At 38.1% G+C, this 72,089-nt stretch overlaps 1 protein-coding gene and 1 non-coding gene across 2 annotated transcripts; one reads left to right on the top strand and one right to left on the bottom strand.

The window, feature by feature from the left end:
* Positions 1-23,937: 23,937 nt before the first annotated feature.
* Positions 23,938-26,153, top strand: LOC133817463 (squamosa promoter-binding protein 1-like). Its single transcript, XM_062249989.1, has 2 exons — positions 23,938-24,774; positions 25,579-26,153. Exons 1-2 carry the CDS (start codon positions 24,452-24,454, stop codon positions 25,808-25,810), a joined length of 555 nt encoding a protein of 184 aa, XP_062105973.1. The 5' UTR covers positions 23,938-24,451; the 3' UTR covers positions 25,811-26,153.
* A 7,888-nt stretch (positions 26,154-34,041) lies between these two features.
* LOC133820540 (small nucleolar RNA R71) lies at positions 34,042-34,148 on the bottom strand. Its single transcript, XR_009886947.1, has one exon. It is a non-coding gene; the product is annotated as a small nucleolar RNA R71 (small nucleolar RNA).
* Between the last annotated feature and the right edge of the window lie 37,941 nt (positions 34,149-72,089).

Here is a 72,089-nt window from a genome sequence, read left to right as displayed (position 1 = left end):
TGTGTCAAGTGAGTATCATTCCAACTATGCCTCCTCCGTGACTCGATCGCTTGGTCTTCTTTCGTGCGAGGCACGGAACTGTATCCACGAAGGTAACTTGAAGAGCTTCTCCTGGAAGGACCTTCCCCGAAGGATATCCCTTCGGGAGTCCGAGAGAATTGACGAGCTTCCGGGTCGTGGTTGCTTGAAAGAGTGTGCTAGACACTAAACGGGAGAGGCGAAGCCTTTCTGTCCATCCGCGAGCCCTGGTCACCCTTCGTGAAAGACTTTGATAATTCTGCTTCCCCGAGGCTACCCATCTAAACGCTATCCTGAAATCTGGATAACATTTACCCCCCAAGGTCACGGAGCTTGAGAGGTCTGGGAGCTTGTACAGTCCTCCGGGTACTTTGGTCTCTAGATTAGGCGAGGGGTCACCTCCTGTGTTCCTGGAAGGGTTCCTTTTTCCCGTCTGAGTGTTAGTACGAAAAAAAGGAAATTTCTTCTGTTTGAACTCAAGTACTCAAGTGTGGCAAGGGCCACGCGTCATGCAGGGAATGGCTCTGTGACCAAGACGTGTGCGTGAGGCGACTGGCTGAGTATTCGTGCGTCAGGCGTCTGAGTAGTGATTTGACGGTATTTAATGGTACACCGGGCCCGAGATGGTACAATGATGGGAAATAAATACTTTATTCCCATCCGAGGAGTCATAAATGGGACCGGCACTTCATCCCCAGCCGTCGGATCTGATGCATGCGGTATGGGAAGATCGGGACCGTCCATTTGTGGAATTCGAAATGACTTCGTTCCTGCTATAAAAACGAGGGAACGGACCCTTCTTCCTCTTTACGCTTTCAAATTCTCGAGCTTTCAGATTCTCAGATTCCCAAATCTTCGAACTCTCAAGCTTCCAAGCTTCCTTTCCTTCGAATTCGCCACTTCTTTTGGTAAGGAATCCAGAAACTTTTCTTTCGATTTGGCAGTAGGTTTGTTCGCCGAAGTTCTAGGTTTGAATCGTTGCTTGTCTATGCAGCCTTTACTTCACGTGTTCGTGCGGTGCAGTGATCCGGTTACTCCCTCAATCTTCAACTACCCGAATACCAGTAAGTATTTTTACTTTGCTTTTTCCTTCTAAACCTCAGATTGTTGGTAGTTGTTAGGGTTGAGTTTTCTGCTGGTGTCATCTTTATGCATGCGTGAATAGGGCTTTGATAGGCATGTGACTGATGTGAGTCAATAAGTCATTTCTTTGCATGCTTTGACGATTTGCTTTTGGAAAATTGTTTCTCGTCTGCTTGTGCTGTTCTGGTTTGTTATTTTAGGGCATAAGCGTGAACGCCTTTAGGGTGTCTTCCCCTGGGAAAACACTTCTCTCAGCGGGCTTAGGCTCGACGTTTGAATCTGGTTCCTTACTGTCCTTCGGGTGGCATGGTGCCAACCCCTCGGCAAGCTCGGTGGGAGCCTCTCCAAGCAGTTTTCGGGGAGGGTCTCCCCGACGCCTTTAATACCGTTAGGGTATGACAAGGGTGCTGACTGCATGGAGTGTTTTCTTCTTTGTTTATTTTGCTCAGTGACGAACACCTCAAAGGAACAAATCATCGCTGCGGTAGAGGCTGAATCTGCCCAGGAGCAAGGTTCCCCTGTTGCCGGCGCAAAGGGGAAAGCTAAAACTAAGGTGGCCGCGGCTAGCCCACCGACTATCAACAGTTCCATCTGGGAGATGGACCAGAAGCTGAACCTGTTCAGGAACTACGGCATGCTGGAGCTGTATTCCTCAGAGGCAGGCCTGAAGAACATCCCAGGCCTGATGTGGCACCGTCTGTCGGTGCTGGGTGAGTCTGCCAGCCAGAGTCACGAGGGTTTTGGTGCCTGGAGCTGGGCACACATAGTGTGTGGGGCACACTTGCCCCTAAGAAGTTATTTTGCCAACTTCTGCGTGAAGGCGGGGATTGCCCCCTTCCAGTTGATTCCCCCCAGCTACAAGCTTCTAGCGGGGTGGTATATCTTTTGCAAGTCCCGGGACCTGGAGGCCCCTACCCCGGAGGAGGTGCTATACTTCTATGGGCTAAAGTCTCAGCCCATGAGAGGTCATGCAGACAAGGTGGGGTTTTATAGGCTGGAGAGGTATCCGGACGTGATGTGTCCCACATGTCATACCGCGAGGGTTCCAGATCTCCGGGAGTACTGGTTCCTGACGACTGGCTTCCCATTGAAGAGGGTGCCAGCTCTATCTTTGGACTTCAAAGTCCCTGGTAAGTACTCCTTCCTCTCTTTTTTAACTCTGTTTCTTTCCGTTTGGTTTGCCTTCCGGGAGGATCTCTAACACTCGTGTTTGGATTTTGCAGAAGCCGTCCCGCGGACACCTCGCTGTGCGGAGATGATAAGGAGGTCAAACTTCTACGAGGGGCTCTCGGAGGAAGAGCTGAAGGTGGAAGGACTTGTGACCACCGAATCTTTGAGGGAGTATGGGCTACTCGCCTCTTTCCAAAATATTGAGCCAGTGAGTGGTAGGGGCAAAGTTAGGTGTCAGCTGACGTCCGGGAGCAGATTGCCCTGAAGCTGTCCAAGGTGATCTGCCAGGCGGCCCAGGACGAGAATAATTTATCCCTCAGTTGGGCGGAGAGGTTCCCCGACCCCCAGTCGGAGGAAGAAGAAATCGAGGCTCGCCACGCCGCAGCTTACCCTAATGAAGGGAATCCGGGAGCTGGTACCTCCGGGAAAGGTAAGACTAGCTTTCGATTGATCCACACCCCCAGCTTGTCTGAGGTTTCCCGGACTTCTCAGGTGGGGTTCGATCCCCGCTTCCTTAGGCTAGATCCGCGTAGGATACCTTTTGACAGATATTGCGATAGGGTAGATGAGCTCCTCGGGTGTTTGAGTGACGGTAGTCTGCCAGAAGGTGTCACCATGGTTGACCCTTCTTCCCTCAGCATGTCATTCCCGGACTTCGAGGAGTACGGGAACTTCCTGCAGCAGGAAGCGGTGTCTTGTTTTGCTCGGGGAAGGCCATCCACGGTTCTCGTGCATGGTCGTCCCTTTCAAACTTCTCTCTTTTTTGTTTCTTGTTCCCTGCTGGTGGACTTGTTTGTGCTTTTATGTTGTTGCGTGTTTTGTTTTCTGGTTATCTTTTTTCACATCGCTTGCTGGTTGGTTAACCTTGCTTCGTACATTCCTTGCAGAACATCCCGAAGCAAAGATGTTGGGGAGAGCTACCTCACTTATCAAGAAGGCCGCCACTAGCCAAGACCCGTCCAAGGGGAAAGGACGAAAGGCCGGAGCTGGTAGGGGAGGTAGAGCTGCCACACCCAAGAAGACAAGTGGCGAGGCGCAAGTGTCTCCGGTGGTGGAGAGGCCTCCTGTCAAGGGGCCCTCCGAGACCATGGTGGTCTCGAGTAGTAGCAGCGAGGGGGAAGGTCTTGTGTTCCCCGCGAAGATGACCGGGGTGAGCAAGCGCCCCGGAGGAGAGGCTGAGGGCGACAAGAAGAAACGCCTTAGACATTCTTCTCCCGGAGGTGATGGAGACCTCCGGGCTGCGCGCAGTCCCCGCCAGACTACCCCCACCCGGCAGAAACCACAACCCCAACAGCAAAAGCAACAACAACAACAGAGACAACCAACACCGCCACAGCAGCAGCAAAAACTACAGCAACATCAGCAGCAACAACAAATCGGGGCAGTAGTGTCTTCGCTACCGTCCATAATACCCCGTCTACTTCCTCCTCCAGTCCAAAGGGAGTCCACCCTTTCGGGGTCTCCTTCTTCTCCTTCTCTTCCACTTTCTCAACAAACAAGCCTTCCTCAGCCTGGCCTGAAGTTCCACTTCCCTCAGAAACCAACCTGTTTCCCCGCTGCCCTCCTGGAGGGTGTAAGACGGGCTGATAATTTTTTGAAGAGGCGGTTGGAGGCCGAGAAGGCTGTTACTCAGGGAAGGGCAGACAACCTGTCTACCGTGAAGAGAGCTGAGCTGGCAGAAGGGGTGAGATCCCTTCACCCGGCTGGAGCGGTTTTGGATGGCCCAGCCTTGGAGAAGAGGCTGGTGCCTAGGCTCGGACGTGCAATGGCGCCGTTCGGAGCGGAGATGATGGAGGACATGGCCCTGAGCTTGTGCGAGCTCAATTCTGAGAAATGGGCCATCAACAGCAGTAAGGACCCGCTGTTGCTGACACATGCCGTAAAGCAGCAACTTTCTGGGGTAAGCTGTCAGTTGTTGTGTTCTGGGATCATTTGTCTTAGTACATTTGGTTCTGCGTAACTCATTCTGTTGTCTTTCCTCGCAGGCCTCTCTCATCGCGGAACGCTCGTTCCGGGAGGTGGGTGCAGTTCTGGTTCAGCTGGAGGAGAGCCAGGTGGCTCGCCAAGCCTTGGAGGCGGAGAAGCAGAAACTGACCCAACAGGTCGAGAGCATAAATGGGGAGGCTGTGGAGAAGATTAACCAGGCCCGGCGCAAGGCTGAAGAAGAGGCGGACAAGAAATATCTTGCCAAATATCAAGAGTACCGGGCCAGCGCGGAAAATGAGTTCAAGCAGCGGTCGGATGACTTGAAGGCCAAGAACTCCAAGCTCCAGGAAGAGCTATCCCAGGCCAGGGAGGAGAAGGATACCCTGGATGCCCGCTTGCAATCGAAAAATAATCTCCTCCTTAAGCAGAACGAGGAATATGCCACTCTTCAGAATAGGCTGTACGAGGAGGAGCAAGATCACAAGAGGAGCAAGGATCTCGCGTCTATGCAGGAGTTGGGGCTCGCTGAGAAGGATAAACAGATTGGAGCCTTGCAATTCACTGTCAGGGGGCATGTGACCAAGAAGCAATCCTTGCTGGATCAAAATAAGGTGCAGCGCAAGGAGATTGATTCCCTTAAGGGAGAGCGGGATGCATCCAAGGCCGAGCTGGAAAAACTGAGGGCTCAATTGGCTGTCGCGGAGGCAAAGCTGGCGACCTCTGAGGCGGAGCGCTTGAAGGAGAAGGAAGATGCCGAGGTGGTGCTGAATAGAACGATTAATCTATCCCACGTGGTCCTCATGCACCAACTTTGGAAAATAAACCCGGAGGTAGTAGGCTACCTGGGAGAGGATGCCGCCGCCATGAGGGAAAAGATACAGGCGTGGGATCAAAGCCCAGAGGTGTACGTCCAGACTTATAACATCGACGAGCCTGCTGGAGCCCCTGAGGCAGAAGATCCCGAAGAGGCGGGGACCTCTGAACCTGCCAGTGATGAAGTTCCACCTTCCAATGAGCCGACTCCGCCAGCCCCAGTTGAAACCGCTGTCTCCGAGGCCCTGGTCATGGAAGCCGCTGCCACCCCCAGTGCTTGAAGGGGTCTTTATTCTTTATTTTCCTTTGGGGCGAAGCTCCCTGTACTCTTTTTTAATTGCGGGAACATTACAGATGCCCGGTCCGCAGGGCCTTCATTGTAATAATTGTAGACTTTTTCTTTCCTTTTCTGCTGAGTTCCTTGTTTAATTTTGTGCTTAGGGTAGAGATTTTTATACGATAGAAACTGCTGTAGGGGCGCATGAGGTTTAGGGTCCAACGGCCAGAACCTATGCATTTCTAACTTGAAGCTCCAACGGCTTATGTCTTTTCCCACGTAGTTTCTAGGTTACAGAGGGTTCTTGGTTCCAACGGCCAGACTCCCTCTTTCATCGTACTCAGCTTTCCTAAGGTAAATAGCCAATCCCGGGACTTGTAGTTATACCGTTCGCTGGGATGGCTAAGGTGACCCGTTCCATCTCCCCATCGCGATCTTTACAAAGCTTGCGAGGCAAACACTTAATACGATTCCGCGGGATGGTGCCGGAACGGGAGTTCTTTTGGTGAGCGTCGCTAGACTTAGGGCTAGATCTTTGCGAAGCAAAACTAACTGTCGTTGCGGACCTCACGGTGGCCGACTTCAGGGACTTGGCATGAAGCCTTGCGAGGCAAGGTTCGTTGCGGTCGGGGAAATCGTCACGCCTACCATGTGCGATCCTGGAGCAGGGGCTTTGCGAAGCAAGGCCTGCTGTAATTGGGGGATCGATTATATCTACTCCCAGAGCTGAAGCTTGCGAAGCGAAGCTTGCAGTGGTTTCTAGGAGCTCGCCATGCATTATTTTGTGAGACCCGGAGCTGAAGCCTGCGAAGCAAAGCCTACAGCGGTCGTGGATCTTGCCATCTTTCACCTTGCGGGACTCGGAGCTGGAGCTTGTGAAGCAAAGCTTTCAGCGGTCGCGGATCTTGCCATGCATTACTTTATGAGACCCGGAGCTGAAGCTTGCGAAGCAAAGCTTTACAGCGGTCGCGGAGTATTCTGCGAAGGACTTGTCAAGAAGTTGGGGGTGTTTCGGCGTAGCTCTCTGAATGTGCCTCAACCCCCAGTCCTGTTCATCGCTGGGCTACACAGGAGATAATTTTCATGATGCATAATGGCAGATATTTTCATGGCAATTTTCACATAACCACATAATGCACACATGACACGTAATGCAAATATGTTCATGGAAACAAATCAACCTAAGCTTAACAATTTAAAAATTTCAAACACAATGCTAACACATAAGTGGTGTTCTCTGTATGTTTTGTTCAAGGGGCATATGGCTATGCCTTAGCCATGTATACCCCCCCAAGTGAGCGTGGGGTCCGGATGTCTCCGGACTGCGTGGTCACTTGTTAAAACGCAGCTTGGAACAAAGGGAAAAAAAAAAATGCAGTAAAAGCGGAGTGAATCTCTCCGTGTTTTATTAAATTAGCCTGTTAGGCATGTGTTTTACAGCTGGGAGGATTATCTCCATATTTCACATTTTTGCTACGTCCACCAAGGACTTTCGACTAGATAGTCCGGGGCCTACTGATAGTAACGGTGGAGGTGCTCCGCGTTCCAGGCGCGCGGGACTTTAGATCCGTCTAGTCTCTTTAAGTGATACGTCCCATGGCCCACTTTTTCTTGGACTTCATAGGGGCCTTCCCAGTTGGGTCCGAGGACTCCCACTCTCGGATCCTGCGTAGCAGGAAATACTCTCCGTAGGACAAGGTCCCCAACTTCGAATGTACGGCTCTTGACTCTTGTGTTGAAGTGTCGGGCTATCTTGCCTTGGTACATTTTGAGTTGGACCTGTGACTGCTCCCGGAGCTCTTCGATCATGTCCAGGGACTCCTGGAGAAGGGCGTGGTTCCGGGTAGGGTCGTAGGTGTCCTGCCTGTGAGAGGGGATCATAGTTTCTACTGGGATGACGGCCTCGCAACCGAAGGTCATGGAATAGGGTGGGTGCCCCGTCGAAGTTCTCTCTGTTGTGCGATAGGCCCAAAGTACTCGCGGAAGCTCTTCCGGCCAGTGAGCCTTGCATGCTTGGAGTTTTTTCTTCAACGTGGTCTTTAAGATTTTGTTCACTGCTTCCACTTGCCCATTAGCTTGAGGTCTGGCGACTGCGGAAAAGCTTTTGATGATTCCATGCGAAGCACAGAAGTCCGTGAAATGCTCACTATCAAATTGCTTCCCGTTGTCGGACACAATTTTACGTGGAAGCCCGAAACGACACACTATATTCTTGATGACAAAGTCCAGTGCTTTCTTAGACGTGACCGTGTTCATAGGTTCAGCTTCAGCCCATTTGGTGAAGTAGTCTACCGCGACTATGGCATACTTCACTCCACCCCTTCCAGTTGGAAGGGAACCTACTAGGTCAATGCCCCAAACGGCGAACGGCCAGGGGCTGGTCATTAAGGTAATTTCTGTAGGCGGCGCTCACGGAACCTTGGCGTACCTCTGGCACTGCTCACATTTTCTGACATAATCCACACAATCCTTCTTCATGGTGGGCCAGAAGTATCCTTGACGAAGGATCTTTTTGGAGAGGCTCAGCCCGGAGGTATGGTCGCCACAGAAGCCTCCGTGAATCTCATGGATGATGGTGCTGATTTCGGTTCCGGCAACACACCTAAGGAAGGGTATGGACAACCCCCTGCGGTAAAGCTTTCCATCCATAACCACGTATCGGGGAGCTTGATATTGGAGCTTTCTTGCGTCAGCTTTATTAGTGGGGAGCTCTCCGGTGGTGAGAAATCTGAGGATGGGTCCTATCCAGGAATGGGAATGGTCGATGATGGCATTTACCCTCTGTGTCTCAGTACTAGGTGCTTCTAAGTGCCCGATGGGCACTAGGCCATATTGTTCAATCTCCGGGTCTGTTGCAAGCTTGGCCAGTGTGTCCGCGAGTGAATTCTGGTCCCGGGGGACCTGGCGGATTTGGTAGCCTTTGAAATGCTGCAGGAGGCCGCGGGAGAGAGACACGTAGGCAGCCATTTTTTCGCCCTTCGTCTGGTATTCTCCGGATATTTGGTTTACCACAAGTAGGGAGTCGATGTATACTTCGATTTTTTGGGCTCCGACTTCTCTGGCCAGTTGTAATCCAGCTAGCATGGCTTCGTGTTCTGCCTCGTTGTTGGATGCTGGGAACGTGAAACGGATGGCGCTCTAGAGCTGATGTCCTTGGGGAGAAATTAGGATAACCCCTGCTCCAGCTCCTTTTTCATTTGAGGCTCCGTCTACATAGACCTTCCACGTGGGAAGTTCCGGGACAGGATCTTCCGGGAGGTCATTCATTCCTGAGCATTCCACAATAAAATCCGCGAGAGCTTGGCCTTTTATGGAAACACGTGGCTGGTAGTGGATGTCAAACTGGCTCAGTTCCATGGCCCATTTAAGTAATCTGCCAGAAGACTCGGGCTTCTGCAAGACTTGCCGGAGAGGGTGGTTGGTGAGTACTCTGATGGTGTGCGCCTGGAAATAGGGCCTTAGCTTCCGCGAAGCGATTAGCAAGCAGAGGGAGAGTTTCTCGATCATTGTATATCTGGACTCGGCGTCCAGTAACCTCTTGCTCACGTAATACACAGGGAGCTGGAGACGGCCGTCTTCCCGGACGAGAGCGGCACTTACGGCATGCTTTGTCACAGCTAAGTACAAGAACAACGCCTCTCCTTCGACAGGTTTGGACAGAATGGGAGCTCGAGTTAGATGTTCCTTGAGGTGTTGGAAGGCTGCTTCGCATTCGGGGGTCCACTCGAACCTCTTGTTTCCTCGCAACACATTGAAGAAGGGGACACATTTGTCAGTGGCCTTAGATACGAAGCGGCTGAGAGCAGCTATCCTTCCGGTAACGCTTTGGACATCCTTATGCTTTCGGGGAGAAGGCATATCTATGAACGCCTTAATTTTCTCAGGGTTGGCCTCCACTCCGCGGGAGCTGATAATGAAACCGAGGAACTTCCCAGACGAGACCCTGAAAGTACATTTCTTCGGATTCAGTTTCATTCCGTACTTTTGGATCACGGCGAAAGCTTCCTCAAGGTCGTCACTGTGGTCCCCGGAGGTCTTGGATTTCACCAACATGTCTTCTACATACACCTCCATGTTCCTCCCCAGCTGGTCCTTGAACATCTTGTTTACTAGACGCTGGTATGTCGCCCCAGCATTCTTCAAACCGAAAGGCATGACCACGTAACAGTAGACACCCTTGTCCGTGAGGAAGCTGGTGTGTTCCTGGTCCGCGACATGCATCTTGATCTGGTTGTATCCGGAGTATGCATCCATGAAGGATAAGAGTTCATACCCGGAAGTAGCGTCTACCATCTGATCGATTCGCGGAAGAGGGAAACAGTCTTTTGGGCAGGCTTTGTTCAGGTCCGTGAAGTCAATACACATTCTCCAGGACCCATTGGGTTTCGGGACCAGAACCGGGTTGGCCAACCACACGGGATAGAGTGACTCCTGGAGAAAGCCTATGGACATCAACTTGTCCACTTCAGCTTTGACTGCTTCGGCCCTCACTAGGTCTAACGGCCTCCTCTTTTGGCGAACTGGAGTTGCAGATGGGTCTATGTTGAGTGCGTGGCACGCAACATTAGGATTAATCCATGTCATATCAGCGTGGCACCATGCCAGGATATCCTGATTATTCTTCACAGTGGCCACGATCTTTTCTCGAATGACCGATGGAAGGTTTTTCCCCACCTGAATGACTTTGGTGGGATCTCCCGAGTTGAGGATCACCTCTTCGACTTCCTCCATCGGCTCTATCGCCCTCTCGACCCCCACTCTAGGGTCGAGTTTGTCAACGTATGCCCCTTGGGCACCCCCAGTTTCTGGTAAATCCTCCGCCAAAGGTGCGACAACAATCGCCTCCTGGACCGTGTAGACGGATCGGACGGAGACGTTATAACAGCTTCGTGCACTTCGTTGGTCTCCCCGGAGGGTGCCGATACGCCCGTTGTCGCATGGAAACTTCAAGCATAAGTGGCGTATCGAGGTTATGGCCCCAACATCGATTAGGACCGGTCGGCCCAGGATGGCATTATACGCCGTGGGGCAGTCGACCACCACGAATGTGCAGTGCTTGAAGGCACAAGCGTCGCGGTCTCCTCTGAGGGTGACTGGAAGTTGAATTTTGCCTAAGGGCATGAGTGCATCCCCATTGAACCCCTAAAGCTGGATGGGGCATGGGGTCAGATCTGTCTCGATTAATCCGATCGCGTGGAAGGCAGCTTTGAAGAGGATGTTTACGGAGCTTCCATTATCGACTAGGATCCGTGACACCTTCTTATTGGCGATCTGGGCTTCCACGACGAGGGGATCGTTGTGGGGGAAGTGCACATGTCGGGCGTCATCTTCCGTGAAGGTGATGGGAAGATCCATCATTCGGGGACGCTGAGCAGGTGACTGAACCAAGGCGCACATCTCCCCGGTGTGTTCTAACTCCCTCAAGTACCTTTTCTGGGAGTTGCAGGTGCTTCCGGCAAGGTGCGGTCCTCCGGAAATGGTGGCTACGTGTCCGTCAACGGGTGGCGGAGCAAGGCCAGGCGGATATGGTTTTCCGGGTCCTGGAGTCAACATGGCAATGGGTGCCGAAGAGGTCGGAGCAGGAAGCGCTGGGAACTGAGATCCAGGAGCTTGGGGGTGACCGGCTCCAGGAGCGCTAGCGGTCCCCCTCTGTCCCGGAGAGTACGCAGCTCTGTGAACTACTCCCTATCCGGGATAGATTATGGGTATCCTCACCCATTGACCGAGGTGTCCCGCTCTTGCCAGGGACTCGATCTCATCCTTCAGCTGAAGGCATTCGTTTGTGGTGTGCCCCACGTCTCCGTGGAACTCACACCTCTTATTGGAGTCTCGCGGACGCCTTCCTCCGTGAGACACTTTCGGGGGCTTCCTGTAGTTGACCATATTGCAGGTCGCCCGATAGACATTCTCTCGTGAGTCTATCAAACTGGTGTACTCCGTGAACTTGGGCTCATAGTTCTTCCGGGGTTTCTTTGAATGGTCCCCCCGGTTGGAGTTTCTTCCGCCTCGTTTATTCCGCGATTGGCTCAGATTTTGTTCTGGGCCTTCCGCTTGCGGTTGCGATGGGCCGGGAGCGATACTACATCCGGTTTGTACAGCTCCGTACCCAGAGAAATGGGTTTGACTCGGCGTCTGAGCAGACGCGGAAGGCCCATACACGCTTGGAGTGAACTGGGCTCCTGGAAGCGTGAGGGCTGGTGCGGGAGCTTGCGAAGCAAAGCTTGGCGCAGTCACGGAGGGCGTCGGAGCTGGGGGAACTCCAAAGGCCTGTTGGTAGGCATCCTCAAGGTTGATGATTCCCTGAGCTTTTGACATGAATTCGGATAGAGTTTCTGCCCGTCTCCTTTGCATTTCCCCCCATAGCAGGGAGCCGACGGTAAGCCCCGATTGAAGGGCGATCAGCTTCATGTCATCGCTGACCTTGGTCTTAGCAGCAGCTTCCATCATTCTTTGAATGAAAGCTTTGAGGCTCTCATTGGGTAGCTGCTTGATGTTGGTTAAGGAACCAACCTCCATGTCGTGGTCTCAGGCAGCAATGAACTGCCTCCTGAACGCGGACTGTAGCTCCTTCCAACTGTGGATGGATCCGGGAGCTAATCTTTTCCACCAGTCCTCCGCGGACTTGGTAAGGGTGAGTGAGAAGCACATGCATTTGGCATCCTCACTGACGCGCGCCACTTGCATCATCTTGTTGTATTTAGCTAGATGGGTGCGCGGGTCTGTCCTCCCCTCATATAATTCTATATGAGGCATTTTGAAGTTCTCCGGGAGGGGCGTTTCCGTGATCCTCTGAATACATGGTTCCGGGTCTTCCTACTCAGAGTCTGACAGGGCCCCACTTTGCTTCCGGACCAGCTTGGTCAAGGCAGCGATCTGTTCCTCGAGTCTCTTTGTATCGCTCTCCGGGAGGTCACGTCCCCGGAGCTTGTCATTGAGATAATTTCGCAGGTCATCTCCGCGAGGCCGGGCCTTTTCTCCATTGGCCTTTTCATACTTGGCCTCCAACCGTCTTCTTAGGTCCACCGTGGACCAGCTATCTTCGGAGTGCGTGTCCGCAACTCGACCGTCCTGGTTGACGGAATCACTGGGGCGGTTGTTCCTTCCCCTAGGCCTGGGTGCCTTAGCACCGGGCCCTTTAGGCACAGAGTGCCCCCTTGGGGCTGAAGGACGTCTGGGCTTAGGAGCGCCAGAGACCTTCTGCGCGCGGGGGGGGGGGGGGGGCAGTCGGCCTGGTGATTCACGCCTTTAGGAGGTGCAGGGGCGTTAGTGCGCACAGGCTCCCCAACTTTTTCTTTGCCCTTGTTAGGGGCGGCTTTGGATGGTCCAGCAGCGGCTGGATCCGGCATGGTGGCATCATCACCACCTAAAACAGAGGCGTCCTCGTCCGAGTCGCCTAGATCTCCGAACTTGCTTTGGAGGCGCTCCATCATGCGCTGCATTTTTTCGGAGACGAGCTCCTGCTCAACAAGCTTGGCCTTAGTGGCCACCAGTTCTTCGGCTACTTGGACCAGTTCTGGATCCTTCTCGTAGTAGTAGTCGTCTTTGTAGTAACCGTCTCGGACATACTCTTCTTCGTTTTCTAAGTATGTCGTATCTTCAGTACTGACCCGATCCTGGCGGGATGTCGGGTCTTCACCTTGGTAGTCCGAGTCGTGGGTACTTTCTCCTTCGGTCTGGGCTGCCGAGGGTTCGTTTTGTACCGCATCTTCCATCATAGTATCGGGGTTGACCCTAGCATTCTTGTCAATCACGGATTTTCTCGTAGTCACCATCTTTTCAGTACGGAGTGAATACAAAAAACGTACACAGAAAAAGAGCTGACTAACAACTCCCTACAGCTCTCAATGAAAGCACCAAAATGTTTACCGAGTTTTTCGGAAACGAATACAAACAAAATAATAAAAAGATAAGAACTGTAGAAGTGCAGAAATACAAATAGACAAACAGGTTTTTTACGTGGTTCAGGCGTTAACGAGCCCTAGTCCACGAGTCGATGTTATTATACTTGTAGAGAATTACAGTAAGATGGCTGGTGTACAAGAACCTCACAAACTCACAATGTTTCTCTCGGGTTCTCTTGAGGAAGATGAAGCTAGAGAGATTTTGGCAGAGTTCTTGCTATGTAATTTGTTGGCCTTCCTCCCTATCGTAAAATGAGGAGGTCTTTATAGCTAGGGTTTTGGATTAGGGTTTTACCCTGCCCCCATGAGTCTTAATTACACCAGCCGTAAATAGGGGATACAATTACCCTAGTAGCATGGCTACAAGGCTCTACGTAGGTATAATTACATGAAAATATGGGGAATGTCAAAAGGCAGCTGTCTTTTCCAGGCTGTCAGCGGAACAGTAGGCGAAAAGGCACTTTTAGGCGTGCTGGGATGTGTGCGGCCTCGACCTGTCAGGCGGGATCCTGTGTCAAGTGAGTATCATTCCAACTATGCCTCCTCCGTGACTCGACTGCTTGGTCTTCTTCCGTGCGAGGCACGGAACTGTATCCGCGAAGGTAACCTGAAGAGCTTCTCCTGGAAGGACCTTCCCCGAAGGATATCCCTTCGGGAGTCCGGGAGAATTGACGAGCTTTCGGGTCGCGGTTGCTTGAAAGAGTGTGCTAGACACTAAACGGGAGAGGCGAAGCCTTTCTGTCCATCCGCGAGCCCTGGTCACCCTTCGTGAAAGACTTTGATAATTCTGCTTCCCCGAGGCTACCCATCTAAACGCTATCCTGAAATCTGGATAACAATGTCGAACCCAAAGGAGTTGTCTAAAATCGAAAAGAGAAAACTATTTTAAATCCAAAGTAATAAATTCTAACCTAGCTCCAAAGATTGATGAGTTTTAATATTATGAACATAAAATAAAATATTGAAAAATAAAGCTATTTAAGAGATTAAAAATAAAGCAATAATGAGTTGAAAATAAGTGTTAAAAGAAAAGATTATTAAGATACTAGAATCCACAAAATGTAAGTTTAATAATATTTATTAGTATATTGATTCCTAAGTTTTAGTGATAGTTAAAATAATTTAAACTATCATTTTCCAAAAAGATTTATAATTTTAAGCACAAATTTCTTATAAAAAGATAGGATTTTTCTTCACTTTTCAAAATTATAATTTCAAAGCATTTTGTGTAAATCAATCTAATGAAATAACAAATAAATCAATGAATATTATTTATGAGGCAAAACATAATATTTTTGTTCTAAGCATGGATGTGTACAATTTAATGACACATCTTACACAAAGAATATTATGTTTATGCACTAATGAAGAACAAAGTGTAAATATGTTCTAACAATCTAAAATACAAAATATTTAAGATGAAAGAAATATATGAAGAAGAAAAATCCATAAACTTGTTGCATTACAAGGGAAATCAACATACAACATAAATATTACCTAGTTACAAGTTGCTTCATCATGATCTTAATAATATTATGAAAAAGATTAGAAGCACATAACTAGAGTAGAAATTACAAAATAAATGACATATATACTTGCACAATGCTCTTTGAAAAACCCAAATGGAAGAGAGAATGGTAGAGAGAAAATGGGAGAAAAAAGATGGTAACCAAAAATTAAGCACCCCAAAATGGTCTTCAAAACCCTTATTTATAGCCAAAATGAGATTATTAAAATAATCAATTTAAATTAAGTAAATTGATTAAATTAATACTAATATGGTAAATAGGGGTAAATTGTAGGAGTGATGATGATTTTGAGGTAAAAAGTGTATAGAAAATGGGTAAAAAGTGACATTTTGAGCATAGGGGACAAATGGTACACTTAGGCAATTTTAGGCTCAAAAATGACAAAATGCAGCATTAGGCTGCTGGTGGCAGGCGGCTGGCATGCGTGGGCTTGTGGGCTGGGCCGAGAGGCTGGCAGCTGAGGAAATGGCCAGGCGGGCCGTGTGGTTTGGAGGCCCAATTGGGCTGCTGGAGGTTGGCAGCTGAAGAATGGCGTGAAGCTGCCTGGGCCCGTACGGCTGGGAAGTGCTTTGTGCACTGGCGCATGTGAAGGCTGAGTGTTGGCAGATGAGAAGAAGATTGATGCAGCTGGGACAGGTGGCGGCTTGTGGAGTGCTGGCCGAATGAAGGCTGGAGGCGTGGAGCTGCTGAAGGCAGCTGAGTTGGGCCAGGCGTGGGCCTGGTTTGCTGAAGGTGTGGCCCTTTTGATAAATACCACTTTTTCCATTCTTTTCTTTGATAATGCATTTATTTTTCTCCCTTTTTCTTGCTTTTCAAGATAAAGTTGCAACAAATTATCTACAAAAATAAGCATAAATTAAATTACAACTAAACATTTTCAACTATAAAATAAATCAAGTTAATTCTTTGAAAATATTAATTATAACTTAATTTATATTTAACATTTAAGTTTAACAATTGCATCTTTTTTTACTCATAACTCAACAATATTAATTTTAAATAATTAAACTATAACATTTTACAATAATATAACTATAAAAATACAAAAAAATATAAAATCAAAATAAACCCAATAAATTCAAAATTACTTTAAAACTTAATAAATTAATTAAAAACTCAAGAACTAAGCAACAATTAGCATGTAAAATATGGTAAAATAACTCTATTTTGTAGAGTTATCACTGGGAAAAACTGCCCTTAAGCGCCGCGACCCCCAACACTGAGCCGCGACCCGCCTCCAAACATAGGATGAGCCTCTTCTCTGATTGCACCTTGCGCCGCGACACACCTACCTTGTGTCGCGGCCCTACTTGCCCAACGCCAGCGTCCTCCTTCTTCAAGCCTTGGTCGCGGTGCCCAAGAACAGGGTCGTGACCCAACTACAAACCCAGCCAAGAACCTCGTTTTCTTCATTTAAAACCTTCCAAAAACCTATCCAAACATCTTCAGATTCCAAAATCAAAGTTCCCACACATCCTAATTATCCAATACCAATAAAACCCAAGCTTCAATTCATTCAAAAGCTCATCAAAACACAAAATCCAATCCAAGCTTAAAAACTTAGAACTTAAAACATGAATTACCTCTGATTGAGTTGTTTCCCAGCTAAATCCTCTGACTAATAAGCTGCTAATCTTCCCTTGAATCACTATGCCTCGATCCTTGCTTGAATCCAAGTCCTAAAACTCAAGTTTCCTTCGAAAATGCGATCGGGTGTCGAAAATGGAACTGGAGGGAGAGAGAACGTTCTTTTTATAATTCTAACAGGTTATTTCAAGCTTAACAAACCTTAAGCAAATCCTAATGCTCGGGGTCCTGAAAACGCCCCTGGGTAAAATAGTCAAAACTCCCAGAATTTCCCCCCGATCTCACTAACACCCAATTTATCATCAAATATTTATTCTCATTACCCAATATCCTGGTAATGTACTAAATACCCCTTGACCCACTCCGGGTCAAATACGAATCCCGTTGTGACTTTCCCACTAGCTTGCTTTCTAAGATCGTCTCGTGCTGAGTAACCTTAGCATAACCAAATAATAATGAAGCACCACACATATATCACATATATGCCAAATATACCCGAAAGTGCCAAAATATGAAAATTGCCCAATTGAACAGAAATGGACCCACATGCATATTTAATACACCTAAACATGCATATCAAGTCATATTATGATATAACTCACATATTCACATAATGATAAACATAAATATCACATAATCATATAATTCCATAATTTGCTATCCCGACCCCCTAATCAAGACCCTAAGTCTTATTAGGAAATTTGGGTCATTATAGGAAGAGTCTCATATTTTTCAACAACTTTTATTTTTATTAAATAGATAAACAATAATAATTGAGACAATACAAATACTAATACCATCAAATTTTCCGTCATCGTTATTTTGAAAGACTGACTACACGAGTACTACGTGTTGATTAAAATAGATAAACAATATTAATTTGATTAAAAAATAATAATGGTTTCATGAAAATCATAAATACCGTAATATTTTAATATATATTATGTTATATTATTTCATATAATATAATATAATATTAGATAAAATTAGATTTGTCACACAACCTTGTTACATATATTTGAGAGTTACAAAATTAGGCACATGTGTATGCCCAAATGTGACATATTTTGGAGTTACAAAATTAGTTATAAATTTGTAATTCCCAAATGTTACACAATAATGTGTAGAGTGTGTGTTACACATTTGAGTTTGGATTTTACAAAGCCATTATGAAATATGGCTGTTAGAAACATGTTTTTAACTCTCATTAGGTATATGGAAGTTACAAAATCACGTGGGAAAGAGTTTGAGACGCTTTGGAAAAATTGAAAATTTTGTTGCTGGGATTGGAGCTGTGGCTGTGGCCACTGATACTCCTGGCCGCGACCAGTGAGGTTGACAGCCAATACCACTTTTCAATTTTTGCCAATTTGAACTGTTCGAACACCCCAAATAACTCCCAAATCAACATTTTAATTTCATAAACATCTAATTAAACATTGGTAACAACCATGAGGGTTGGTGGAATTTGAAATTCAAAGGGTATCTCAAACTCTATAAATGAGAGCCTAATGTTCACTTGTAAGACACACAATTTTTTATTCACAAAGCACTTGGCTGGAAAATACACCATAGAGACTTGATAATTCCAGAGAGCTATTTTCTTGAGAGATCCCTTAGTGCTTAGAGAATAGGGGGAAATAAGCTTCTGGACAAAGGTTTTGAACCTTATTCAAGTTGGTGATCCCCACTACTTTACACTTTGGTTGTGTGAGAGTTTGTGTTCTTATTATTGTTCTTTTCATTCTTTTGATCTTCTTGTTCTTATTTACTTATATTATTATTGTTTTGAGTTTGTAATCTTCTTCTTCTACATCTTTTACATTTACTTGTATTTTGAGCAATAGAGTTGTAACACTTGTTTATCTATCATCTTGTCTTTTGTAACCTTTTGCATAGAGTTGTGTCTTTGATTTTACCATTTCCATTGAGTATAATATACATCTCTAACAATCAAAAGCTTAATTTCATTTTCAATGGAAGGAAAAACCATAGAGATCTTGTGAGGATCAAACTTTGAAAAGATGGTAAGATAAGGTAATGTTCTTCTTTGGTTTTCTTAGAAGATTTAATGACTTTCATATAGTGATGGATTTGAGAAAGAAGAAAATTTTATAAATGAGATTCATTAATTTCTAATCTCCTTTGCATTTGCAAATATAGTGGTTAGATTAGAAGATAATTCATCATCTTGAGTTTTTTTATATATGTGATTAATTAACATATTGTGTAAATAATCTAGTAGATTATTGGGTAATATGCTAGCATGTTATATAATTGTCTTATTTTGTGATAATGAGAAATTATTAGAATGATAGTTTTATGAGTTTTATATGACATGTATAAATATATTGATTTTGTGAATCAATAGAAATGTGAAATCATATGTGTATGATATTTGTAATTTATGTTTATATATTGATAAAGACTCATGTTAATATGATATAAGTCATATGTGTTGACAATTATGTGAAATTATATTGAAATATAATCATGCAAATATTTGTGAGATGTTAATAGGTTTTATCCTATATTATTGTTAGTCTGTGATTTGTGAATAAAAGAATTATTTGAGAATTTAATTTTTTTTCTCATAAGAGCATCTCATTTTAGGAGATAAGAAAAGATGAACCAAATACATCTTTTATTAGAAGTGTCTTGCCATTGCAAGAAAAATGGATCAAGGTGGATTAAAAAATGTGGGATGATATATTGACTCAATAGACTTGGAGTCTAGAGTGTGGTCAAATGAAATATATTTGAAAATTATTTAGTGACAATAATTCTTAAATATTCAATGTCTTAATGAGGAGACATTACAAAATTGGAGAAGCAATTTTGAATCATAAAACCAAAAATAGTGAATGAATTGATGAGAATTTTGGTTAAAGATAATGAAATGGTGATATGATTAATTTAATCTTAATGAGGGGAAATTTTTAATTGTAAAACCAATTTTAAAGTATAATAAATCAAAGTATTTAAATAAATCTATGAGGGTTTATTTTATTTGATTTAAGTGTTTTGACATCTTCAAATTGATCATAGTGAGAAAAATCAATGAATGTCAAAGTGGTATTTTGAAAAGAATCTCAAAGAGACTTTTAGAAAATGTACAAAAGTTGTTTAAATAATTTTGAGAATATTTAGACAACTAAAAGTGAAAATTAGTGATTATTTGCTTGAGAAATTTTCACATGGAATTTGTGTTCACATATTTCATTTTGTGAAATATATAAAAGAAAGCGATTAAGTAAAAGTTACTTTCAAATAAGTGTGTCTTGTTTTTGCATGTAAATGAGTCAAAATAAACTAACATTGAGGTTTTGTTTATTTTGATCTATTGTGAGTTTATCATGTGGTTTTAGGACTCATGATGAACTTTGAGAATTATAAGTCTAGATTGATCTTGGAGGATAAATGACTTAATAGAAATGAAGAGAATTCTATTTTAAAGTAATATTTTATGTGAGAAATGTGGGGGTGATGCTCCAAAGTTGTATGGATTTGATAAATCTAGACATGCTTGGGGTCTAAAGTTATTGTTTGTAATATTTAAATTCAAGAGGGAATCAATTTAAAACATAAATGATATTTTTAGAAACAAAGAGGTTTCTAGAATTAATATTCAAGAAAAAATGTTTATCTTGAATATTAAACTATAAAATAGTAAGGGTGTTGACTATGGTCAAACTCACTATTTTAAAGGGGTAACTATTTTAATCAAACTATAGCTAGCAACAAAGTTTGAATAAAATAATGAGAATATTTAAGTATGCATACAAGAGAAAATAAATGATTCAAATGAAATCATTTCTACATCTCAAGGGATGAGACTTAGACTCCCTAAATAAATTCACAATTGATGGTAACCTATCTTAATACTAGTAATCATACTAGTATTAGGTTCAATAGGTAATAACAACTCAATCAAGTGAATAGTAGTACTCAAATTTTGTCCCATATGAGACATGAGTACTAGAGTCTTACCAAATGATGGTTAAAACCATAAGGTTTTTTAACATAACTCAGTCTTGAAAATACAAGTATTTTAAGGTAACAAAATACTGTAAGAGTTATACCTATATAGACCTAGGGGTGGTGCTGCCCCTCATGAGAATGGAGAGTCATTCTCAAGAAAAGTCTATGAATGAAATGTGCACATGGCCATTAACGATGCAAAAATGAGACATTGAAGTCTCAAGTGAACATAGCAAAGGTGTGTGTGTCATCACCAGTTTGTTATCAAGGGATAGTGGTGCTTCGGCAACCAAAATTGCAACAAACTTTGTGATAATTACACTAAGATAAAATTCAAGTTGAAAGACATTTTACTTTATGTACCAATGCAAATGTTTCTATAGAGAGTGATTATTTAATCAAGTGAGAGAATATTATATTTGATTGATTAAATAAGTGTTACAAAAAGTGATTATTTAATCTAGTGGGAGAATGTTATATTATTTCATATAATATAATATTATATTAAATAATATGACAAAATGTGATTTATCACACCTTATAATTTATAATTGAGAGTTATAAAATTGGACACATGTGTGTGCCCAAATGGGAGATATTTTGAAGTTACAAAATCAATTACAAATTTGTAACTCCCAAATATTACCCAATAATGTGTAAATTGTGTGTTACACATTTGTGTTTGGATTTCACAAAGTCATTATGAAATATGGTTGTTGGAGATATGTTTTTAACTCTCATTAGGTGTATGAAAGTTACAAAATCATATGGGAAAGAGTTTGTGACGTTTTTGAAAAATTGAAAATTTTGTTGCTGAAATTGGAGCTGTGGCTGCGGCCATTGATAATCACTGGTCGCAGCCTGGGGGACAGAGGCCAGTGGTCGCAGCTACTGATACTCCTGACCGCGGCTAGTGAGGTTGACAACCAATATCACTTTTCAATTTTTTCCAATTTGAACAGTTCTAACACCCTAAGTAACTCCCAAATCTCCATTTTAATTCCATAAACATCCAATTAAATATTTGTAACAACCACGAGGGTTGGTGGAATTTGAAATTCAAAAGGTATCTCAAACTCTATAAATAGGAATTTAATGCTCACTTGTACAACGCACTATTTTCTATCCACAAAGTACTTGGCTGGAAAATACACCATAGATGCTTAATAATTCCAGATAGCTATTTCCTTGAGAGATCTCTTAATGCTTAGCGAATATGGAGAAATAAGCTTCTGGACAAAGGTTTTGTAACTTATTCAAGTTGGTGATCTCCACTACTTTACACTTTGGTTGTATGAGAGTTTGTGTTCTTATTATTGTCCTTTTCATTCTTTTGATCTTTTTGTTCTTATTTACTTGTATTATTATTGTTTTGAGTTTGTGATTTTCTTCTTCCACATCTTTCTATTTATTTGTATTTTGAGCAATAGAGTTGTAACACTTATTTATCTACCATCTTGTATTTTTTAACTTTTTGCATAAAGTTGTATATTTGGTTTTACCATTTTCATTGAGCATAATATATATCTCTAACGTATTATTTGTTGAGGATAATTCTATATTTTTACATTATCTTTTAATATCACACCTAAAATAAAAGCAATACTACCAATGAGATCTTATGACATTTTACATTGAAAAGTTGCAAATTTCTTTTTTAGATTTCGTTGTAGCAAGAGTTTCAACAAGCATATATGTATTTGGTAGTGAAGACATTAGCAACATTATTATCTTTTATAGTAAAACTCATCGAAGAAAGAAATAGCATCCGTGGAAATATCAAATTAAAATATTACATCTTCCTACTAGTCTCTATCCAAATCCTAGTTTCATACTTTATGGACCGACTTCTTATCTTCTATTGCCTAAAACTATCAAATAAGTAGTGGGATATTGGTTCACTGGTCCCTCAGCCGCTTTCGGAAACACAATCCAGGGCTAGAATAAAAAAATAAAAAATGAAAAGTTGAGGGACATACTTGCAAAGAAAATAATTTTTAACCAGAGGGCAATGGCAGAACTATGAGAGGTTATGGCCTCCCTAATTTTTGTTTTGTATATTGTATTTTTTTCTCCTTTTAAAATTGAAGAAAAAAATATTCATTTATATATTTTCTATATATTAGTATAATTTTTATTAAATTTTATTTTGGTCCTTTATTTTTAGTTCTAATTCCGTCAGTGCCACCATCGTTTATATTCGGTGAAAGAGCGATTTCTTGGAGTTTTAAGAAATAAATTAGTATTTTATACTCAAACATAGAAGCCAAGTTTATAGCTTTAGCCGTGGTGGAGCTAGGACTTCAATCTATGGGGGGCACAGATGAGAGTGAAAATGCTGCAAGAAGGAGAGAGAAATGGAAGAATGGGCAGCGTGAAAAGAAGGAGATGTTGCAGCAATGGATGATAGAGAAAAAATGAAAAATGATAAATTATGGTTATAACTTATTAGTTTTTATTTTATTTAAGTGGACAATTAATGATATATAAATATATCTATATATAATATGGCATTTCTCCAAGTAAAGAAGAGAAAAAGAAAATAGATTATATATATATGTATTTATATATAGATACGGTGGAAAGGGGATGAGGAGGGGCACGTGACCCACTTTGGCCTTAACTGCCTCAGCCATTGGCTTTAGCAATACATTATAATAGTCAACTAATACTTTAATACATTATGATAGTCAAGTAATATTTTTCAAAGATGGGAGAAGATCAAAACAACCATCAAACTTAAGGGTGGCTTCAAAATGCCAACCTTCACGCTTTTCAATAGCATTGGCAACCCCATAGACCATGTTAGGATTAACAAGAATTTGATGGTGAGCCTTGTAGTGTTCCTCCTTCGACTCCATTTTTTTTTCCTAACAAAGAATAACAATTTAGCCCCTCAAAGCAAAAGCAAGCTAGTTCACTCCATTGGGTGAGTACACTAGTATTTATTGCAGAATTTAATCTAATACAATTATCTATCTTAAATTATTATTTTTGAAAAATACAATTCTATGTCTTCACACAGACTCGTGAGTTTTGATTTCATTATTTATCGATATCATTAATTATAATTATTGTGAGCAATGATAGGTCCACGTAATGATTGAGGCACATAAATTTCATCGTTTTAAAAATGTCGAGAATACATTCACAATAGTCCAAAACCAAACACGCCCAAACACTCCTTCTTTCTTGTTTCCTTTCTCAACCGCAGTGATTATGTCAACAACAAAAACAATAATATATGAATATATATATATATATATTCATGGCGCATTGTAGAGATTCTTTGATTAAGGTTGGAAAGAAAGAGAAGGACTGGGACTGAGACTGGGTCAGAAGTGAACCTGTAAAAAATGTACTTTGTCCCCACCACTGTTAAAAAGGGGTAGAAGAAGAAGAAGAAGAAGAGGAGAAGAGAAGGGAAGTCCATATTAAAAGCAAAGAAAAGGACAAGCTACACTGTACTGCACGGCACACGTTTCGACTTGCCATTAGGCCAATCACCAACGAAAGACTGACCGTCCACTTGGACCCCATCAAGGCCACCAATCCCATCCGTCCATTTTCGCCTCTCTTTAATTCCAACCGTACCACCTTCACCTTCACCTTCACCTTCACCTCACCCTCACCCTCGAACTGCCATGCCACAGTCGAGTCGGACCCTACCTTCCCAAGCATTGGAGCATGGTGTGTGAAAGAGAGAGGGGCCACCACTCACGAGAATCCCCCGTGGCCCAGACATTTTCCTATGAAAAAGAAGGCACCAAGCTGTTGTACTATGTTACGTTTTAATGGGTTGTTTTTCGTTTTTTCGGAAATGTTTTGTTTTTATTTTATTTTATTGGGTTTTCGTCATCATCTCCTCCATGTAGCGTGTTTTTTTGTACAGAGAACCAAAAATAAAAATAAAATAAAATTCTGGTGCCAGACCGAACTTGGAGAAAAAAATAAAAATAAGAATGGAGCAGATACCTGTGGTCCTCACTCACTTACTCTCTTTCTCTTTCTTTTTCCCACTTTATTCTTTTTCTTTCACCTACGGTTCCACCACATCCCAACTAAATAAAATCTCTCCTTATTTGTGTTATTTTTATTTTATCAAAATTTTCCACTTTGCTTATTTATTTAGTGTTCTCTGAGGCTTGACTTTTGTTGGGTCTTTGATGGATTTGGGTAAAATTGAGAGGAACAAGAGGATGGTGGTGAGTGGGAAAGAGAAGATGGTTGTGAAGAGGGAGGAGGATGAAGATGAGGGTTCTGAGCAAGAGGACAAGAGAAAGAAAGGGCTTTTGGGTTTGGGTGTTGGTTCTGGGAAAAAAGGCTCAACTGGTGCTGGAATGAGGTGTTGCCAGGCTGAAAAGTGCTCGGCTGATTTGAGTGATGCTAAACAGTACCATAGAAGGCATAAGGTCTGTGAGCTTCATGCCAAGGCTCAAGTTGTGCTTGTCAGCGGTATTAGGCAAAGGTTTTGCCAGCAATGTAGCAGGTTGGGAACCTCACATTACTTTTGTCCTATTGTTTTCCTTTGCTTTTTTCTGGTCAATTCTTTCTGGAATTGTTTCTCAATTGGATGGTTTGTTTGGTATGCTATGCTTTTGCTTTACCTGTTAGTTTGCTCTATCTTTTTCTATGTACGACTTCCTCTTTTTCTGGCAAGAATTGCATAATTTTGAATGGCTGCTTCTTGTGGGGTTGAGTCAAACTTGCTCTGCCAGGACTTTGTTAATGAACTTTTGGGTTTTATTCAATCCATGATCAATATTGTAAGAAAGAATTCTATTTGGTTTAAAATGAATAAATTTTAAGTATCTCCTCTCCTGTTGAGTAAAGTTGACTGCTTTTGGTAATAGGATTAGATTCTTCAAAAAATCAGAACTTTCTGTCTGTTACTTGCTCTTTTAAGTTATTTTAATCCTGAAAATGCACAAAACAGAGGGCTTGTTTAGTCTTTCGGATAATATTATTTATTCAGTAGTGCATGTCAATTTTGTACCTAGTTTAAAATTAAGTTTGCAACAACATAATCCAGTGTAACAGGATTATATTCCCACCTTTCTAATTTTGTCTACATGTCTTTGATTTGGTAAGGCTGTGCAAAAATTCTATATTTGCTTTCATGTGTACAAGACTTGAGGCATGTGTGCATAAAACTACTTCTAAATACACAAAACACATGTACAGTCCTCATCAACTTCTTCTAGCATCTGACTTGACTCCTAAGGAAAAACAAAAGCTTCTATGTGTTTTAGTGTTTAATTTTGTTATCCCCGATGCTCTTACCATCCTGCAGATTTCATGAGCTGTCAGAATTTGATGAAACCAGACGAAGTTGTCGCAGGCGCTTGGCTGGACACAACGAGCGGCGAAGGAAGAGCTCGGGTGAGTCTCATCAAGAGAGCTCAAGCCGGAAAGGTGCAGGCACTCAGCTGAAAGATATGGTTTGTGGGCAGGTTGATGATAGGGGAAGAATTCAGATATCTGTCCAAGAAAACACCAGTTACAAGCATTTCCAGATCAGGTAGTGATGATTAACATCTCCATCATCATCATCTAATCTCACTATCTGATTTCAAAACATGCTCTCTCTCTTCTGTCATCCTAGAGATGCAATGGCATATTTTCCTATTCAAACTTCTGAATTTTGTCAGCCATTGAACCACAATGGCCATAGGTATAAACTATCTTTGTTCATGTGGTCTATCCTCTTAGTTATAGAGTATACAAATCATTTGTCTAATTGGTATTAGAGAATGAGGTGGTTGCATAGCTTGAATAAGGTGAAATTCTTATTAGAATGATTAAGTATATAATGTAGTAGTACCTTGTTATGTATTATTCTAGTAATAATTTATCTGGTTGGGTTCATATTTGCTGTCATATGACACTTTAGTAGTTTTGGATAATTATTATATATTAAAACCTATGAATCATTACTTTTGGACTATGAGAGATGCCCAACTACCTAAATTTTGGTGCCTTTCCTAAATTAATAATCAAGTTGTTTGATTTGATTTTTTATGCATGGGATTCAGTTTCTAGTTCCAGGAGTGATTTTTCTATTGTTATGTCAAATAGGAATCTCTCTTAATGTCAATCAAGTAATTTGCCTAATTACATTTCTAGTATCACATGGTATTTAGAATTAAACAAATAAATAAATAATAACGCTGGTAAATATGTGTATCAACGAAAGAATAGTATTACATACTAATGTATTAGATGAACAACATTAAATTCTATTTTTGATCAAGTTTGTGTTGGTTGTGATGCTAACTAATACAAATTAGAAAAATTAGTCTTTATTTTTTAAAGTGATTTTCTATAAGCAATTTAAAAAAAAATCAAATAAATTAAAATTAAAATTGAAATGACTAACTTATCTTTATACATCAAATTTCAATTAATACTTTTAGAAGTAATATAACAATTTAAAAATAATTTAGTTTTATTTCATTCCTATCTACTCAACAAAGGAAATACATATCTTTTTGGGCTTTTTTTTCCTGATATATACATATACTGCCAAAAATTAACAAAAATACTACTACTTGAAAAAAAAAAACTTTTATATGGTACAATTTTTTTTTCAATAAAAATAAGGTTTGTTTCTTATCATTCTCGTAGAGAGAGTAAGAGGGTGTTTGACACCTTAACTAAAAAACTGTTTTTTGTTTTTAAAAGTTAAAAATTGTTTTTTGAAAACAAGTATGGATGTTTGGCATTGTTTTCAGAAAACAATTTTTAAAAACAAAGTTACAAAAAACTGAAAATTTTGAGAACAACAAAAAGTTGTTTTCTGTTGTTCTCAAATTTTTTTTCCTAACTTTACTTCTTATTTTTCATCATTTTTTCTTTCAAATTATTTTATCTCATTATTTATTACACATTTTTAAAATATTTTTCTATTTTTAAATATATTTGTTAATTTTTTATTTAAGATTTAAAAAAAAATAAAACTAAAAAAATTGTTTTTAGAAAACATTAACCAAACAACTCTTATTTTTTGAAAACTACAAAAACAATTTTCTGTTCTCATTTCTGAGAACAAAATTTTGAAAACAAAAAACAGAAAACAATGCCAAACAGGCCCTAAGTTTCTCATTCCCGTATCACCCATGACACTGATCTTAGAACAATGGAAAAGCACCAGAGGTGCCGACAATCTTAGATTTGGATCCACAAATCAAAAAACAACATTTAATTTCAGGAAAAATTGGAAAAGAAGAAAAAAAACTGGTAAGAAAATTCCCAAATGACATCCTGTAATTTAAATCATCATAAACACTGACGAATAACAACGCGAATCAACCAACAACTTCGAAATAGTTGGTAATCAATCATCTTCAGCCACCATCAAGCTATTAATAAAAATTCAACAAAAAAAACCACGTTAAGTAGATTTAGAAGCAAAGATGGAGAAAAAAAAAATCAGAAAACAACTTCAAATGAACGAGGTAAGATAGAAAATAAAGTGAAAACAGTAAAATTATTTTAAAATTTATATTCATCCAAATGTTTTATGTGATGTTGTTTTTCAGGTTGTTTTTGTGTTTATATCACTTAACTTGTGGATATAAAATCTATAATTGTCATTGAAAATATTGCAATATTTAAAACTGAGATTATTTACCTTCCAGATAATGGAATCCAATATTGAATCTGGTACAAAGCAATAGACACTAGATGATAAAAAATAATTACGTTGATTTCAAAGCAAGTGGAGAATTTATACCAAATGATTGCAAATATGAAGACTTTGTTGAGAAACTGTATTCGCAACGGCACCACAACCCAGAAACAACGACCATTTAACTATAGTATCAAGTGAAATAATATTATCCGCCACTGAAAATAAGGCAACACAATCAACTAGTCTAATTTTCACCTCTAGATAGTTAATAGTAACACAATAACATGGCACACAAAATTAATAAATTCATGAATATGAAAAATATCATAAGATTGATCTTGGATAAACACTATAGTAACTATGACCTAATCCAAAAAATGTATAGTCAACGCAAGAGCAACACTAAAGCAACAACAATTCAATGTTGTTGTAAATATTTGAAGAAGAAGAATGAATATAGAAAGATATGGAAAGAGAGGTGTTGGACTCGGGAAACAAAAAAAAAGAGATAAATAGCTAGTGTATCGTATTGATCTTTGAAAAAAAATGGAGAAGAAGAATAGAAAGGGAAATTGGTATGGGGTATTGGGCAACTTGCAAGAAAAGAAAAGGAAAAGGAAAAAAGTGATTAAAAGGTATAGAAAGAATAAATAGGTAGTGATGGAAGTCTGGACTATTTTTAGACATCATATCTATTCTATATAATAAGTGTGTAGATAACGAAAATTCTTGGTTTTAACAATTTTTTATTTTTTTAATGTTAACTTTAACGGAATATTCTTATATTTAACAAAATATTCTTATATTTAATGGTAGTTTGTAAACACTTAAACTTAAATAAAATAAAATAAAATAAAATAAATAATTAAAAAAATTAAAATAGAATATTTTTGAGATATTTTACAATGATAATTATTTAAAAATAATAAATAATTAAGCAAATTAAAATATGATATTTTTTAGATTTTTTACCATGATAATTATTTAAAAATAATAAAATCATACGTTTTATAACTTAAATAAAATTTAATTGAACTTAAAGTCACTTATTAGAATAATATCATATTAAACATATAATATAATCTATTGTGAATTAGAAACAAATTGTTTTTTTTAAAAACTAGCAAAAAACTTAAATTTAAAATCTACGTATAATATTTAATATTACATTAAACATATAATAAAAAATCTCTTGTTGTCACTTCCAAATTCAAAAACTAGAACAAACATTTACTTAAACAAAAATAAACAAATAAATTATTTAATTAAAATAAGATATTTATTCGAAATTTATATGACATTAATATAAATTTAATAAAAATAATTAATAAATTTTATAAATAAAACTAACCAAACCGTGCATAATATGCACATTGTTTATATCTAGTAATAATAATAAGTGTGCGGTGCTCCAACCTCAAAGTGTTTCAAACATGCAATTTATAATAATAATAATAATAATAATAAGAGATTTTGCGATAAAAATACACAATGTTTACAGAATGTAACATTTAAATACCCAAACTTTTTTTTAAGGAAAAAGTACCCAAAGTTGCTAAAATGTAGCATTTAAATACCCAAATTTTTTTGCGTAAAAAATATCCAAAGTTGCTAAAACATTGTACTTTACTACCAAAATATTAATAAAAATATATTTTAAGTTATAAAAATCATTAAAAATATACAAAAATAACTTAAATTAACTTTAAAATTAAAAATGAGTTTATTTAATAGAAAAACATTTTTGATTGAAAATAGTTTTAAAAAAATCAATAACTAAAAAACTATTAAAAGAGAATTTTTTTTATTAAAAAACGTTAATATAATAAAAATATATTTATTTACTATTTTCATTAAATAAAACTATTCTTTAATTTTAGAATTAATTTAGGTTATTTTTTTATATTTTTTTGATAATTTTAATGATTTTTTATAACTTAAAATACATTTGTAATAATTTTTTTAATTGTTTGGGTAGTAAAAGTGCAATGTTTTAGCAACTTTGAGTATTTTGCCGCTAAAAAAAGTTTGGGTATTTAAATGTTACATTTGAGCAAATTTAGGTATTTTTCCCGTAAAAAAAAAGTTTTGGTACTTAAATGCTAAATTCTGTAAACATTGAGTATTTTTGCCATAAATATCTCTAATAATAATAATGGAGGGTAACATGTGATCGAATAAAAGGATCAAATGGAGAGAGCGTGTGGTAGGAAAATAAGTGGAGAAAGAATGTAAGAAATAAGAAATAAAAAAGAATTGGAATAAAAAAATATATAAAAGCAACATGTGACTCATAAACATCAATATCATTGCAAGGTGACTGTAACATTAAAACAATTAATACACAAAAATAAATTGAACAACAATGAACCAAAAACTAATAAACAATAATTGTTCAAAGACAAAATCATCATCTTCTTTAATCACAAAATCTTGTTCGCCACTACTCTCTCCTCCCCCTCAACAACCTCCTCAAAATGTAGCACACATAGATATCAAAACAAAACAAAACAAAAACAAAAAATAATAATAATAATTAAACAATATTAAAAAATAAAAACAAAACAACATTGAACAACACAAAAATAATCTGGCTAACAACAACAGTAAGACAACTAACAAACAACACAACAAAAATTGAAAAACAACAAAACAAATACTAAAAATAAATCATTCAGCATTACAAATTTGCAAAAATGGACATAAAAAATTCAATAATCAAAATGGTATGTAATACAATGTAGCGCTTTTTCTTCACAATAAAAAAAATAACATAGAATTCATAAACATGCTTTCTTCTCACCTCTGGATAAGAGAATCAAACCCCACAAAAGCCTATTTATTTATTTATTTATTTAAAATTACATATTTCATGACTCTCACACACTTGTAGACAACAAAGATAGAATAATATCCACAAAAACCTTGCTAATTAGCTCAAACTCTACTAGAGATAGAAAGTCCAAAGAGAAAGATAGAGAGAAGTAAACAAGAGTGAGTCAAAGAGACAATCTACAATTCAAAACCTAGAATGATTAGCTTGTTTCTTAAACTTGGAGGGATTTTGGTTTTTTTTTATAGAGGGATCACTTTTAAATCCACTTAAACTTTTCAAAACAAGATATTTTATAGTTACAACAATTCTGGAAACTTTTTTTAGAAATGAAAAAGGTGAAGTAGAGCTTTAAAAAGTCATAACATTTATGAGAAAATGAAGAACACTTTTAAGCACTAGCCAGTAAAAGAATATGTAGAAGAAGAACAATTAAAAGTGGAAGTTGGGTACTTCGGGTAACGCGTGATAGTGAAAAGAAAGAAAAAAAATAATGAAAAGAGAGAGTGGAGAGAGAGTTTTAAAAAATGAGTGGAAAGAGAGTGTAAGAAAGTTTTTAGTAAACTTATATAAGAGCATTAAAGTTAAATGAAACAGTAGAAAAGAAAAAAAAAATGACATGTGGTAGTATAAATGTAACAAATATGTCATTTTTGACACTGTGTAAAATTCTCTTTCATTTTTATCTTCTATATTTTCTCTCTCTCATTTTTGTCATCTCTACTAGAAAATATAGAAAGAAAGAAAACTATGAAGAATAGAAAGGAAAATATTTGTATATGGAGAGAAAATAAAACTAGTTTATCTAAAAGTTACTTTGCTATCCTCAAATTATTTTGTTTGTGCAGATTAATTCTAGTATCTTATAGCACTTTCCCTTAGATGCGTTATTTGAGCAAAATCAATTAAATCCTCATTTTGAGTTTCTTGTAAGTGCACTTGCATTTGTGATTATTGCTCAAAAATATCATTTTATTAATTTTAAAGTTTAACATTAATTAAGTTTTAAATAATATTTTCATGGATTTATTGTAATATATTTTATATTTGAAAATATTAATGTTGATTTAATTTGTATTTAATTTTCAAGAAATAAAATGTATTTTTGACACAAACAAAAAGAAAGAAGAAAGAAAGATATATAATTGAAAAAAAAGATAATAAAGTGGTATTTTTGAAGGAGAAATAGGCCCAAAACTAGGCCCAAAAAGGAGCCCCGCCGCCTGCCAAACAACCTATGGCTGTTCCCCACCCACGCTGCCACGTGGAATCCTGCCATTCGTCCACCCGAGCCGCTGAAGCCGAGCCAAGCCAACCAGAGCCTGCCACGTCGCCTGCTGTTCCCCACGCCCCGACCGGTCAGCTGCCACAATCAGTCCCTGTCTCCCACGGCTCAACAATATTTGTCCCCACTTTGCACCTATTTTGCAGCCATTTTCCCACTATTTTGTACACGGTTCTACATGTTTTTGAGTCCTATTTACACTATAAATAGAGTACCAAATGGGGTAAAATTTCATCAGATTGTGGAAGGAAGAGTAGAGAGTATTGGAGAGAAAAACACTTATTTTTCCTATTTTTCTTTTACATTTTTGTGAGTCAAAACAATGCCTATTTTAGGCTATATTCTCTTGTGGAAATGCTAGAGTGGAGTTCATGTTTAACATTATATTTTTAATATATTGATTCTTTATTTTGTTCTTCATTTCTATATATTTGTTACAATTAAATTTATTTTCTTCAAATTTTTATTCTAAATTTATTATTATCTTTTACATAAGTCTAGTCATGCTCTTCTTATGTAATTTAGGTTTTTAATTTAATTTAGGATATTTGTTATATTATATGCTTTTTAGTGCATTCTGCCATTGGTATTTTGTCGCTCTAAAGTATATAATATGATAGGTTTTTAAAATTAGAAGTTAGTATAATTTAATTAAAGAACATATTTTAAGGTGAGCTTTATTATATATATTTTCCAACTATAATTAATGGTGTAGAATTATAGTTGAGTATAATGAATCAATTTTATTAAAATATAGATATGTTTGCATGAATGAAACTTATGCATTCCATATTTTCTTTCTAATTCTAATTCCTCAATTTTGTTTATTTAATGTTTATATTCTTTTTCAAAGTTACATCATTTCAAAGTTTATTATTTCTGATTTACTAATCTTCCTTTTTACTTGTATTTTACCTCTCTGTGGATACGACATAGCCCGATTACTATTGCGACCGCTTAGGAATTTATTGGGCGATATCAATTTTTGGCGCCGTTGCCAGGGAGGTAATTCTACAATTAAAGGTTTGCATAGTAAATTATTTTTTTTCTCTATAAAAAAAAGTATAATTTTTAATTTCTCTTTTATTTTATTTTTCCTTAGTAATTTTTTTTTATTTATTCATTTTTTTTTTAATTTTTTTTTTTAGGTTTAGAATTTTATTTTCTAGATTTAGGTTTTTTTTTTTCCGAAAAAAGCATAAAATTTTAAAAATAAAAAATAAAACAAAGTATTGAGAACATTTGTGTAATTGTGGAAATTAGTAAAAACCAAACTTGTTCTGTCTTAGAAAAATTGGTTCTTAAATAAGGCCTGTGTTAGCGTTACCCTCCAATCTTTTCTAAGAACCTCGGGGAGTTCTAGAAAAGCTCTTGGGCCTAAAGTGGTACCTTGGCAGCCTTTCCAATTGGCCTGGGAACATTTTGGTGTATACTTATTGCATTATTACACATTTGCGCTTATAATACTTACAAAATAAAAATATATATTTATGCCACGAAACAGAGACGCACTAGGGAGATTTGTGAGACAACAAGTAGAAACTTTAGAAAACTCTCCTAGATCGTCGTTTTCTTCCATTCGTTCAAACACTCCCGATTCACCAAGACTTCCCGAACCACCCACGATGCTCATCAAGATGAAGTCCAACCAAGAACGCTACAGGAATATTTACATCCTACGCGTACAGCCACACCTTCATGCATAATGTATCCCAACAATATGCCAAATTTTGATTTCAGACCCGACATGAATAACCTCTTACCAACCTTCCATGGGTTGGAAAATGAGAGTCCGTAGGTGCATATACGGGAATTCGAAGAGGTGGTGGCTACATTCAACAACCAAGCTGATGTCACCAATATTGTGAGATTGAAATTCTTTCCTTTCTCGCTTAAAGACAAAGCAAAAAGCTGGTTGTATTCCTTAAGGCCTAGATCTATCAGAACATGGGACGAAATGACAAAAGTATTCTTTTCCAAATATTTCCCGCCCCATAAGACTAACAGCCTTAAGAGGCAAATATCTACCTTCATCCAGAAAGACCATGAAACTTTCCATCAGGTCTGGGAGAGGTTTAGAGATTTGATAAATCAATGCCCACATCATGGATACGAAAGCTGGCGTCTGATCAGCTATTTCTATGACGGTCTCACAACCGGACAAAGACAATTCGTACAAATGATGTGCAATGGCAAATTCCTTCAAAAAGATCCTGTTGAAGCTTTCGAGTACCTTGACGATCTTGCTGAAAAGTCCTACACATGGAATGGACCGAGTCCTATGGACAAGCCACGATCAACTGGAATCTACCAATTAAGGGAAGATGACAACGTCAAAAGCCAAATTGAATAATTGAGACAACGATTCGAGGCTTTCAAATCTCAAGAAGGTAGAGGAATCCACATGGCTGCAAAGGTAGAGACACGAGATCCATGCTTCATCTGTGGAGGGGTAGAACATCAACCGCAAGAGTGCCCAACTCTTGGTGAGCTAAGAGGAGGAAATGAGGAACACTGCAATGCTTTAGGGGATTACAAGAAGCCTTATAACCCTTTCTCAAACACTTACAATCCTGGTTGGCGCAACCATCCAAATTTTAGCTGGAAGGATTCGAACCAAGCATCCGGAAGCCAATGGAGGCCTGAGCAGCAACAACCACCAAAATCATACATTGCTCCTCAAAATAACATGCAGTCAAGTAATTCTCTTGAGAATACTTTGCAAATGCTTGCACAAACTTAGATAGCCTCAACTCAAGAGCTCAAATCTTGTTTCAAACAAATGGTAGAGGAAATGAAGGACATGAAAATCCAAATGACAAAGCTAAACACTACTTTGGCGATTCAAGAGCATGGGAGACTTCCCGCTCAACCTCTAATCCATCAAAAAGGGCAACACATGGCACAAACCTTCTCCTCTGCAGATACAAATTTCAAAGAGGTTAATGGCATCACTACTCGAAGTGGTCAAAGTACGGTTTCACCGTTAACTAAGACAACGAGTACGTCAATGCCCGCTCCAGATGATGATGTGCCAATAAGCATTCCAGTAAAGGCACCCTTTCCTCAAGCTTTGAAATCCACTGGAAAGGTACTGGAAAATCAAGGTGAAATCCGAGACCTTTTAACACAAGTGAAGATCAACTTGCCATTGTTGCATGTGATCAAACAAGTGTCGGCTTATGCCAAGGTTATCAAGGATTTATGCACCGTTAAAAGAAAGCACCATGTCAAGAAAACTTCATTCTTGGCAGAACAATCTAGCGCGGTAATTGACTGCAAGACACCGCCTAAGTACAAAGTTCTTGGTTGTCCCACCATCTCATGTCAAATAGGGGAACAGGAATTTGGTCAAGCACTTCTAGACTTAGGAGCAAGTGTAAATCTCATGCCATATTCAATATACTTGCAATTAGGTCTAGGAGAACTCAAGCCCACATCTGTGGTGCTACAACTGGCTGATCGATCAGTTAAGAAACCTCGGGGAATAGTAGAAGACGTTCTGATTCAAATTGAAAAATTCTATTACCCTGTTGATTTTCTCATCTTGGAAACTCAATCTGAAGTGAGTATAGAGTCCAAAATTCCCATAATTCTCGGTAGACCTTTCCTCGCAACAGCAAATGCACTCATTAACTGTAGGAATGGTCTCATGAAAATCTCTTTTGGGAACATGACTCTAGAAGTGAATGTTTTCCACATCGGCAAACAACCCCCCGATAACGATGAGTGTTTCCAATCCTATCTGATCGATACACTTATTTCGGAAGAGGTCAAATCGAAATACACTTCTAGTCATTTTAATCACCTCTTCCAAATTTCATAAAGTACTGAGCCCGATGAGTCTGTAATCAACCCTGAAATCATCAAACACTCACAGGCTAGAAGAACCATGTTTTGGAATCCAATCTTTGAGGAACTCCCTCAAGATCGAGAAACACCAAAACCATCCATTGAACAAGCTCCTCAACCAAATTTGGCCTAACTTCCTGACGGTCTTAAGCATGTTTTCCTGGGAGCTGACAACACTTTTCCTGTCATAATATCCTCCAAGATCGATGCCACACAAGAACGCCAACTCATCAATGTGTTGCAAGAACAAAGAGATGCATTAGGATGGACGATAGCTTACATCAAAGGTATTAGTCCTTTAATTTTCTCCCATCACATTCAATTGGAAGACGGGGCTATACCGCGTCGTGACTCTCAAAGAAGATTGAACCCAACGATGAAGGAAGTTGTAATGCCCCGAATTCTCCGATGAGGTTAAGTGGCGGTTTAATTGGCCGGGAGGGCCGTAATTGTTTAATTACGCCATTAAATGAATATATGCATGCTTATGTGAACTATATTATGATATAATGATATATGCATGCATGTGGGTCCACATTTATTATATTATGTTGTTTTGATAATTTGGCCCATTGAGGGTAAACTTGTGTATTTGGGTGCATGATGTGATTTGTGAATGAGATTCCATTATTATGGAGATATATTCGAGTTATTCGGCATGAGACGGTCATTTTTAGTGGATTAGCGATTTTGTCATAACGGGGTCAATTTTGGGGTAATAGGAATGTTTATTTGATGATAAATTGGGAATATTTGAGATCAGGGTGAAATGCTGGAGGTTTTGACTATAATGTCCCCGGGGGTGTTTTCGGGACCCCGAGCATTAGGTTTTATTTGAGGTTACTTAAGCTTGAAGTAGCTGTCAGATAGAACGTACGATTAGAAAACCTCTCGTTCTCCTTCGTTAGTTCATTTTTGTCACCCGGAGCATATTTGAAGAAATCTCGAGTTCTAGGAGTCAGAATCGAGCGAGGATCGAGGCATAGCGATCCTAGGAAAGATTAGAAGCTTCTTAACCGAAGGATTCGATGGAAAACAAGCTAATCAAAGGTAATCGAAGTTTAAGTTTTGAGTTTTTCTGAGTTTCTAAGCTTTGAATTGATTTTGTGAATTGTTGAGTTTTCGATTCATTTGAACCTTGGGTTTTGAGGGTTTTGATGCATGGGGAAGCTTGGGAACTTTGTTTTGATGATTGGGGAATGCTTAGGTATGATTTTGGAGGCTTTGGAGTGTTAAAAACACGGTTGGGAATGACCCAGGGTGAAGGGCCGCGACCCTGTTCTTGGGGCGCCGCGGCCCTTGATGGAGGGCGCCGCGGCCCTTGCCTCAAAGAACCCTGGGGGCCGCAGCCCTTGCCATGTTTTCGCCCCGTTTGCTCGTTTTGACCCCGGGAACCTAGTTTTAGGCCTTGGGAGTGTCCTTACTACTTGGATTAGTTTGGATTGATCTCTTGGAGGCTTGATAATTGTTTGAGAACCTTTGATTATCATGTTATTGATGGTATCCTATAATGTGTTATGATTAGGTAACCGCTAAAAGACTAAAAGCTAAACCGTTCTCAAGGGTCGTTCTTTTGTTCATTCTAGCTCGAATCAGAGGTAAGAAAACTGCACCCCAAATGTGACATGCATGGTTATTCATGAGGCATGTTGGTTGAATAAATGTGGACATGAATTGGATGTGGAATACTTAGCAAATGTTGCTCACTTGTGCATGGTACTGATTCATTAGTCAGATTTGGCAAAGGTGCTAGTATCAACTGTGAAGTTGTGACTTATTAGTCAGGTTCGGCAGTGGTACTGGGCACTGGTCACAATGGGCTGACTCATTAGTCAGGACGGCCTTAGCGTGTTCAACGCAAGCTAATAAAGATTAGATCTAATCGACTTTTTGCATTGAATGAATCAAAGAGCATTAATGTCGGACCGACCTCAAGGTCGATGAATAATATAAGCGCTTGAAGGCTAGTGGCTTACTTAGTAGCCACTCTTCCACTTGAAATAGTGACATGCTTGTCAGTCACTCAGTATGGTTTACCAGAGCCTGTTGAAGGCTAGTGGCTTACATAGCAGCCACTCTTCCATTTGAACTAATGACTTGCTTGTTAGTCACTCAGTATGGTTTATCAAAACCTCACGTGATATTCACTCATCTGTTTGAAAGCTATGAGCTCTGTGTGATTATAGTGATAATTATTTGATGACGTTTACATGTAATGTTATGTTTTCTTGCTGGGCTTTGGCTCATGGGTGCTATGTGGTGCAAGTAAAGGAAAAGAAAAGCTCACCTAGCCTTGAGTGGAGAGATTTGATGGTGATGTGTACATATGCGGCCGCTTGACCACCACGGCCAAGGAGTTCTCAGAGGAACTAGAGGTTTACCCTATTTTTGCTGCTTAGGTCAGCAGGGTTTGAGATTTTGGAACAGTAGTGACCCTTTTGAGTTGTAAATAACTTGTAAATGTTCTTGTGGGCCCATGAACAATTTATATATCAATAAAACGTACCCTTCCCTTTTTACTGGTTTTCCACCTTAACCTATTAATAACACTTAGATCACGTTTTTAACCAAAGGACTCAGGCAATAAGTCAAATTTCTGGTTCACCGTAACTGTTCTGGGGTAACCAAGGCGTTACAGAAGTAGTAAAGACTGAAGTCTTGAAACTTCTGGATTCTAGCATAATCTATCCTGTGGCTGACAGTAAATGGGTCAGCCCAACTCAAGTTGTTCCCAAGAAATCTGGGGTAACAGTGGAACAAAATGAAAAAGGGGAACTTGTTCCTACCAAGGTCACAACTGGGTGGCGCATGTGCATTAATTATAGAAAGTTAAATGCAGCCACCCGCAAAGACCATTTTCCACTTCCATTCATCGATCAAATATTGGAACGTGTGGCAAGTCATCCTTTCTATAATTTTCTTGATGGTTATTCAGGGTATTACCAAATCGAGATTGCCTTAGAAGATCAGGATAAGACAACATTCACTTGTCCTTTTGGTACTTTTGCCTTTCGGCGTATGCCATTTGGTCTGTGCAATGCTCCAGCCACTTTCCAACGATGTATGATGAGCATATTTAGTTCTATGATCGAGAAATGTATGGAAGTATTCATGGATGATTTGACAGTCTTTGGAGATTCCTTTGAATCAAGCCTTCTCAATTTAGAGTCTGTGCTTAAACATTGCAAAGAGAAAGGCTTGGTACTCAACTGGGAAAAGTGTCATTTCATGGTACCATCAGGCATAGTCTTGGGGCATGTCGTGTCGGAATGAGGAATTGAGGTTGATCAATCAAAGATTGAACTCATATCAAAGCTGCCCACCCCCAAGACTGTTAAAGACATTCGATCTTTTCTTGGGCATGCAGGATTCTATAGGAGGTTCATACAAAAAATTTCGATAATTGCTCGCCCTTTGTCAAACCTCCTAGCAAAAGATGTTGTGTTCAGTTGGACACCTGAGTGTGAGGAATCTTTTCGAACGCTCGTTGCAAAACTCACTTCCGCCCCTATCATTCAGCCACCAGATTGGAACTTACCTTTCGAAGTCATGTGTGATGCTAGCAATTATGCTATAGGGGCTGTCTTAGGTCAAAGAAGGGAAGGGAAGCCCTTCGTTGTCTACTACGCAAGTAGAACTCTTAACAATGCTCAAATGAACTATTCTACCACTGAAAAAAAGTTACTTGCTGTAGTATTCGCACTTGACAAGTTTCGTTCCTACCTGATTGGTTCACCTATCATAGTCTTTACGGACCATTCCGCCTTAAAATACCTCCTTTCCAAAAAGGATGCTAAGGCGCGTTTAATTAGGTGGATCCTTTTGTTACAAGAATTTGATCTGACTATAAAAGACAAGAAATGAGTTGAAAACGTGGTAGCGGACCACTTATCTCGTCTTGAATTTTCTGATTCTGCTGATGGCCCAGCCATTCGAGATGACTTCCCTGATGAACATCTCTTCGCAGTCACTAAGTTGCCATGGTACGCTCATATTGTTAATTACTTAGTGACTGGCGAACTTCCAAATGCATGGAGTGCACAAGATAAACGTAAATTTTTGGTCGAGGTTCGTAACTTCTATTGGGATGACCCATATCTTTTCAAGTATTGCCCTGACCAATTTATGAGACGTTGCATTCCAGATGATGAAATTTTTATTGTTCTGAACTTTTGTCATAATGAAGCTTGTGGTGGTCATTTTTCTATGAAAAAAACTGCTGCAAAAATCTTACAGTGTGGTCTTTATTGGCCCACTTTGTTCAAAGACACTAACAATTTCTATCGATCATGTGAAAGGTGTCAGAAATTAGGTGCCCTATCTCGTCGACATATGATGCCATTAAACCCAATTCTTGTAATAGAAATATTCGATTGTTGGGGGGTAGACTTTATGGGACCATTTCCACCTTCTTCTGGCTACCTTTACATTCTTCTCGCCATAGACTGTCTCAAAATGGGTGGAAGTTGTGCCTTGTCGAAATAATGATAACACAACTGTTGTGAAATTCTTAAAGGAAAATGTGTTATCTAGGTTTGGCACACCTCGGGCTATCATAAGTGTTCAAGGCACCCATTTTTGCAACTATTATTTTGAGACCTTAATGCAAAAATATGGTGTAATTCATAAGGTTGCATTGCCTTATCACCCACAGACAAATGGCCAAGCTGAGTTAGCCAACCGAGAAATTAAGCAAATCTTAGAAAATACGGTTAATCTTGACCGCAAAGATTGATCCTCACGACTTCTCGATGCTCTCTGGGCATACCGAACTGCTTACAAAACTCAGCTTGGTATGTCTCCTTATAGGCTAGTCTATGGTAAAGCCTGCCACCTTCCTGTTGAGCTGGAACACAAAGCTTATTGGGTAGTTAAAAGCCTAAATTTTGATTTCAAGGCGGCAGGACTAAATCGTAAACTTCAGTTGTCAGAAATTGAAGAGTTAAGGAACAATGCTTATGACAACTCTAGGATTTACAAGGCTAAAATGAAAGCGACCCATGACAAGCAAATCCTAAGAAAAGAATTTGAGAAACCAACGAGTGCATCTTTATGACTCTCGTCTGCATATCCACCCTGGCAAGCTGAGATCAAGGTGGACTAGCCCATATGTTGTGAAAACCGTCTTTCCCAACGGTGCTGTTGAGGTCATAGACCCAACTGGTGGAAGAGAATTCAAAGTAAATGGCCAGCGACTGAAACACTACATAGAGAGGGTAACCCAGCCTGAAGAAGTCACTCTCGTGGAACCGGTTTACCAAGTCTGAGTAGTGTTCCAAATTGTTTGTACATAGGTTTGTTTTCTGTTTATTTCCCTTTTGTCATTTTATTTTATTTGTTATCATTTTGTGTTTTCAGTTTTTCATGTTTTAGAGAATCAATATTCGCTCTACCACTCGACGCTCGCTATCCAGGTGTTCTCTTTCCCAGCTCTTTTACATTTATTATCTTTTGAGACATTGAGGACACTGTCAGATTTTGGTTGGGGGCGGTGAGCATATTCATGTTGATTTTTGTCATATTAATATTTTCACGGTCAAATTTTTTAAAAATTACTTATTTATTTTTGCAAAATGTTACTTTTGAGTCAATTTTTGTTATCTGTATTACTAAGAGTTTCTCTAGAGTTACCTAATGCACATGCCAATTGTTGTGGTAAGTTGGTTGTTAGCACATATTTGCTTAGAAATTTGCCATGTTTAAGTAATTCATTCTTTTGTGTGAGAAGTGAGACTTGAGAAAACAACTTTTAAATTTTTATTGATTCTAAGAGATGATTATAATTATTTGGACAAGGTATTGTAGTATGAATGGATGATGTTTTAGGGGTAATATTTTCTATAGAAAAATCTTATTAGAGAGCCTTTTATTATGTTGTTCATGAAAAAGAAAATGAAAAAAAAAATAGAAGAAAAGAGAAAAGAAAAAAAGAAGAAGAAAAAATATATATATAAAAAAAGGAGAAAGACACAACAACAATATTTCTATCATTTTCAATTATGTTGTCTCTTGTGTCCAAAAAAAAAAGTGTGTTTATTAATTTCATGTTATGGCTCTTAGAATAAATGTAAAGATTGTCTATTAAACTAAAAATCCCGAAAAACTGGTTTTGTGGTACTGTAACGTCCCTAAGGTAGGGTACGTCTGCCACATACTCGTAATTCTAGGGTTTACGAGTATGTAAGGCACTTGACCAAAAGAATTAAATAAAATGATACGAAGAAATACAGAAAAATTTAAAACTTTTATATAAACTTATTAGAAGAAATTATTACACGTATGAATACTTTAAATTTAAGGCAGCCATATGAAAACTCTAAACCATTATTGCATTGCTACTGAGTCCGTGCTCCACAAGTTGCTCAACAGCTAAAGCCACACCTGGAAAAATGTTGGAAATTAACATAATGAGCTAACGCTCAGTAAGCAAATCTCATGCATACACATACACATGAATGTCGTGAGTTTGAAGTGCCCATATACTAATATGCTGACTTATATACTTATGCATTTCATTTATTGCTCATACACTTTCAAACTTTACTTTTATGCTCTTTCTTTTGGTTTCACATTTTTATGGGCCCGATTTCACTTGTGCACACTGTTTGATTCGGCAAATGCCTGCAGGGCTTATAACAGATATCATATAGAATCCCATGGGTTCTCCTCCGGCTAGCCATCATCTCAGCTAGGCTCATCATAACACTCATTTCATCGTTGCCATAGCTGCCATACTTATTACACATATGGAGGAGAAAGACGGGAACATGGCAAACATATCTGAATGGTCAACTCTGACCTAGCCCACACTAGTGGACGGCCACTATAAGCCTTAATAGACCTCCGTCTTCTTTACTGAACTTACTTGATTGCTTCATCGAAACAGTGGCACCCTTTTTAACATCTTATTATCACTTTGCTTAAGCCTTGTGTCATTAAAATGTTTAACTTTACATAAAACTTTTCAAAGCATTTCATAACTTTTCTCATATTCATATGCATGGTCTTATATCACATAATAATGTATCACATAACTGTACATGCCATGCATACATGCTGATGCTGAAATGCCAATGTTCATGTTCATGATTCATGTTGATGGTATTCAATCAAGGCATTGTATCACATCTCATATAACTCAAAACATCTTTAGTCATAATACATGAAGCTTTGGGTTGGTGGCGTTGTTATACCTTAACGTAGAGCTATGGCTTAGGTCTAAGGTTTCCAGCCTAAAAACTTAAACGCTTCATATATCATAACATATAACAAATCATGAACATAGAGTAATCCACATATCCATCAACATAAGAACACATACTTGCACATAATTCATATCATTCTTAACCAAGTAAGACATCTTTCACATATCACAGAATTCATCAATTACATATCACACAACACCCTTATGGTGTTCATATAACCATTCTTCACATACTTATCATATGCATCATCATCATACCATACTTAACTCATCAGATGTACACAATCAATGTAGTCATGCATCTTATACTTAAGCACAAAAGGTGAGATTTACTTACCTTAGGTCCTTAGCTTATTTTAAAATTCCTCACCAAGAGTCAATCAATCAAATCCATACAAATCCTATTCAAGGCACATCATTTATTAAATTCTATCAAAATCATAAATATACACTATTGATAGTGTATATTAATAATACCAGAAACTATATAAATGATAATAATAAATTATTATCAACGTAATGCAAATAACTCTTCATATAAAACCATGCTTTAAACCTTGCTCATAAGATAATGTACCCTTATGATAATAATAATAATAATCCCAACAAAAATAATAATTATCGTCTATAATTAAACTTATTTCGATATTAATAACAAAATACTTCAATAGCAATACGTATATGGATGTATATATTCAAATAGTCATTTTATAAAAGAAATCGAATTTTTAACATAAAGTTGTAATAATCAATATAATGATAATAATATAAATATAAATATTTATATTATTATTAATTAGTCATAATATCAATTCCATTGATATAATAAATATACTTTCTCCAAACTTCACTGGTCTTACAAATATCAATAACTGTAAGAAACTAATATTTGATATTATTTTAATATTCAAATATTAATATACAATAATAATGGTTAGATAATAGGTTTACTATAAATCATACTTTTCATATATATATATATATGAATCTGTATTCTTGATTTACTTAACAAAATAATAACAATAATAATTAAAATTACTTAATCATAATAATTTCCATATTAATATAAAATCAATTAAATATGTATTTTTATACTTTATTTAATATCTAATATTTTCTAGAAAATTAGACAGCACAACGGCTATAAAGTGGACAATTCCAAAATCAAAACCTGTATAAAAAATATATATAATCCCAGACAGCCAGTAAATTACAGAAAATATTCCATATATCAATAATATATAATTATATACCATAAATACACATAATAACAATTACTCTAATCAATCACAATTAAATCACAATATATAGGTTAAAGAAATTATACCAAAATGATCGGGTTCCACAATAAGTCAAACGATGATTTTCTGAGACTCAAAACGTACTTCGGAACCTCGAACACTAGGTTTCGACCGTCGGTCTACGGTGGATCGCGGTGGCTCGTGGTGGGCCCACCACCCAACTATGGTAGATGTAGGAACAAGTTATTGGGTTTTGAAGCCCACAACACGAGGAGCACGATGGTGGTGACGGATCGGCAAACGGATGCCCGAGGTGGCCGAATCGCAACTTTGAAGTCGCGGGGTGGCCGAACTTAAATCGAGTGGTTGAGGCGTTTAATCGGCGAGTGAGCTCTAGATTCCCGCGTGGGTCGATAGTTCGGAGGCCTCTGAATCCAACGGTCCGGCGCGTGGCTAAAAATGGTGGCCGGAAAGTACTCCTGCGTCGTCGGCAACAGTAACACGTAGAGGAGAGAGAGAGAGAGAGAGAGAGAGGGGTTTTCTGAGGAGAGAGAGAGAGACTCGGGTAAAAAAGAAAGGCTGAAGCCTTTTCTTTTCTTTTTTTTTTTTTAAAATTATTTTTAAAATTACACTTGGACCCAAAATATTAAAATTATTTTCAAATAAGCCCTTTAGCAAAACTTTCTTAATTTTATAAAAATCCCCAATTAAAATTATATGACATTTGGGTCCAATACTTGACTACTCAAGTTTCTCTCTCTTTAATCTCATTAAAAACATAAAATCATATTTTAAACACTATTTTTCCATTACTATTTCTTAAATTTGTAAACTTGTACATTTTATGTATTAAAACTCTGATTTATAATAAAAATGTTGGATATTACAGGTACTCTTTATGGCGGTTGTCCAAATAGTTTATTTCCTATCTTCGTTTCAATAATTATATATGAGTTTGTCCTAAATATATACCCATTTGATGAGTGCTTACTTCTTTTCCAACTCCATGAGTGAAACCTTAAACTTTAAATATTTTCAATTACATGAAAGGTTAATGGAGTTGAGACTTTTACTTGGCATAATTTCAAAGGCTTTATGTGCTATGGTTTGCGGTAAGAAGGTACAAGTTTGGTGCACACACTCACAGCTCTAGATTTATTCGAAGTAATTTTGATAACTCTTGTTGACTTGTTACTAACATTTTGTGTTAATACTTAAGTTATTTTTATAATTTTTGACCGGAAATATATCATGTTGACATTTATCATTTCGCTTGAATTGCTAGAGACTAGCAATAAGCTGGTTTGGGGTTGTGATTAGTGCTCAAAAATATAATTTTATTAGTTTTAAAGTTTAACATTAATTAAGTTTTAAATAATATTTTCATGGATTTATTGTAATATATTTTATATTTGAAAATATTAATTTTGATTTAATTTGTGTTTAATTTTCAGGAAATAAAATGTATTTTTGACACAAACAAAAAGAAAGAAGAAAGAAAGAAATATAATTTAAAAAAATGATAATAAAGTGGTATTTTTGAAGGAGAAATAGGCCCAAAACTAGGCCCAAAAAGGAGCCCAGCCGCCTGCCAAACAGCCTATGCTGTTCCCCCCCCCCCCCACGCTGCCATGTGGCATCCTGCCATTTGTCCACCCGAGCTGTAACGCCCTAAACTCCAGGGATCGTTACGGTGTGCCTTGTAAACAGTGCTAAACTCGCTAATCGAGTCATTTGGCCAAAATCGTGTACTAAGTATGATTAGCGGTTTTGTAATGACCCAACTACTCTAGACTTTTGGACCATTAACGAAAACTATACATAAACACTAATTCTTAATAACACTTACAAGTAACAAGATCATAACTTTATTAAAACTTAAAAATAACAAAAGTCAAACTTATATAAAATTGAAGTTAGGATATGAGATCCCATTGTTTTAAAATCAAAACATGACATAATGATAATTAAAAAGAGATTACATAACAAAATGCGGAAAAATACATATAAAAACCATAAGAAACAAAAACTATATCCTCAAATCGAAACTCTCGGTTCTTTGAATCCATTCGGCCTCAATACACATTCCCCAAGCTTCCAAGAACCTTTCCCGCCATTAGAATTATTTTCCTGCACATATAAACAAAAAGGAGTGAGCCTAATGCCCAACAAGGAAAATCTAACATATAGCCATATACATAAAAATTCATAATGCAACATAAAAACATACCATAACACTTATGTCACATACATACTATAATGGCCATTATTACTTGGGGTCCCATAAACTAAACAAGTCATATGCCCATTAGATTAGTGGGGTCTTGCTAGCTAAGCAAGTCATATGCCCATAATCTATTTGGGGCTTGTTAGTCATATAGGTCATATGCCCAAGTCTACAATCATACTTAACATAACATATTACATGACATAAAATCATAAGATAACATATAAAAGCATATAACACATAAATCCTATCTTATTTTCCTTACCAAAATAACCGGGATATGAGAACTGATTTGGGACCTTGGAACACTCCTAAAAACCATTTATAATATGGTGAGTATATTGAAGAAAAGGGATGAAAGTGAAGAAGGAAACCTTGTGCTTAAGAACTTGGATTTCCTAACCAAGAATAAGAATAAGGTTAGAATGAGTAGAAGACTGTTGACCGCGTTTTTGGCCAACGACGTGAGAACGTAAAAAACGACAAACCTTCAATAGAATTCAAACGACACAGACAGTTTAATAAAGAAAATAAAGAACACACACAATTTTTATAGTGGTTCAGCCCCAATCAGTTGGTAATAGCCTAATCCACTTAGAGATTTGATTATTTTATCTACACTCAAGATCAGATGAACCTTCATCAACTGAGTTTCTTCAGTGTAAATTTTCAGAATACAAAAGGGTTCTCTTTCAAGAAAAAGCACTTTCTCTCTCTACAAAACTCAGACCAAAACTTCAAACTGCCAAAAAGTCTAAAAAGAAGAAGAAGCCCCCATTTCTAATCCCATAAGTCATCTATTTATAGGCTTAGGATCATACATTTGATATCCCCTAGAATCGGGATATTTCATTATATTTATTATATATAAATTACAAAAATATTCAAAATATAGCAGAACACCAAATTTGTGGGAAGAATGAGAGATTCCCGCGTGTGCTAAGACCGGTTCTTGTTGGAGCCGTTTATGGGAATCTTGACTTAGTCCTCCTCTATCTAGTTGATCCATATCTCCTTCAAGCTGGTCGAACACACCTCTACTGGATAGTCACACACACTTAGCTGGTAGGATATATACTTGCTGGTCGGACATGTGCATGCTAGTTAGAGCTGTAAATACGGGCCGGGCTTTTGAGCACGGCACGAAACCGGCACGAGCACGACACGACACGAAAAAATATGGGCTTGGGCCAGGCACGGCACGACACGACAAGCTCGAAGGCACGACACGAAAGCACGAACAAACTAGCTCGAAAGCACGACATGATAAAAAACCCGATATTTTGACATTAATAATCATAATAAATTTTTATTTGTCAATAATTAATAAATTAAAATGATAATATATGTCTTATTTTTTTCAATGTTTATATTTTTATAATTATATTAATTTATTTTAAGATTTGTTAGTTAAATTTTTAGCATTTATTAGTAGGTATTAAAATTCGAATAATTATCTTTGATATAATTTTGTGTAAAATATTGTTAAAAAGTATATAAAAATATCTAAAATTATAATTTAAACAAAGAAATGTATTTGGTTTGGTGGTAAGTCCATTGATGGTTAAGGAGGAGGTGGAGGGTTCAATTCTCCATCCTCACATTTTTTAGCAAAAAAAAAGTGGGCCTAAAAGTGGGCCCAAATTTGGGCTCGAATATAGAAAGTGGGCCTAAAAGTGGGCCCGAATATAGAAAGTGGGCCGGCCCGAATAAGGAAAGTGGGCCGGCCCGACTTGGGCCCGACACGGCACGAGCACGGCACGACATGGACCGGGCCCATGGGCCGTGCTGGGTCTACTCTTTCAAAAATGGGCCGGCACGAGCACGGCACGAATTGAATATGGGCCGGGCCCGGCCCGACCCGAATTTACCGGAGGCACGAAAAATGTGGGCTGGGCAGCCCACATTTACAGCTCTAATGCTGGTAGGACATACACTTGCTGGTAGGATCACATGCTGGTAGGACATGCAAGTGCTGGTCGGACACATGCATGCTGGACATATGCAAGTGGTAGGACATGCAAGTGCTGGTAGGACATGTGCATGCTGGTAGGACATGCACTCCTCTCGTCTACCACGGCACTCTGGTCTAGCATGCCATGCCTCTCCTCTAACATGGCACTCTGGTTTAGCATGCCATGTCTCTCCTCTAACATGGCACTCTGGTCTAGCATGCCATGTCTCTCCTCTAACATGACACTCTGGTCTAGCATGCCACTCTTGGGCAGTAATGTCGTGACTGGTCAGACAAGGTCATGCCTGGTCGGTCATGACACTTCTCAAGCCAGTCAAAATTTTATCACAACTCTGAGGAGTCAATGTATTTATTGACTATTTAATGTGTCTTTTACGGACCATGTACTGCCACTTGTCACCTCTATTGCCACGTCATCGATCTCCAATTTTTGGGGATAACAAAGACTATGAGAATTTTGTAAAGAACATAATACAGAAATGGACTAGAGTTTGGAAATACCTTGAAGACTTATATGACCAATCTAAACCTTGAACCGAAATGTGAATAAACCTTACTTCCCCAAGTGTTTGATAAGCTTATAATTCCCAACCCAAGTGTTTACACTCTCACACTCACCTAGCAACTTGCAGCCTCTGAACTTAGAGTAATAGATGAATAAATGGCTGGGTACAAGGTCCTATTTATAGAGTTTAGGAATGAAAAGATCTTCATTTAACTTGAATAAAAATAATGGCTTTTTAAGTGAAAATAATTTGAATTATCGTTCAGCAGAGGCTGAAGACTCGTTCAAAAAGATGCTGGACTCATCTAGAGGTTGAAGGTTTGAATGGAGAACGTTTTTGAAAACTTTCAAAATATGCTGAGAAGGGCGATATATCGCCCCCTGTAGGCGATATATCGCCTGGGCCAGTATGCCCGAGGCAATCGTGCAATGTTTCGTGTTTTTCGTATCTTCGTGCTGCGATATATCGCTTCCTATAGCTGTGATATATCGGCATACGCTGAATATTTAAACACGAAATTACACATTTTTAGCTTAATTTAAATTGAGTAAACAGCCTTGACTAAGCATTCCAACGTTTTCAAAGCTGCTGACTGACCTTAGAGTATTCAAATTTTAACCTTAATAAATTTAATCCTCAAAATACTTAATCATTAATAAACCCATACATAACATGTGCTATTATCTAATTGGTTCTTATCTAAACCTTATAGTATAATAAATATTATCCTCAATGTCAGTCATATTAATCAAACCTTAGGTTAAAATTACTATTCTTAAACTATAGGTTAAACTTAGAAAATCTACAAGTACTACTATGAGTGTCCAAATAAATCCTGGTCTGAACCAAAAATCCACAGTCATAAAGATAATTCTATTATTACTATTATACTACTATCTAACTTAGCTCAGTAAAGTTCTTGGACTCTACAGGTTTAGGGTTTAAAAAAATTTGTTTAAGATGTAACGTTTCATTAGAACGTTTAATATATATGTTGGGATCCCCAAAATTATAATTTCAGAGTCTATTACAAAAAAATATTTACAACAGGCCGTTCTACGCGGCAAAACAGGGTTTAACCCTAGTTCCCCTTTAAACCTTGGCCGTGGCGGACGAGCAGTTGCATATGTACATGTCATCACCAAAGCTCTCCAACTCAAGGATGGTTCAGCTTTCTTTTGCCTTTACCTGCACCACATAGCACCCGTGAGCCGAAGTCCAGCAAGAAAAACACAATATAACTTAATATAATATCAACAACGATTGTATTAATTATTCAGGACCAACAGTCCAAGCAAGTAGGTGACTATCACAAAAGTCACAAATGTGGGGAAACAACCTTTAGCCATGTGATGATAGGATCACCAGGGCTTAACAGATATCAAAAGTCACTAATATGGGAACATCACCCTTTAGCCATGTGACGATAGGATCACCAGGGCTTAACAAATAAGTGAGCATCTCACTAGCTTTAACAGGATAGGTGCATGGTGATTAGTCACAAACATAACCTTCCTCCTGACTCTAGAGTCATAACTGTGGAACAACGTTCCCTAGCCATGTGACAAATAGTCACCGGGGCCATATGCCCTGGCTCTGAATATCTGGTCTTAGACCAGATAAGCGCTTATAAGTTCATCGACCTTAGGGTCGGTCCAGCGTTAATACCCCATATGAGTCATTCAACGCTAATATCGATTAGATCTAATCTTCATTTGGCTCGGCGTTTATAACGCTATGCCATATCTGACTCTTAGGTCAGTAAAACCCGACCAGTGCTCAATTCATTGTGAACTTGACTAATAAATCACAGTCTCACAGATGGATCTAACACCATTGCCGATTCTGACTAATAAGTCAGTGCCATACACAAGTAAGCCATGCCATTGAACATGTATCACAAGTCCCATATCTATATACAAGGTATTCAGCATGCTTACTTAACAAGTACTAGTACAATTAGGACTATGCACGAACACAGAGGCCCAAGCTCTGAACAACATCATACTCAATGTATAAGGCATGTCCTATTCACATGTTTCTTGTGCATCATATGCATTATATTTAACAATCCAACATGCACCAATAATAGCCATGCATGTCATACTTAAGAATCAACCAACATGCATCAAGAATAGCCATGCATGTCACATATACACAGGGTGCAGTTTTCTTACCTCAGATTCGAGCTAGAAAGATTAAAAGAACAACCCGTGAGAACGATCAACCTTTAGTCCTTTAGCGGTCACCTAATCATAACCAAACGCGGGACATCATCAATAATAATGATCAACATAGGTTTCCACACCAATATCTAGCCTCCGAAAGATCAATCCCAACTAATCCAAGTAGTAGGAACACTCCTGAGGCCTATAGCTAAGTTCCCGGGGTCAAAACGAGCAAACGGGGTGAAAACAGGGCAAGGGATGCGGCCCTGGCACCTTGGGCTGCGGCCCCCAGAACTTCCTGAAGCAAGGGCCGCGGTGCCCAGCAGGCACAAAGAACCCCACCTGCTTCTTCAAGGCAGGGCCGCGGCCCCCAACTCTTGGCCATTCCCAAACGTATTTTTAACACTCCAAAGCCTCCAAAATCATATCTAAACATTCCCCAATCATCAAAACAAAGTTCCCAAGCTTCCCAAAGTTCCAAAACCCTCAAAAATCAAGGTTCAAACCAACCAAAAACTCAACAATTTACAAAATCAATTCAAAGCTTAGAAACTCGGAAAACTCAAAACTTAAACTATGATTACCTTCAATTGGGTTGTTTTCCGTCACATCCTTCGGTTAAGAAGCTTCTAACCTTTCCTAGGATCGCTATGCCTCGACCCTCGCTTGATTCTGACTCTTAGAACTCGAAATTCCCTCAAGAAAGCTTCGAACGGTAAAATAAGCTATTGGGAAGGGAGAGAGAGACTTTCTAACATATGTTCTTATCTGACAAGCTACTTCGAGCTTAAGTGACCTCAAAGAAAACCTAAGGCTCGGGGTCCCGAAAACACCCCCCCGGGGACATTATAGTCAAAACTTCCAGAATTCCATCATGATCTCAAGTACTCCCAATTTATCATCAAATAAACATTTCTATTACCCCAAAATTAACCCCGTTATGAAAAAACTGCTAACTCATAATCTAGGATCGTCTCATGCCGAAGAGCTCGAATATATCTCCATAATAATAAAATCTCATTCACAAATTACAACATGCACCCAATTTACAAATATGCCCTCAACATGCCAAATTACCAAAATGCCCTTATCATTATAAATTGTAGAGTCCAAGAACTCTACTTAGCTAGTTATTTAGTAATATTATAGTATGTTTAGTATTATCTATGTAACTGTGGATTTTTGGTTCAGACTGGGAATTATTTGGACACTCTTAGTAGTACTTATAGATTTTCTAAGTTTAATCTATAGTTTAAGAATATTAAGTATAACCTAAGGTTTGATTAATGTGACTGATATTAAGGATTATATTTATTATATTATAATGTTTAGACATCAACCAATAGGATTTAAGCACATGTTATGAATGGTGATTAAGGATTAAGTATTTTTTAGGATTAAATTTAATAAGGAGTAAAGTTTGAATGTTATAGGGTCAGTCAACAGCTTTGAAAACGTTGAGGGCTTAGTCAAGGCTGTTTACTCCATTCAAACTTAGCTAAAAATGTGTAATTTTGTGTTTAAATATTCAGCGTGTGCCGATATATCGCAGCTATAGGGGGCGATATGTCGCAGCACGTAGATACGGAAAACACGAAACGATGCACGGTCGCCTCGGGCATACTGGCCCACGCGATATATCGCCTACAGGGGGCGATATATCGCCTCCTCCAGCATGAATTCAAACTCTTTTGAATTCTTTTCCTTTCAGCCATTCAAACTTCTTCAAAAGTCCAGCATCTTTTGAACGAGTCTTCAGCCTCTGCTGAACGATTATTCAAATGATTTTCACCTAAAAAGCCATTATTTTTATTCAAGTAAAATCAAGATACTTTCATTCCCAAACTCTATAAATAGGACCTAGTACCCATCCATTTCTTCACCTTTTACTCTAAGTTAAGAAGCTACTAGTGTTAAGTGAGTGTGAGGGTTTAAACACCTGGTTTGGGAAAATCATAAGCTTAAACATCATAAGCTTATCAAACACTTTGGGAAGTGAGGTTCGTTAGTATTTCGGTTGTGGTTAGATTGATCTTGCAAGTCTTTGAGGTAACCAAAACTCTAGTTCATTTCTGTATTATGTTATTTTCTTTCTCATAGTCTTCTACTCAATCTCTAACCTTAATCTCTATTTTTGTTAGGGAATCTAAGTTCTTGAGCACATAAGTTTCGGTAAGCATGTCTCTCAAATGATTTAGTCTTCTCATTTCCTTTTCATCTCTTTCCTTCTTTCAACTCACTCTTGTTCATTATGGTTTTAGGAGTGTTCCAAAAGTCCCAACTCAGTCCATTATATCCCGGTAACTTTGGTAAGGAAAATAGGCTAGAATCTATATGTTTATGTTTATGTTATCTTATGTGTTATGTTATGATATGTTATGAATATGTTATAAATGTGCTTGTTTGTAGGCTTGAGATTATGCCCTATTTGACTAACAAGACCCCAAAAAGATTGTGGGCATATGCCTATTTAGCTGGTAGGACCCCACTAATCTCATGGGCATAAGCTTGTTTAGTCTATGGGACCCCAAGTAATAATGGTCATTATAATAAGTGTATTATGTGTTATGATATGTCTTTACGTTATTATGAAATTGATTTGTATGACTATGTGTTAGATTTTTCCTTGCTGGGCATTAGGCTCATTCCTTTCTGTTTATGTGCAGGAAATAAGCTTTAGAGGCGGAAAGATTCGTGACGCTTAGAGGATGTGTATCGATGGTGAATGGAGTCAAGGGGCCGAGCGTTATTTGATTCGAGGATGTAGTCTCATTTTAATTTTTATGGTTTTATATGTATTTTTCGCATTTTCTTATGTAATTCTTTTCATTTAAATCATGTTTTGTTTTTAAAGACAATGGGATCCCAAATCCTTCTTAGTATTCTGTTTATTTGTAAGTAACTCTTATTTTTACAAGTTACTCAATAAAATTATGGTATTTTCATAAAAATGTAAGTTTTATGTATAGTTTTGTTAATGGTCCAAATAGTCTAGATTAGTGGGTCATTACATAAATACACCCATATGCATGCATTTTATCATCATATAATAATATAATTCACATTAACACACATATGATCATTAAATAGCATCATAATTCAATTATGGCCCTCCCGACCTCCTAATTAAGGTCCTAACCCTTATTAGGAAATTTGGGGCATTACACGAGCCGTCGAAGCCGAGCCGAGCCACCTGCCACGCCTGACGAGCTGCACCTGCCACAACTGACGCCACGTCCCATCCGCCTGACGCGCCAGCCACCCGAGCCAACCGGAGCCTGCCACGTCTCCTGCTGTTCCCCACGCCCTGACCAGTCAGCTGCCACAATCATTCCCTGTCTCCCATGGCTCAACAATATTTTTCCCCACTTTGCACCTATTTTGCAGCCATTTTCCCACTATTTTGTACACGGTTCTACACGTTTTTAAGTCCTATTTACACTATAAATAGAGTACCAAATGGAGTAAAATTTCATCAGATTGTGGAAGGAAGAGTAGAGAGTATTGGAGAGAAAAACACTTATTTTTCCTATTTTTCTTTTACATTTTTGTGAGTGAAAACAATGCCTATTTTAGGCTAAATTCTCTTGTGGAAAGGCTAGAGTGGAGTTCATGTTTAACATTATATTTTTAATATATTGATTCTTTATTTTGTTCTTCATTTCTATATATTTGTTACAATTAAATTTATTTTCTTCAAATTTTTATTCTAAATTTATTAGTATCTTTTACATAAGTCTAGTCATGCTCTTCTTATGTAATTTAGGTTTTTAATTTAATTTAGGATATTTGTTATATTATATGCTTTTTAGTGCATTCTGCCATTGGTATTTTGTCGCTCTAAAGTATATAATATGATAGGTTTTTAAAATTAGAAGTTAGTATAATTTAATTAAAGAACATATTTTAAAATATAGATATTTTAAGGTGAGTTTTATTATATATATTTTCCAATTATAATTAATGGTGTAGAATTATAGTTGAGTATAATGAATCAATTTTATTAAATATAGATATGTTTGCATGAATGAAACTTATGCCTTCCATATTTTCTTTCTGATTCTAATTCCTTAATTTTGTTTATTTAATGTTTATATTCTTTTTCAAAGTTACATCATTTCAAAGTTTATTATTTCTGATTTACTAATCTTCCTTTTTACTTGTATTTTACCTCTCTGTGGATACGACATAGCCCGATTACTACTGCGACCGCTCAGGAATTTATTGGGCGATATCAACTTGCAAAGCCTACAACCCACCTGGTTCCATCCATGTCCTTTATTGGCACCCCAACCCCAAGGGGAGGCCATGGCACCGCAATAACAGTTGATTGGTGGACATTTTTCATATTCTTTCATGAATTACTTTATGCTAAAAAAACACATTTCATTTCAAATGTCCAAAGCAAAGGAGAGGGGGGAAGATTTTTTATTAGGGCTTTTTATAAGTATACTTGATGCGTGTTGTATAGTGCACCAAATTTAATTATTTGTATTCCTTATTACTTACTAAATTATTAGACTATTATTTAATTTATCATTCAAAATAAAATAAGAATGAAATAGGGGATTTTGTTTCAAAATTTAATAACATAAAATAAAGTAATAAACAAAGAACAATAGATAATACGAATTCAAAAAACATTTAAGAATTATTCTCCACCTTCGACAGTCATTCTATCAACAATGACAAATAATACTCCCTATTTTCAATTAAACTATTAACCTTGCAAATAACACTTAAGCAATCAATTATCACAATTTTCATATTATAATCAATTAAAGATAAGTGCTCTTAATTAATCCTTTTTACCAAGAAATAAACTCATTAAGCATGCGATCTATTTAACCTAGGAAAAACATTATATTTAATGGAAACAAGTTAATCTAGGCAACAAATTCATTAAGCATGCAATTCATTTAACCTAGGTTCTTCATCACAATTAAAATACATGTCACAATACCTAATTGCAATTTATCACTCTACTTAGAATTCTAGCTATTAGGTGAATAACAATCCTAGGATGATAATAGAACAATGCAAAACCCTAATTAGTGACCATCTAAACAAGATTTTACAAGATTCATAGCATTCAAATAGAAAAATAGAAACAATTTAATATATGGGAATAGAAGGAATAAAATCACCACTGCATTCAAGATCTAATGTCTAGGGTTTTGAAATAACCCTTAACTTAAAAGAAAACTATTCCATAATCTCAAACATGATCATAAACATAAACATGAATTGAAAATGAAGAAGTTTTAAAGAAGAAAGAAAAACTAGATTGAAGAATGTAGATGGTGATATCTTTTCTTCTCCTCTGCTCCTCTAGACTCTAAAATTCGCAATCCAAAATTATTCTAAAAGTTAACCTTAATCCATTTTATAGCCCCTTGAAAATACATTTAAAATTACAAATTTAAAGTTGAATTTTCCAGAAAATTGGGTGTCGGCCGCGGCCTGGGACATTGCTGGCCACATCTGCTGGTCTCTGTTGGTGTGGCCGCGGCCGTATAATTTTTTCCATTTTTCTTCAGTTGTAGATTTTGATGGTATTTTAATCGTAACTTCCTCGATATAGCTTGGAATTAGACGATTCAAAAAGATATGAAAATCTAAGAAAAATATCTAAAACTTATATTTCTAGAAATATTTCCAAAAGAGTATTGGAAAGTTATCAAAACCAAGTGTAAAGTTTAAAACTTGTAATTCTCATCTTAACTATTGTTTGTAAAACATCCCAAATTCATTTTTTTTCATCCAAATGTCTTGAAAATCCTAAAAACACAAAATAAATTAATTAAACATATATAAATAAATAATCAATGCATAATTATAGAAAAATAATGAATTAAAAATAGACAAATTCGGTACTTATCAATACTACTAATTCAAATAAATGACAATAATGATATTAGCACAAAATGACAAAGTATTAATTAACGTTAATAAAAAATAATTCCTTAATATATATACAAAATAATATTATTTAATTAAAGATAATTAACATATTAATAATAAGAATAAATAGTATTTTTGCCCCTTGAACTTTTAACGCTACCAGATTGTGCCACCTAAAATATACTGTTTCCCTAAAAGTTTGACATGATGATGTGGCATGTTAAGAGGCACATGAACAACACGTGACTGACTATTAATGAAGGACTGGTCGATCAACGACCCGATTGTCATGAAAGAAATTAAGTTGTTCGATAGGCGCACTAATATGGTGAGTAGTAGGAAAAGAAGGTGTACCAAAACATACTACCAGAGCTACTCGTGGGACCGAGACAAACACTCAGAGACGATTATAAGTTAGATATTCCAAATATATTTAACTATTTTTAATGTAAATATCATTATTTATGTTATTATTTGGTTATGCTTGTAACGCAAGTTAAGGACGACCCATATGTACATCCATGAGCCTATAAATTGGGCTCATAGGTATCATTTATTTGACACGTGATATTAGGTATCGAGAGAGAAATAGTACTTTTATACACAATAGTTATATCAAGGTGTGAGACTTGTGAAACTCGGTGAACCCTTGTTCGCTGATCACAGGTTTTGTAATTGTTTTACATTAATAAAACACTAAGTGGATTTAGGTCATTACCAACCATTGGGGTCGAACCACTATAAATTTTGTGTCATTTATATTATTGCATTCAGTTCTTTAATTCATATCATTTTCTATGACTCAGTGTCGTTGACTAAAACAAGGGTCAACATTTTGGTGCTTTCATTGAGAGCTGAACTCAAGGATTCCAAGATAACAATGGCGAAGAACTCCAGGAGAGCGGGTCAAGCTAGATAGACATCGGAAAATGTGCCAAATCCATCTCCTTCACCAGGTGTAACGGAGGACGAGCCATAGGTGAATTTGGAAGAGGAGGGGGTGGACGCTGAAACCCTGGGAACTTTTGGGGGTATTGCAAGATGTGTTAGCTACCCTAAAATCTAACCAAGAGAATGTGGCTGAAAATAAGATAATGCAACAGATGGAGATCAACCGAAAACACCGAGAGTTGAACGAAAGACAGGCGGACATGGATCGTCTGCAAAGAGAAGATACAACGACTTTAGAGGTGGCCATTCAATTAGCTCGAGGACAGCCACCTGCCCCCTTGCACCAACCTCTCAGCAAGATCTACCACCGAACCCTCATCCTCATCAAAATCCAGAGTCATATCACCCCCAATGTCCTCCAAATCCACAAAACCCAAGGAGTCCACAGCGACCGGAACAACATCCAGCTGTTCAGCAGGAAAGACAGACCCATAATCCTAATAGGAATAACGAGTAGCAACAACCCTCTCGTGCTGGTCAAGGTAATACACAGCTGCACAGGCATAATAGGGACGGGCATCGTCCCAGAAGCTCTAGACGTCAACCAGCTGGCGAACAGAACACTCCTGGCAGGGGACAACGCCCCTTAGGAAGTTGGAGGCAAATGGACTCAGGCTCTGATGTAACGCCCCAATTTCCCTAATATGAATTAATTAGATGCTTATGTGTTATGAGCATGTTATTATGTGAATTATAATATGATATGATTATGTTTGCATATTTAAGTGTATTAAATATGCATGTGGACCCGTTTCTAATTAGAAGGACATTTTTGTAATTTTTACCCGTTAATGGTATAATTGTAAATATGTGTGATATATGATTGCGACCACATTATTATGTGGATATATTTGAGTTACCCGACACAAGGCAATCATAGGGAGCTAGTTAGCGAAAAAGTCACAACGGGGTAAAATAACTGGCTCGGGGTGAGCTTAAGGATATTTTGGTAATTTGGTAAATTAACGGGAATTATAGAGTAACATGAATTAATTAATGAACATTAGTTTTATAGATTATGTAACGCCCTAGATAGCCAAGATCGCTACACTGTGTACTTGTAAAGGTGTAGGACTTGCTAATCAAGTCATTTAATTAAAAACGTGTCACTGAAATCATTAATGTGCTAGGGTTAAAGGATTTTGATCTCAAAAGATTCATTTCATATAACTAAACATTTTTACACATGGGATCCCAAAAAGGAACAACGTTCAACAGTCAGTTTACAAAATTTCCAGAGTTCAAACAACCATTAGCCACTCTAAGGGCAAAACAAACATTTATGGTTCTTCTGTTCCTATCTCCCTCTCAAATGTGGCGACTGAGCAGCTGATCATGTACATTCTGCTCTCAGAGCTCTCCGAATTAGGGCTGATCAAGCTTGCCTTTGCCTTTACCTGCACCATGAAGCACCCGTGAGCCAAGGCCCAGCAAGAAAGCATAACATTATATAACAAACGATGATAACAATTGAATAACCCTCTAAGCATGATCATACACTTAACATATCACATTAATCACATAGCACGTAGTTACAACCAAGATTCAGCCAATCAACACTCAGTTATTCAACATGACAAATCCACCAATCAATAATAACAATTAAATCACATGATAATCAGGGTCGACACCTTAGGTCGCACCCTCTGTTTACCCCACTGACTCCGACCCGCTTAAACCGAGCTCAGTGCATAATAAGCTGTCCTTAGCTACTAGTGGCCGAACCGCGCCCTGTGCGCTAGTGTAAACTTTGGCACTCTTAGGCCGTTTTTTTTTACTATTTACATGGCATAATACCATCCTTCATAAAGAATACAAACAGGGAACCTTAGTCCCGTTATAAATTCACATCCGGGTGTAGTTTTCTTACCTTTAGTTTCCAAGTGCACTGATTACGAGCGATGCCTCTTGAGCACGATCCGATTCCCGAGCCCTAGCTTAATACCTAGTCACAACCAAGATAAAAGATACCATCAATAATTGTAAAGAAGGGATTCTAGACAAAGTTCTAATTTCTGGAACATCAAATTCCACCAAGCACGGTAGTAGATTCGATCCTGGGGACCCTAGGTTAAATTCCCATGCATAAAATCCCAAAATCCCAAACTCCCTTAAGGGTTGCGGCTCAAGCCTACCATGCCGCGGCATAGCCCCCAAACAGAGCCCATCTAGGCTCAGAACTAGACACGGGCCGCGGCCATACCTAGACCATGCCGCGGCTCGCCCTCCATCTCCCACATCCATCAGCTTCAGAGGGTCGCGGCTCACCAAGAACTATGTCGCGGCCCGACCCCTTTAAACCTAGAAAAACCTCTATTTTTTACTCTCAAACCTCACTCAAAACCATCCAAAACTATCCTAATTCCACAACTCAATTATCATAAAGCTTCTAACACAATTCCAGCAACACAACCCAGCAAAAAACTTAGCCTGGAGGCTCACCAAAATCTCACTTCAATCTCTGAAACTTAAAAGCTTAAAACATCAAAAACAGTCATGGAAAGTTCAGCCATTAAACCATAAATTTGAGCTTACCTTCTTTGATGAACCAACTCTCTTAAAGATTTCTGAGCTAACTCCCAAGTTTCAGCTTCAATCCAATCCTTCAATATCAAAATCCATAAACACCTCAAAACCTAGCCAAAAACACAGAATTAATTACCATGAACAAAGCTTATAACTTACCTTAACTCTGATTGAACTCCTAAGCTAAACATTGATTTAATCCTCTAATACTCCAACTCAATCCACTGAATTCCAGCTAAGTTTTCCTTAAGTTTTAGTGGTTTTCCTTGAGAAAGAAGAAGAGAGAAGGAGAGAGAGAGGGGAGGGTCGGTTCCTTTGTTTCCACTAAGTTCTGAGTTCTTACTTAGTCTATCCTTAGGTAATTGTAGAGTCCAAGAACTTTACTTAGCTAAGTTAGATAGTAGTATAATAGTAATAATAGTATTATCTTTATGACTGTGGATTTTTGGTTCAGACCGGGATTTATTTGGACACTCATAGTAGTACTTGTAGATTTTCTAAGTTTAACCTATAGTTTAAGAATATTAATTTTAACCTAAGGTTTGATTAATATGACTGATATTGAGGATAATATTTAATATACTATAAGGTTTAGATAAGAACCAATAAGATAATAGCACATGTCATGCATAGGTTTATTAATGATTAAGTATTTTGAGGATTAAATTTATTAAGGTTAAAATTTGAATACCCTAAGGTCAGTCAGCAGCTTTGAAAATGTTAGAGGGCTTAGTCAAGGTTGTTTACTCAATTCAAATTAAGCTAAAAATGTGTAATTTCGTGTTTAAATAATCAGCATATGCCGATATATCGCAGCTATAGGGGGCGATATATCGCAGCACGAAGATACGAAAAACACGAAACGTTGCACGATTGCCTTCAGCCTCTGCTGAACGATAATTCAAATGTTTTTCACTTAAAAATCCATTATTTTTATTCTAGTTAAATGAAGATCTCTTCATTCCTAAACTCTATAAATAGGACCTAGTACCCAGCTATTTATTCATCTATTACTCTAAGTTCATAGGCTGCAAATTGCTAGGTTATTGTGAGAGTATAAACACTTGGGTTGGGGATCATAAGCTTGATCACTACAAGCTTACTAAACACTTGGGAAGTAATGTTCTATACACATTTCGGTGCTAGGTTTAGATTGATCATAGAAGTACTCAAGGTATCCCAAACTCTAGTCCATTTCTGTATTATATTCTTTAAAGTTCTCATAATCTTCTACTCATTCTAACCTTATTCCTATTCTTGGTTAGGAAATCCAAGTTCTTAAGCACAAGGTTTTTGGTAAGTATATTTTAATAGTATAGTTCCTTCTTCACTTTCATCCTTTTTCTTCAATATACTCATCATATTATAAATGGTTTTTAGGAGTGTTCCAAGGTCCCAAATCAGTTCTCATATCCCGGTTATTTTGGTAAGGAAAATAGGATAGGATTTTTGTGTTATATGCTTTTATATGTTATCTTATGATTTTATGTTATGTAATATGTTATGTTAAGTATGATTGTAGACTTGGGCATATGACCTATATGACTAACAAGCCCCAAATAGATTATGGGCATATGACTTGCTTAGCTAGCAAGACCCCACTAATCTAATGGGCATATGACTTGCTTAGTTTATGGGACCCCAAGTAATAATGACCATTATAGTATGTATGTGACATAAGTGTTATGATATGTTTTATGTTTCTTTATGAAATTTATGTATATGGTCTATGTGTTAGATTTTCCTTGCTGGACATTAGGCTCACTCCTTTTATGTTTATATGTGCAGGAAAATAGCTTAGTGGCGGGAAAGGTTCTTGGAAGCTTGGGGAATGCGTATTGAGGCGGAATGGATTCAAAGAGCTGAGAGTTTCGATTCGAGGATGAAGTCTTCACTTATGGTTTTATGTGTATTTTTCTGCACTTATTTATGTAATCTCTTTTTAATTACCATTATGTTATGTTTTGATTTTTAAAACAATGGGATCCCATATCCTACTTTAAATTTTATGTAAGTTTAACATTTTTTTTTTCAAGTTTTAATAAAGTTATGATCTTTTCACTTGTAAGTTTTGTTAAAGATTAGTGTCTATGTATAGTTTTCGTTAATGGTCCAAGGTCTAGAGTAGTTGGGTCATTACAGTAATTAAGTTAATCCCAAGGCTCGGGGTGCCGGAAACGTCCTCGAGGGCAAAATGGTAAAATTCCCTAGTATTCCCACCTAAGCTTCCTAACCTTAAATATATCTCCAATTATTTATTTCCATAACCTGATAACCTAAATAACCATTCAATACCTGAAATACCCCTTGACTTGCCCTAAGTCAAGTATTAAGCCCCATTGTGACTTTCCCGCTAACTAGCTCCCTAGGATCGCCTCATGTCGCATGCTGCAGATTTACCCACATAATAATGTGGTTCTCACAAATATAACATATAATCACATTAACATTCATATAACCATACAAGCATACTTATTATATAATCACGCATTAAACTTAATAAATTCACACATAAACCAATTATGCCATCCCGGCACACTAATCAAGGCTCTTAAGCCTTATTAGTGATTTTGGGTTGTTATAGATTATTTGGGATTGTATGAGATAATTTGAGATTAGCGGGAATTATGCCAAATGATAATTTTGTATTTAGGGGTAACCTTTGAGGTTAAATGGGGCAAGGGGCATTGTGGTCATTTGACCACATGGGTCAATTACCAAGCCAGTAGATGAGCTCAGGCTCATTCACATACAAGGCATTCCTTGAGCCTTGGGAGCACTTCACTTTGAGGAACACACAAGGCACTTCAACTTAGGCCAAGTATTGAATTTTGGTGAAGATTTAAGTGGAATCTTGTGGAGTGGCAGCTGAAGGCTGGGATTAAAGGTCTCTAGGGCCACCATCAACCTCGAGGAATTCAAAATTCAAAGGTGAGGCTCCTATTTTTAGTGTTCTTGAATTTGTTTTGAGTTTGATTCCTAGATTGGGTGTCTATGGGTGTTTGTGATGGTTTGGGTAGTGGGTTTTGTTGAGTAGGCCTAGTATATTCTTCCTGTTGTTGGAATTCTATTAGAAATACTGTTAGGAAAATGTAATTTTCCTCAATGGAAATTGATAAAAAAAATTACAACTCTAGACAAAATATTACAAATAAATAATTATTGATTAAATAGTGTTACAACTCTATGACTGAAAATACAAATAAACAATAGAATAAATAAAAGAAGAGAATGAAGAAATACAACTCTAAGCAAAATGATACAAATAAAGTAAAAGTGTTTGAAACAAAAGAAATAAAATGATTACAACTCTAAACAAAAATACAAGTAAATAGAACAAGAATAATGAGAAGAAAAGCAATAGAAGAAAATATAAGATCGAGAACAAATAACAAAAAACTCTCACTCACACAACCAAAGTGAAGAGTGTTGGGGATCACCAACTTGAACAAGGTTTGAAACCTTTGTTCAAAAGCTTATTTCCCCCTGACTCAAGCACTAAGGGATCTCTCACAGATTTTGGAAATGCTTTCTGGAATAATCAAGCCTCTAGGTGTTTTCTAGTTAAGTGCTCTAATGGATAGAAAAATTGTGTCTTACAAGTGAGCAATAGGCTCCTATTTTCAGAGTTTAGAGAGACCATTTGAATTTCAAATCCACCAACCCCCATGGCTATTACCAATGATTAATTGGATGTTAATGGAATTAAAAATGAGATTTGGGAGTTATTTGGGTTTTTGGAGCCGTTCAAAAAGGTTGGAAAAAACTTGGCCAGTTAATCACCTATGGCCGCGGCCAGGAGCATCAGTGGCCCAGTGACCACGACCACTGGTCTCTGTTCCCCAGGCCACTGACCAATTTCAGCACACAAAAATGTGTTGTTTTTCCACATGGTTCCAATCAACTCCCAATTGATTTTGTAACCCCCAAAATACATTATTGGGGTTAAAATCATATTTTTAACAACCATTTCACATAGGGCTTTAAGAAATTCATCTCAATATTGTGTAACATCAAATCTACACAATAATAGACAATATTTAGAAGTTACAAATTTGCGACTAAATTTGTAACACCAAATATGTTACATATTTGGATATTCACACATATCTAAATATCGTAACTCTCTATTATATGTTACAATATGTGACACTTTTTGTCACATTTATTTAATCTAAAACATTATATTATAAATTAATATAACATTCCCCCACTATTAAATAGTTATCTATTGTAACACTTATTTAATCAATCAACATTATATTTTTAAAATATAACATATCCCCCACTTGATTAAATAATAACTTTCTCTTATAGGAGTCATTGCATTGATGCATAAAGTAAATTATTTTTCAACTTGAACTTTACTATAGTGTAATTATCACAAAATTTGTTCAAAATTTGGTTGCACTAGGCATTGAACCATCTTTCCATGATAACAAATCGGCGATAACACAGCCATGTTCACTTGAGACCTCTATGTCTCGCTTTTCCCTGTTAATGACCATGTGCACTTTTCATTCATGGACGTTCTTGAAAATACTCCCAATTCTCATGAGAGGCGGCACCACCCCTAGGTCCATATAGGTAGAAATCTTACAGTATTTTGTTACCAAAAAATACTCGTCTTCACGATACTGAATTCTATTAAAAAAAACCTCTCGGTTTTAACCTTCATCTTGGTAACTCACAAGTACTCAACATCTGAGATGTGACTTGTTTTTAGTACGGCTAATATTCGCTTGACTAACTTGATGTTACCTATTGAACCTAACACTAGTTTAATAAATAATGTTAAGATAGGTTACCATCAATCCTGAATCTCTTTAGGGAGTTTAAGTCCCATCCCTCGAGATGATGTAGCCACTAAATCCCTTGTTAGTGGCTTAGTGAAAGGATCCGTCAGGTTTTCACTTGTTCTCACATAGGATATTGAGATGACACCTCTTCGAATCAATTATCTTACATATACATGTCTTAGACTTCCCATTATACACTCCGATGTATGCTCTAGCCAATGTCGCTTAGCTATCACAATGTATCGATGTAATGCCCCAAAATCCCTAATGAGGTTTAATGGTTGGATTAGAAGGTCGTGTAATGACCCACTACTCTAGACTCTTGGACCATTATCGAACTATACATACAAATTCTTACTAAAACATACATTTGCGAAAATACCATAATTTATTATAAACTTGTAGAAACAAAGGTTACTTTCATAAATATAAGTAGGATATGGGTACCCATTGTCTTTAAAACAAAAATAACTTAAAAACTAAAAAGAGTTACATAGAAAATGCGGAAAATACATTTAAAACCATAAAAACATAAACAAGACTACATCCTCGAATCGAATAACGCTCGGCCCCTTGACTCCATTCACCATCGATACACATCCTCTAAGCGTCACGAATCTTACCGCCTCTAAAGCTTATTTTCCTGCACATAAAACAGAAAGGAATGAGCCTAATGCCCAGCAAGGAAAATCTAACACATAGTCATATACATAATTTCATAAGAAACATAAAGACTTAACATAATACATATAACATACACTTATTATAATGGCCATTATTCTTGGGGTCCCATAGACTAAACAAGCATATGCCCATGGAGTTAGTGGGGTCCTACTAGCTAAGTAGGTCATATGCCCATAACCCATTTGGGGTCTTGTTAGCCATATGGGTCATATGCCCAAGCCTACAAACATACATACATATCATAACACATTTAATAACATAAAACATATAGATAACATAAGCACATAACATATTGATTCTAGCCTATTTTCCTTACCAAAGTTACCGGGATATAATGGACTGAGTTGGGACTTTTTGGAACACTCCTAAAACCATAAGAAAGAGTGAGTCTAAAGAAGAAAGGAGATGAAATGAAAGGGATGGAAAGACTAAACCATTAAAAGTCACACTTACCAAACTTATGTGCTTCAAGAACTTAGATCCCCTAACCAAAATGAAGATTAAGGTTAGAGATTGAGTAGAAGACTATGAGGAAGAAAATAACATAATACAGAAATGAACTAGAGTTTTGGTTACCTAAAAGACTTGAAAGACCAATCTACACCTCAACCGAAATACTATAGAACCTCACTTCCCAAAGTGTTTGATAAGCTTATGATGTTTAAGCTTATGATTTTCCCAAACCAGGTGTTTACACTCTCACACTCACTTAACACTAGCAGCTTCTGAACTTAGAGCAAAAGGTGAATAATGGCTGGGTACTAGGTCCTATTTATAGAGTTTGGAGATGAAAAGATCTTGATTTTACTTGAATAAAAATAATGGCTTTTTAGGTGAAAATCATTTGAATAATCGTTCAGCAGAGGCTGAAGATTCGTTCAAAAGATGCTGGACTGTTGAAGGAGTTTGAATGGCTGAAAGGAAATGAATTCAAAAGAGTTTGAATTTATGCTGAAGGAGGCGATATATCGCCCCCTGTAGGCGATATATCGCCTGGGCCAGTATGCCCGAGGCGACCGTGCATCGTTTCGTGTTTTCCGTATCTACGTGCTGCGATATATCGCCCCCCATAGCTGCGATATATCGGCACACGCTGAATATTTAAACACGAAATTACACATTTTTAGCTAAGTTTGAATGGAGTAAACAGCCTTGACTAAGCCCTCAACGTACTCAAAGCTGCTGACTGACCCTATAACATTCAAACTTTACTCCTTATTAGATTTAATCCCCAAAAATACTTAATCCTTAATCACCATTCATAACATGTGTTTAAAATCCTATTGGTTGATGTCTAAACCATATAATATAATAAATATAATCCTTAATATCAGTCACTTTAATCAAACCTTAGGTTATACTTAATATTCTTAAACTATAGATTAAACTTAGAAAATCTATAAGTACTACTATGAGTGTCCAAATAATTCCCGGTCTGAACCAAAAATCCCTAGTAACAAAGATAATGCTATAAATACTATCATACTATTATCTATCTTAGCTAAGTAAAGTTCTTGGACTCTACAGTCGGGAGGGCCATGATTATGTGAATTATATTATTATATGATGATAAATGCATTCATGTGGGTCCACATTTCATTATAAGGGTATTTTGGTAATTTGGCCTGTTATGGCATATTTGTATATTTTCATGCATGTTGGTGAATTATCGATGAGGCCACATTATTATGTGGATATGTTCGAGCTATTCGGCATGAGATGATCTTTGAATGCAAGTTAGCGGTTTGGTCATAACGAGGTTAATTTTGGGGCTCGGGGTGAGTCTCGGGGTAATTTGATGATTAGTACATTACCGGAATTAAAGGGTAATGGGATATGATTTATTATTATTTGAGAATATTGGGAATAACGTGAATTGGAGGACGTTAATAATGATTAACGAGATAGGTGGGAAATGACGATTTTGCCCTTGATTGCTTTAAAAGGGTTTTACTTAACCTAGGGTGTAACATCCCAAATTTACTAATGTGGCTTAGTGCCTGGATTAGGGGGCCGGGAGGAAATAATTGAGTTATTATGTGAATTATATTATAATATAATTATGCTTGCATGTTAGGGATATTAAATATGTGTATGTGGGCCCTTTTCTTATAAGAATGGTATTTTAGTAATTTGACCCGCTCGGAGTATAAATGCAAATACGAGCTTGTGTGATTGAGACCACATTATTATCTGGATATATTTGGGTTACTCGACGAGAGGCGATCCAGATGAGCAAGTTAGCGGAAAAGTCACAACAGGGTCTTAATACCAGACTCGGGGTGAGATTGGGGGTATTTTAGTAATTTAATACATTACCGGGAACTAGTGGGTAATGGGAAATTTAATGGTTACTATTTTGTGGAATTTGGGGATTTAGAGAAACACTTGAGGATTTACTGGAAGTGGCAATTGATAGAATTTCCCTTGAGGTCACTAGAGGACTTAAATTAGTGGTAAGGGCAATTTGGACTTTTTGGTAAAAAGGGATATATGACTTAGGCAGCTGGAATCTAGACTTACTCAGAAAGAAAACAAAGAAGGAAAACTCTCTCTCCCTCTCTTTCCCGTAGCTCTCTCCCTCTCTTTCTCTCTTTGGAAAATTGGGGGATCTTGGATAATTGAAGGAGAAAAACATAGGAAGTTGGGGATTTGGTGTTCAAGACTAAACTAGGAGCAGCTTGGGAGCATAAGACAACCATTTGAGGTAAGAATTACTTTGAACTTTAAGATTAAATTCAGTTAGTTGAAGCTTTTCTAGAACTTTAGGCTTGGGTTTGAATCTTGGGGATTTTGATGAGTGGTATCATGATAATTAGTTGGGTTTTACTGGTGAGAATGAATATATAAGTTGTGGTAAGTGAATTGAAGGATTGGGATGAAATTGGATAGGTTTTGGCTGGATTCGGTTGATGAAAAACCCATAAATTTCTGGGTTTGTGGGGCTAAGCCGCGGCCTGCAAAGGAGAATTTGAGCCATCAGGGTTCGGATGCAGGGGCGGGCTGCAACGCCTCAGGGGTGCGCCGCGGCGCGCGTTGGTTTCCAGGGAGGCTGAGCCTCTAGAATTGGAGGCGGGTTGCGGCTCGGGTGTGAGGGGTCGCGGCCCTTAAGGGGAATTTTGGCTTAAATGGGATTTATAGATTGGGAACCTAACCATTTGGACTCGGGATCGATTCTATTTCCTTGTTAAGTGGAATTCAAAGTCCCGGAGGCTAAGAGTTGGTCTGGAAGCTTTTATTTACCTATTGTTGATGGAACTTCCTTATTACGGTTGTGACTAGGATTTCGCTAAGGGCTTGAATCGGGGATCGTACTCAAAGGGTCATTGCTAATAACTTGCATATGGACCGAAGGTGTTGACGCCGTTTTTCGTCAACAGTGAAAGGAGAGCACGTAAACAATAACTGATAATGGCCAATTAAAATATATCAATATAAACACACGATTTTTACGTGGTTCAGCAGTTAAATCTTTCTAGTCCACGAGTCTCTGTTATTAAACTCAAGATTATCTCTGAAAATTCTTAAGCATGAATTCTTCAGAGTTTTCTCTCCAGGTTCAGAATTTTGGTCCATTACAATGGTGCATGACCTCTCTATTTATAGAGAAGGCTGCAGAATACTATCCCACATATTTTGGGTAGTTACTCTTTTTGTGTAAATAAAATAAATGGCTTTAAATGCCTAAAATTAGATATAAATGGAAACGTCCCCTGAAGACCAGGGGACGTATAACTGACCAAATAATATCCCACGATTCTAGGGGATTTACAGTAATAAATGGGAAGTACATCTCGTATGGACAACACTTATAGATATTCAAGGGTTTTATCATATATCTCCAAGGCCTTAGCTTCCCAGGTTTCTCGTCATCTTTCGAACTAGAGACATCTCCCGAGGTCACATGGCTTTCGAGATTGTATGTGCGTCGAGCTCGGACCCCCTGATCCGAGGTCATTCCTGAAGATAGATGCGTTAAGGGAGCTACCTTTCGAGATCATGAACGTTTCGAGGTCGCCACATTCGAGGTCATATCGAGTCTTGCAGGCTCGATTATTCAATCCTAGAGCATACTTTAAACCTTACGAGACCATTTGTTGCGAATCCAACTTTCGAGGTCATATTTAACATAGCTCGAAATCTGGGTATAACAGAAGGTAAGAAAAATGCACCTGTTATGTGAATGCATGATTAGAACTTAGTCAAGGTGATGAACATGATTATAATTATATTTGTGAATATCATATTAGGTACATCGTAATGTGCATGATTGTGATTATGCTTATGACTGCTATGTGAATGTATTATAATGCATTGTGATTGTTGATAAGTATACTACATGAAACATGTGACTGTTTGTTATGACTGTGAAACTTAGTTTATAAACTAGAGTATCATTAGGGTGTTAAGTAGGGATCAACTTATTAGTTGAGAATATGATGGACTCTGGGAGACTAACCTTATAAGTTAAGAATTCCAAGGCTTCAACTTATAAGTTGGAGGCACGTGGTGGCTTGACTTATAAGTCAAGGGCTTAAGGAACTTAGTTTATAAGCTAAGATTGGCATAATGCACGTAGAGTGCAAGCCACCATGGCTGGGCCACCCTGGGAGTGTGACATGCACTTGACTGGCTCGGATGCCAACAACTTGAAAGAAAGTGCGACATGCACCTGTGTGACTCTATGGTCTCCAGTTTGGTTTAGTGAACGCACCAGTTTCAGTTATTACTGTTTGATAGTCGTATAATTATGTGAACTGTTGAATATGTTTTCTTGCTGAGTCTTCTGGCTCACAGGTGCTCTGTGGTGCAGGTAAAGGTAAAGAGAAGCTTAACCAGCCATGAGTCGGAGGGCATTAGCAGTGGTATGTACATATGCAGTCCGCTCGACCACCACGGCCGAGATGCTCAGAGGAACTAGGATTAAAATCATCTTTTGCTGCCTAGGTCGGCTTATTGTGTAAAATGAGTATTGTAATTAACTTTTGAACTGACGTTTTTGGGATCCCATGTAAAGAACATGTTTTTTTAACTTAATGGAAATGTTTATGAGTTGACCAAAAGTTTTAATACCTAAACCTTTAGTGGCTTAATCACATGTTTAGTCCAAATGACTTGTTTAGCAAGTCCAGCACTAGCTTTGAACACACTTGGTAATGGACCCTAATTAGCAGGGCGTTACATAGGGGCATTTTGGTCATTTGACCTAAGGTTATATATTAACTAGAAGGTTGTAGAAAACTGAACCAAAAACAGAGCATGTATCTTCCTTCTTCTCCCGATCATCTTTTTCCTTTGGAATTTTGAAGCTCCAATTAAGGATTCAAGCTAGGCAATCAAGCCTTGAGGGTCTAGGATTGTGTTCTACCATTGAAGAGGGTTTGATCTTGAGATTGAGGTAAGATTTTAGCCATGGAAACTCTAGTTTTTTCCCTGTTTTTCAATTAGTTTTCAGCTGGAATTTTGGATTGGATAGTTGAGAATTCATTGAAGTTTTTGGCAAAGTTTGATTTGGTTTTGATGCCTAGGACTTGTAGAATGGGTTTTTGGGTTCATTTGTGAGTTTGGTTGAGGTTTGGAATCAATTCTTGAAGTTTGGAAATTTGAGAAATCGAAGGGGAAAAACCAGGGCTGAATCACCCTGGTTCTAGCGCTACAGCGCCCAAGGATGGGCACTACATCGCTGTCCAGGGCATGTCAGCCTTGCTTGTAGCGCCATGGCGCCTGGGGGGCAGTGCTGTAGCGCTACCCTGTTTTTCCAGGGTACTCTTTTGGGCAATTTTTAGGGATTTTGGCTCGGGGTTTCAATTCCTAAGGCTCAGGAACGAATCTACTAACTGTTTTAGTACGATTCGGGGTCTTAGGAGTGAGGTTCAGGTCAAAAAGCTTTTATTTTTGATTTCATTGATGAAGTTCCATATTTGGTTATGAATAGGTGACCGCTAAGGGATCAAAGGATTGATCGTGCTCAAGGGTCATTTTTAAGTTGTTTCACGCTCGAACCAGAGGTAAGAAA

Source organism: Humulus lupulus, chromosome 2, assembly GCF_963169125.1.
Source record: "Humulus lupulus chromosome 2, drHumLupu1.1, whole genome shotgun sequence".
Classification (NCBI taxonomy): domain Eukaryota; kingdom Viridiplantae; phylum Streptophyta; class Magnoliopsida; order Rosales; family Cannabaceae; genus Humulus; species Humulus lupulus.
This window is presented reverse-complemented; position numbering and strand designations above follow the sequence as displayed.

Bases quoted from the DNA above. Each gene is read 5' to 3' on its own strand.
- LOC133817463 (XM_062249989.1), top strand. From the start codon at position 24,452: ATGGATTTGGGTAAAATTGAGAGGAACAAGAGGATGGTGGTGAGTGGG. The intron at 24,775-25,578 runs GTTGGGAACCTC...ACCATCCTGCAG, and splicing joins TTTTGCCAGCAATGTAGCAG to ATTTCATGAGCTGTCAGAAT.